The sequence below is a fragment of the Coffea arabica genome, chromosome 10c, assembly GCF_036785885.1.
Source record: "Coffea arabica cultivar ET-39 chromosome 10c, Coffea Arabica ET-39 HiFi, whole genome shotgun sequence".
Classification (NCBI taxonomy): Eukaryota; Viridiplantae; Streptophyta; class Magnoliopsida; order Gentianales; family Rubiaceae; genus Coffea; species Coffea arabica.
This window is the reverse complement of record NC_092329.1, coordinates 47827175-47899263: the sequence shown is the minus strand read 5'-3', so window position 1 is coordinate 47899263 and position 72089 is coordinate 47827175. Positions and strand designations below refer to the sequence as shown.

The window sequence follows — 72089 nt, the reverse complement described above, 5'->3', positions numbered from 1 at the left end:
GGGAAGAGAGTGTGAGGACCCGTACTTTTCTTAATTGCACGTTTTCTGCATTTTCTTTATTAGAAAATTTTTCTAGATCAATTTTATGAGTAAATATAGTTTTTAAATGATTTTTCTAGTGTCGGTTAGTTTTTGAGAAATTAAGAGCGTATATCGGACGTGGGACCCACTAGTGCGCAAAATTCGAAAAATTTCGGCCAGTTAGGTTAAGTTTTGGATATTGGGTTTAATTTATGGGGTGTTATGAGATATTTAGAGGTACCAAGTGGATAGGTGTGAGAAAGACAAAAAAAAGTTAGGCATGACATTAATGAGAGGGACAAGTGTCATGAAACCATTGGATGGGGACTTTGACTAACTTTTCTTAACTTTACTAAACATCCATTTTGACCAAATGTTTCTTCATTTTTCACCTTGTTGGCTGAAATTTTGAGGAGAGAAAAGAGAGGAAATCCTTCATCTTGTACTTCAATCCCTTGCTCCAATCTTGATTTCTAACCATTAAAAGTGAAGATTACTCCATCAAAGTTACTTATTAAGGAGGATTAAAACTTCTAGTGGAGTTGTTTTGGAAGAAAAATTTCTAAGTCATCACCTTTCTTGATATTTGAAGGTATCATGTCTAGCCATCCTTCCTTTGTTCTTGATTATGTTAAATTAATGACTTGTGATAGTTAAAGAGATGTTTTAGTGGAAAATTTCTGACTTGAATGCAAAAATTTCCAGTTAGGGTTTCATTTCCTCAATTCTGCCCGTTTCTGTTTGACCAGGTTAGAGGCCGAATTGGCCTTAGCACAAAACATGAAAGTTGTAGAGAATGATGTTTTATATTACCTGTAAATTTTCAGCTCAATCTGAGCTCGGTAGCCTGTGAAAAGACCGAAATACCCCTGCTACCCTGTTTCTATCCGAGAATAGTAATCAGCTTTGGTAATTGGGTAGTTTGACTGGGAATACTACCGATTCGGTTGTTGACGTCTTCTTAAGAATTATAGCCTTGTATCTTAGCTTTCAAATGGCTTTGGAATCACTTGAATTGGAGTTGTATATGCTGAGATAATTCGGAAATACCCAGACTGGTCTAGGTAGGAGTTCAGCGAACAGGGTTGTCTTTTCACCCAATCTGACCGTGACTTTTCACCATGATCCTTACCGAATTAGATTTTTGCCAAAACATGAAAGTTGTAGCCAATGGTATAAAATAGTAGCCTGCAAAAGGTCAGCTTGATCCGACCACTGTAGCATGTGAAAGGACCGAAATACCCTTGACTGTCCATGAAACCTGTTTCGCGCGCAGAATTCTGTTTTTGTGTAGTTTTTCATTTTTGATCATGAAAATGCATGATTTGGCCATGGAGGTCTTCATAAGAAATGTAGGGTTGTGTTTTAGCTTCGAAACACCATAAGATACACTTCAATCGGACTTCGGTAGCCTGAATTATTGCTGTTTAACAATTGTGTGGTTAGCCAACCTGTTTGTGAGATTCTGGTTTCATATATGTCAATTTTGACCTAGTTGCACTACAAACTAGACTGAGTGGCCTTCTTCAACATTGTAGCCCTATCTGTTAGCTTCGAAACGGTGTGCCTTGCACCTTTATCCGATAATCGTAACGCCAATGGTGCCAAAACCGCAAAATGGTGTCAAAAACTGTTTTTATCCGGAAATGTTTCTAGCTTGATTTTTGTATTTATATGACTTTAAGCCTAGTGAATGGCTTTTGGACATGAGATTATTCTATATGAGATGTTGGGACTGTTTTGAGGAAAATAATGAAGCCATTAATGGCTGGAAAATAGGTAAACACAAAGGACATGCCGTCCGTTTATCTTCTTGTAATGTGAGCAAGTTAAAGTGATTTTGCGAATGTATTTTGTGACGAATTGGACGTATTTACTGAAAATGTTACCGGCTCTTTCAAAAGGTGGCCGAGGGCTAAATTTCTATTTGAACCTGTATATTTCCGCTTGGCAAATAAAATGATCATTTTACCATTCCAAAACCTAATACCTCTTTGGATTGAAATTCCAAACGTTTACTTACTGTTTACCAAAATATAGAGGTTGACCTAGGGTTCTCTCGGCCACAAGTGAATAACATTTAAGTGAAGTTTTAAGAGTGAAAGTGAGATAGTTTTGCCACCTTTTCATGATTTTTATCAAGGCATATAGTCTATTGATTTTGAGCTACATAAACGATTCCGGAAACAATACTTCTTAGCTTACCTTATTGGATTTCGATTTGTCGTTGGTTAAAGTGTTTTCTGTCGGAAATTTCATAACCTTTTTGAGTTTAGTTTCACGGTTGGTTTATGAACCCTAGTAATTCCCGTCCACGGATCCAAATGCTCTATTGACACTTTAAAAGTCATTTTATACGTTTACTCGCGAGTAGTCAGGTAATCCTTGATTTCATCCAAATCATGCTAGATGGATTGTAATGTGTTTTTTTTGTTTACTTTTAGGTTTCATTGGTGATTGAGAAGTGGACATTATTTTGCGTGTATAGGTGAGTGTTCCCTGTTTGATATGTTTCATGATTATATAGCTGGTATGAATGACTGATAACATGTTATATGCTTTCAATGATCGTTAAAACGAGCTTTCTAGGCAAGTGTGTACTTTATCGCACTCGACCTAAATGATTGTAAAAATTTCAATGATTGAAATGTTATTTGTGCATGAATGTAAGCCTTTTGGCTGAACTGGCCACTGCCCCTTGTCACCGGTCGTCTCGAGCTAGAAGCGGACTCGGTCGGGCGATTAGGGACCTGGGTGAACGTTTGGTATACTCGAGTATTACCTTGTAGGTTGGTGGAGGTTGGTGGAGCCTGGTGAATGAATGAATGAACGAATGAATGAATGAGGGTTTTACTTATATACAAATGCAATTTCAAATGATTGAACGTATAAGGGAACGAAAGGAGAATGAATGAACGAATGGCTCCTTGTGAGCACGTATCCTTTTAATGAAGGTGTTTATCGCTTTCTTTTGCATTTGAATTATTGGTAACATGTAATGAATGCATTGAACTTCTTGTTGCCTATGTGTTCGGAACCTCACTGAGCTTATAACTCACCCCTTTAGTTTGTTTTCCTTAACAGGGGAAGGCGAGCAAGGACGAGAGCCGGTATAGACTAGCTGGGTCTAGCCCTTGATTTTCTTTTGTCATGGTTCTCGCCCTAGTGCTTGGCACGGGCTGGTTGTATGGTGATTTGAGAACCTCTGTATATTTGACGGTTGTATTTTTTCTTGAGATATTATTGTATATACGTTTTGTTTTAAGTTGGATCGTGGTTAGATATTCTTATGGTTGCTTGAAGTGATCGACTGAGTCCCGGCGAGAACTGGGCAGGCAGTCCGCCGAACCCTTTGGTTCGCCTTAGGGGAAAGTGGGGCTGTCACAGTTGGTATCAGAGCCTGCTTCGCGTGGTCTCTGCGCGGAGTGAGCCTGGACTGAGTGATGAATAGGTATGAAGGATTAAGTGCTCGTTCGAGCATAACCTATGAGTTGTGAACATTATTGGCCTTAAATTTTCTTGTGGAATCTGAGGACCATAGATAGGTACGTCAGGGAGGAATTCCGATTGTAGATGGTTTACTCTTGGGACTGGCCAGCTCGAGAGGTGAATTATCTTATTTCGGATTCTCGTACCCGAGTACTCCAGAGTTGAGGTAGTGCTAAGTATTTGAGACTTGTATTGTGGGAACATGAACAGGCTTTGTTCGACTGGAATGAGTACAAGAGGTTAAGGGATATCTGGTGTGAATAGTAAGTGACGTGAGGGACCGGACGGGGTTACCTTAGCTAAGACTGGAACGATACATCATCTCCTCGTTTGATTCGTCCATATATTCTTATTACATGACGTTAATTGGTGTACTTGAGCATATGAATATTTACCTGACTTGATACGTACTTGTGTAATTGATCATCTATTTTCTTGATATGTGGAGTGCTATGTGCATATATGTTTACTTGTGTACTTGGTGCCTCAATTTTGGTTACTTTTGAGTCACCTTATTGTATTTATTCATTAAATCACTTTTGGAAAAAAAAGAGAGGGAAAGAAAAAAAATATGGACGGGAGACGTAGTCAGGGACGTGGTCGAGGCCGTGGAACTAAACGGACCCCAGAACCTAGAGCAGAAAGAGAAACGTCCGCCGAACAAGAACAAGGACCGAGAGTTGCAACCGGAGACCAAATGGCAACGGCAATGCAACAAATGACGGATATCTTGGCAGGATTAGTAGATCAACAAGGTCAAATACCCGTAAATCAACCCCGGAACCCTGAGACGGGTGAGGATAAGGCTCTGGAGCGGTTTCAGAAGTTTGCACCTCCAAAATTCGCTGGAGGGCCTGATCCGGACATCGCTGAACAATGGTTAGAGGCCATGGTGAATATATTCACAGCCTTGAATTATACTGAATAGAGGTAGGTGAACTTCGCAGTGTTTCAATTTGAGGGACCGGCCCGGGCATGGTGGAACGTAATTAGAACAAAGTGGGAAAGAGAACAGATTGTCTGGACGTGAGCGAATTTTGTAAGAGAATTTAACGAGAAATACCTCCCACACTCAGTTCAAGAAAGGAGAGAGGACGAATTTATTGGACTACGCCAGGGGACCTTAAGTGTGGCTGAATACGAAACGAAATTTACCAAACTATCCAAGTTTGCTTCAGAATTAGTAGCCACGGAACCGAGAAGAGTGAGACGGTTTATACAGGGACTAAATTTGGATATCCAAGAGGCGTTGGCAGCAGCGCAAGTGAATACATTTACGGAGGCCCTTGAGAAGGTTCAACGAATCGAGAATGCAAAGGCACAAGTAAAAGCCTCCTAAACACGGAAAAGAGGTGTAGCTGGTAGTATGAGTGAGGAACCAAGTGAATCGATAGTCCCTTCCAAAACTCAGAAAACAAATCTTTTGTCCTACCCACCATGGACAATAGGGGCGGTAGATAAAAGGTCTACTAAAGGGAGCCAAATCGGACCTGGGGAAATTTCTCAAGAAAGCCAAAAGATGGCTTCTCACCTGACTTGTGGCTATTGCGGAAAGGCCAATCATACCGAGAACGATTGTTGGCGGAAAGGGCGGAAGTGCTTGATTTGTGGGAGTGGTGAGCACCAAGTTAGCAACTGTCCAAGGAGACAGTCACGCGGAGGTAGTATTCCGCAACTGGAGGGAGCTAAAACAAAACAAACAAATGAAAGAGGGAGCCGAACTAGTGGGCCAGCAAAAGCTTCTGCGTTAGGCACCCAAACAGTTCCGGACTCGTCTGAGGCAAATGAAGGTAAAAATTTCGAGGACGAAATTTCTTTAAGGGGAAGAGAGTGTGAGGACCCGTACTTTTCTTAATTGCACGTTTTCTGCATTTTCTTTATTAGAAAATTTTTCTAGATCAATTTTATGAGTAAATATAGTTTTTAAATGATTTTTCTAGTGTCGGTTAGTTTTTGAGAAATTAAGAGCGTATATCGGACGTGGGACCCACTAGTGCGCAAAATTCGAAAAATTTCGGCCAGTTAGGTTAAGTTTTGGATATTGGGTTTAATTTATGGGGTGTTATGAGATATTTAGAGGTACCAAGTGGATAGGTGTGAGAAAGACAAAAAAAAGTTAGGCATGACATTAATGAGAGGGACAAGTGTCATGAAACCATTGGATGGGGACTTTGACTAACTTTTCTTAACTTTACTAAACATCCATTTTGACCAAATGTTTCTTCATTTTTCACCTTGTTGGCTGAAATTTTGAGGAGAGAAAAGAGAGGAAATCCTTCATCTTGTACTTCAATCCCTTGCTCCAATCTTGATTTCTAACCATTAAAAGTGAAGATTACTCCATCAAAGTTACTTATTAAGGAGGATTAAAACTTCTAGTGGAGTTGTTTTGGAAGAAAAATTTCTAAGTCATCACCTTTCTTGATATTTGAAGGTATCATGTCTAGCCATCCTTCCTTTGTTCTTGATTATGTTAAATTAATGACTTGTGATAGTTAAAGAGATGTTTTAGTGGAAAATTTCTGACTTGAATGCAAAAATTTCCAGTTAGGGTTTCATTTCCTCAATTCTGCCCGTTTCTGTTTGACCAGGTTAGAGGCCGAATTGGCCTTAGCACAAAACATGAAAGTTGTAGAGAATGATGTTTTATATTACCTGTAAATTTTCAGCTCAATCTGAGCTCGGTAGCCTGTGAAAAGACCGAAATACCCCTGCTACCCTGTTTCTATCCGAGAATAGTAATCAGCTTTGGTAATTGGGTAGTTTGACTGGGAATACTACCGATTTGGTTGTTGATGTCTTCTTAAGAATTATAGCCTTGTATCTTAGCTTTCAAATGGCTTTGGAATCACTTGAATTGGAGTTGTATATGCTGAGATAATTCGGAAATACCCAGACTGGTCTAGGTAGGAGTTCAGCGAACAGGGTTGTCTTTTCACCCAATCTGACCGTGACTTTTCACCATGATCCTTACCGAATTAGATTTTTGCCAAAACATGAAAGTTGTAGCCAATGGTATAAAATAGTAGCCTGCAAAAGGTCAGCTTGATCCGACCACTGTAGCATGTGAAAGGACCGAAATACCCTTGACTGTCCATGAAACCTGTTTCGCGCGCAGAATTCTGTTTTTGTGTAGTTTTTCATTTTTGATCATGAAAATGCATGATTTGGCCATGGAGGTCTTCATAAGAAATGTAGGGTTGTGTTTTAGCTTCGAAACACCATAAGATACACTTCAATCGGACTTCGGTAGCCTGAATTATTGCTGTTTAACAATTGTGTGGTTAGCCAACCTGTTTGTGAGATTCTGGTTTCATATATGTCAATTTTGACCTAGTTGCACTACAAACTAGACTGAGTGGCCTTCTTCAACATTGTAGCCCTATCTGTTAGCTTCGAAACGGTGTGCCTTGCACCTTTATCCGATAATCGTAACGCCAATGGTGCCAAAACCGCAAAATGGTGTCAAAAACTGTTTTTATCCGGAAATGTTTCTAGCTTGATTTTTGTATTTATATGACTTTAAGCCTAGTGAATGGCTTTTGGACATGAGATTATTCTATATGAGATGTTGGGACTGTTTTGAGGAAAATAATGAAGCCATTAATGGCTGGAAAATAGGTAAACACAAAGGACATGCCGTCCGTTTATCTTCTTGTAATGTGAGCAAGTTAAAGTGATTTTGCGAATGTATTTTGTGACGAATTGGACGTATTTACTGAAAATGTTACCGGCTCTTTCAAAAGGTGGCCGAGGGCTAAATTTCTATTTGAACCTGTATATTTCCGCTTGGCAAATAAAATGATCATTTTACCATTCCAAAACCTAATACCTCTTTGGATTGAAATTCCAAACGTTTACTTACTGTTTACCAAAATATAGAGGTTGACCTAGGGTTCTCTCGGCCACAAGTGAATAACATTTAAGTGAAGTTTTAAGAGTGAAAGTGAGATAGTTTTGCCACCTTTTCATGATTTTTATCAAGGCATATAGTCTATTGATTTTGAGCTACATAAACGATTCCGGAAACAATACTTCTTAGCTTACCTTATTGGATTTCGATTTGTCGTTGGTTAAAGTGTTTTCTGTCGGAAATTTCATAACCTTTTTGAGTTTAGTTTCACGGTTGGTTTATGAACCCTAGTAATTCCCGTCCACGGATCCAAATGCTCTATTGACACTTTAAAAGTCATTTTATACGTTTACTCGCGAGTAGTCAGGTAATCCTTGATTTCATCCAAATCATGCTAGATGGATTGTAATGTGTTTTTTTTGTTTACTTTTAGGTTTCATTGGTGATTGAGAAGTGGACATTATTTTGCGTGTATAGGTGAGTGTTCCCTGTTTGATATGTTTCATGATTATATAGCTGGTATGAATGACTGATAACATGTTATATGCTTTCAATGATTGTTAAAACGAGCTTTCTAGGCAAGTGTGTACTTTATCGCACTCGGCCTAAATGATTGTAAAAATTTCAATGATTGAAATGTTATTTGTGCATGAATGTAAGCCTTTTGGCTGAACTGGCCACTGCCCCTTGTCACCGGTCGTCTCGAGCTAGAAGCGGACTCGGTCGGGCGATTAGGGACCTGGGTGAACGTTTGGTATACTCGAGTATTACCTTGTAGGTTGGTGGAGGTTGGTGGAGCCTGGTGAATGAATGAATGAACGAATGAATGAATGAGGGTTTTACTTATATACAAATGCAATTTCAAATGATTGAACGTATAAGGGAACGAAAGGAGAATGAATGAACGAATGGCTCCTTGTGAGCACGTATCCTTTTAATGAAGGTGTTTATCGCTTTCTTTTGCATTTGAATTATTGGTAACATGTAATGAATGCATTGAACTTCTTGTTGCCTATGTGTTCGGAACCTCACTGAGCTTATAACTCACCCCTTTAGTTTGTTTTCCTTAACAGGGGAAGGCGAGCAAGGACGAGAGCCGGTATAGACTAGCTGGGTCTAGCCCTTGGTTTTCTTTTGTCATGGTTCTCGCCCTAGTGCTTGGCACGGGCTGGTTGTATGGTGATTTGAGAACCTCTGTATATTTGACGGTTGTACTTCTTCTTGAGATATTATTGTATATACGTTTTGTTTTAAGTTGGATCGTGGTTAGATATTCTTATGGTTGCTTGAAGTGATCGACTGAGTCCCGGCGAGAACTGAGCAGGCAGTCCGCCGAACCCTTTGGTTCGCCTTAGGGGAAAGTGGGGCTGTCACAGTTGGTATCAGAGCCTGCTTCGCGTGGTCTCTGCGCGGAGTGAGCCTGGACTGAGTGATGAATAGGTATGAAGGATTAAGTGCTCGTTCGAGCATAACCTATGAGTTGTGAACATTATTGGCCTTAAATTTTCTTGTGGAATCTGAGGACCATAGATAGGTACGTCAGGAAGGAATTCCGATTGTAGATGGTTTACTCTTGGGACTGGCCAGCTCGAGAGGTGAATTATCTTATTTCGGATTCTCGTACCCGAGTACTCCAGAGTTGAGGTAGTGCTAAGTATTTGAGACTTGTATTGTGGGAACATGAACAGGCTTTGTTCGACTGGAATGAGTACAAGAGGTTAAGGGATATCTGGTGTGAATAGTAAGTGACGTGAGGGACCGGACGGGGTTACCTTAGCTAAGACTGGGACGATACATCATCTCCTCGTTTGATTCGTCCATATATTCTTATTACATGACGTTAATTGGTGTACTTGAGCATATGAATATTTGCCTGACTTGATACGTACTTGTGTAATTGATCATCTATTTTCTTGATATGTGGAGTGCTATGTGCATATATGTTTACTTGTGTACTTGGTGCCTCAATTTTGGTTACTTTTGAGTCACCTTATTGTATTTATTCATTAAATCACTTTTGGAAAAAAAAGAGAGGGAAAGAAAAAAAATATGGACGGGAGACGTAGTCAGGGACGTGGTCGAGGCCGTGGAACTAAACGGACCCCAGAACCTAGAGCAGAAAGAGAAACGTCCGCCGAACAAGAACAAGGACCGAGAGTTGCAACCGGAGACCAAATGGCAACGGCAATGCAACAAATGACGGATATCTTGGCAGGATTAGTAGATCAACAAGGTCAAATACCCGTAAATCAACCCCGGAACCCTGAGACGGATGAGGATAAGGCTCTGGAGCGGTTTCAGAAGTTTGCACCTCCAAAATTCGCTGGAGGGCCTGATCCGGACATCGCTGAACAATGGTTAGAGGCCATGGTGAATATATTCACAGCCTTGAATTATACTGAATAGAGGTAGGTGAACTTCGCAGTGTTTCAATTTGAGGGACCGGTCCGGGCATGGTGGAACGTAATTAGAACAAAGTGGGAAAGAGAACAGATTGTCTGGACGTGGGCGAATTTTGTAAGAGAATTTAACGAGAAATACCTCCCACCCTTAGTTCAAGAAAGGAGAGAGGACGAATTTATTGGACTACGCCAGGGGACCTTAAGTGTGGCTGAATACGAAACGAAATTTACCAAACTATCCAAGTTTGCTTCAGAATTAGTAGCCACGGAACCGAGAAGAGTGAGACGGTTTATACAGGGACTAAATTTGGATATCCAAGAGGCGTTGGCAGCAGCGCAAGTGAATACATTTACGGAGGCCCTTGAGAAGGTTCAACGAATCGAGAATGCAAAGGCACAAGTAAAAACCTCCCAAACACGGAAAAGAGGTGTAGCTGGTAGTATGAGTGAGGAACCAAGTGAATCGATAGTCCCTTCCAAAACTCAGAAAACAAATCTTTTGTCCTACCCACCATGGACAATAGGGGCGGTAGATAAAAGGTCTACTAAAGGGAGCCAAATCGGACCTGGGAAAATTTCTCAAGAAAGCCAAAAGATGGCTTTTCACCTGACTTGTGGCTATTGCGGAAAGGCCAATCATACCGAGAACGATTGTTGGCGGAAAGGGCGGAAGTTCTTGATTTGTGGGAGTGGTGAGCACCAAGTTAGCAACTGTCCAAGGAGACAGTCACGCGGAGGTAGTATTCCGCAACTGGAGGGAGCTAAAACAAAACAAACAAATGAAAGAGGGAGCCGAACTAGTGGGCCAGCAAAAGCTTCTGCGTTAGGCACCCAAACAGTTCCGGACTCGTCTGAGGCAAATGAAGGTAAAAATTTCGAGGACGAAATTTCTTTAAGGGGAAGAGAGTGTGAGGACCCGTACTTTTCTTAATTGCACGTTTTCTGCATTTTCTTTATTAGAAAATTTTTCTAGATCAATTTTATGAGTAAATATAGTTTTTAAATGATTTTTCTAGTATCGGTTAGTTTTTGAGAAATTAAGAGCGTATATCGGACGTGGGACCCACTAGTGCGCAAAATTCGAAAAATTTCGGCCAGTTAGGTTAAGTTTTGGATATTGGGTTTAATTTATCGGGTGTTATGAGATATTTAGAGGTACCAAGTGGATAGGTGTGAGAAAGACAAAAAAAAGTTAGGCATGACATTAATGAGAGGGACAAGTGTCATGAAACCATTGGATGGGGACTTTGACTAACTTTTCTTAACTTTACTAAACATCCATTTTGACCAAATGTTTCTTCATTTTTCACCTTGTTGGCTGAAATTTTGAGGAGAGAAAAGAGAGGAAATCCTTCATCTTGTAATTCAATCCCTTGCTCCAATCTTGATTTCTAACCATTAAAAGTGAAGATTACTCCATCAAAGTTACTTATTAAGGAGGATTAAAACTTCTAGTGGAGTTGTTTTGGAAGAAAAATTTCTAAGTCATCACCTTTCTTGATATTTGAAGGTATCATGTCTAGCCATCCTTCCTTTGTTCTTGATTATGTTAAATTAATGACTTGTGATAGTTAAAGAGATGTTTTAGTGGAAAATTTCTGACTTGAATGCAAAAATTTCCAGTTAGGGTTTCATTTCCTCAATTCTGCCCGTTTCTGTTTGACCAGGATAGAGGCCGAATTGGCCTTAGCACAAAACATGAAAGTTGTAGAGAATGATGTTTTATATTACCTGTAAATTTTCAGCTCAATCTGAGCTCGGTAGCCTGTGAAAAGACCGAAATACCCCTGCTACCCTGTTTCTATCCGAGAATAGTAATCAGCTTTGGTAATTGGGTAGTTTGACTGGGAATACTACCGTTTGGTTGTTGATGTCTTCTTAAGAATTATAGCCTTGTATCTTAGCTTTCAAATGGCTTTGGAATCACTTGAATTGGAGTTGTATATGCTGAGATAATTCGGAAATACCCAGACTGGTCTAGGTAGGAGTTCAGCGAACAGGGTTGTCTTTTCACCCAATCTGACCGTGACTTTTCACCATGATCCTTACCGAATTAGATTTTTGCCAAAACATGAAAGTTGTAGCCAATGGTATAAAATAGTAGCCTGCAAAAGTTCAGCTTGATCCGACCACTGTAGCATGTGAAAGGACCGAAATACCCTTGACTGTCCATGAAACCTGTTTCGCGCGCAGAATTCTATTTTTGTGTAGTTTTCCATTTTTGATCATGAAAATGCATGATTTGGCCATGGAGGTCTTCATAAGAAATGTAGGGTTGTGTTTTAGCTTCGAAACACCATAAGATACACTTCAATCGGACTTCGGTAGCCTGAATTATTACTGTTTAACAATTGTGTGGTTAGCCAACCTGTTTGTGAGATTCTGGTTTCATATATGTCAATTTTGACCTAGTTGCACTACAGACTAGACTGAGTGGCCTTCTTCAACATTGTAGCCCTATCTGTTAGCTTCGAAACGGTGTGTCATGCACCTTTATCCGATAATCGTAGCGCCAATGGTGCCAAAACCGCAAAATGGTGTCAAAAACTGTTTTTATCCGGAAATGTTTCTAGCTTGATTTTTGTATTTATTTTTGTATTTATATGACTTTAAGCCTAGTGAATGGCTTTTGGACATGAGATTATTCTATATGAGATGTTGGGACTGTTTTGAGAAAAATAATGAAGCCATTAATGGCTGGAAAATAGGTAAACACAAAGGACATGCCGTCCGTTTATCTTCTTGTAATGTGAGCAAGTTAAAGTGATTTTGCGAATGTATTTTGTGACGAATTGGACGTATTTACTGAAAATGTTACCGGCTCTTTCAAAAGGTGGCCGAGGGCTAAATTTTTATTTGAACCTGTATATTTCCGCTTGGCAAATAAAATGATCATTTTACCATTCCAAAACCTAATACCTCTTTGGATTGAAATTCCAAACGTTTACTTACTGTTTACCAAAATATAGAGGTTGACCTAGGGTTCTCTCGGCCACAAGTGAATAACATTTAAGTGAAGTTTTAAGAGTGAAAGTGAGATAGTTTTGCCACCTTTTCATGATTTTTATCAAAGCATATAGTCTATTGATTTTGAGCTACATAAACGATTCCGGAAACAATACTTCTTAGCTTACCTTATTGGATTTCGATTTGTCGTTGGTTAAAGTGTTTTCTGTCGGAAATTTCATAACCTTTTTGAGTTTAGTTTCACGGTTGGTTTATGAACCCTAGTAATTCCCGTCCACGGATCCAAATGCTCTATTGACACTTTAAAAGTCATTTTATACGTTTACTCGCGAGTAGTCAGGTAATCCTTGATTTCATCCAAATCATGCTAGATGGATTGTAATGTGTTTTTTTTGTTTACTTTTAGGTTTCATTGGTGATTGAGAAGTGGACATTATTTTGCGTGTATAGGTGAGTGTTCCCTGTTTGATATGTTTCATGATTATATAGCTGGTATGAATGACTGATAACATGTTATATGCTTTCAATGATTGTTAAAACGAGCTTTCTAGGCAAGTGTGTACTTTATCGCACTCGGCCTAAATGATTGTAAAAATTTCAATGATTGAAATGTTATTTGTGCATGAATGTAAGCCTTTTGGCTGAACTGGCCACTGCCCCTTGTCACCGGTCGTCTCGAGCTAGAAGCGGACTCGGTCGGGCGATTAGGGACCTGGGTGAACGTTTGGTATACTCGAGTATTACCTTGTAGGTTGGTGGAGGTTGGTGGAGCCTGGTGAATGAATGAATGAACGAATGAATGAATGAGGGTTTTACTTATATACAAATGCAATTTCAAATGATTGAACGTATAAGGGAACGAAAGGAGAATGAATGAACGAATGGCTCCTTGTGAGCACGTATCCTTTTAATGAAGGTGTTTATCGCTTTCTTTTGCATTTGAATTATTGGTAACATGTAATGAATGCATTGAACTTCTTGTTGCCTATGTGTTCGGAACCTCACTGAGCTTATAACTCACCCCTTTAGTTTGTTTTCCTTAACAGGGGAAGGCGAGCAAGGACGAGAGCCGGTATAGACTAGCTGGGTCTAGCCCTTGGTTTTCTTTTGTCATGGTTCTCGCCCTAGTGCTTGGCACGGGCTGGTTGTATGGTGATTTGAGAACCTCTGTATATTTGACGGTTGTACTTCTTCTTGAGATATTATTGTATATACGTTTTGTTTTAAGTTGGATCGTGGTTAGATATTCTTATGGTTGCTTGAAGTGATCGACTGAGTCCCGGCGAGAACTGGGCAGGCAGTCCGCCGAACCCTTTGGTTCGCCTTAGGGGAAAGTGGGGCTGTCACAGTTGGTATCAGAGCCTGCTTCGCGTGGTCTCTGCGCGGAGTGAGCCTGGACTGAGTGATGAATAGGTATGAAGGATTAAGTGCTCGTTCGAGCATAACCTATGAGTTGTGAACATTATTGGCCTTAAATTTTCTTGTGGAATCTGAGGACCATAGATAGGTACGTCAGGGAGGAATTCCGATTGTAGATGGTTTACTCTTGGGACTGGCCAGCTCGAGAGGTGAATTATCTTATTTCGGATTCTCGTACCCGAGTACTCCAGAGTTGAGGTAGTGCTAAGTATTTGAGACTTGTATTGTGGGAACATGAACAGGCTTTGTTCGACTGGAATGAGTACAAGAGGTTAAGGGATATCTGGTGTGAATAGTAAGTGACGTGAGGGACCGGACGGGGTTACCTTAGCTAAGACTGGAACGATACATCATCTCCTCGTTTGATTCGTCCATATATTCTTATTACATGACGTTAATTGGTGTACTTGAGCATATGAATATTTACCTGACTTGATACGTACTTGTGTAATTGATCATCTATTTTCTTGATATGTGGAGTGCTATGTGCATATATGTTTACTTGTGTACTTGGTGCCTCAATTTTGGTTACTTTTGAGTCACCTTATTGTATTTATTCATTAAATCACTTTTGGAAAAAAAAGAGAGGGAAAGAAAAAAAATATGGACGGGAGACGTAGTCAGGGACGTGGTCGAGGCCGTGGAACTAAACGGACCCCAGAACCTAGAGCAGAAAGAGAAACGTCCGCCGAACAAGAACAAGGACCGAGAGTTGCAACCGGAGACCAAATGGCAACGGCAATGCAACAAATGACGGATATCTTGGCAGGATTAGTAGATCAACAAGGTCAAATACCCGTAAATCAACCCCGGAACCCTGAGACGGGTGAGGATAAGGCTCTGGAGCGGTTTCAGAAGTTTGCACCTCCAAAATTCGCTGGAGGGCCTGATCCGGACATCGCTGAACAATGGTTAGAGGCCATGGTGAATATATTCACAGCCTTGAATTATACTGAATAGAGGTAGGTGAACTTCGCAGTGTTTCAATTTGAGGGACCGGCCCGGGCATGGTGGAACGTAATTAGAACAAAGTGGGAAAGAGAACAGATTGTCTGGACGTGAGCGAATTTTGTAAGAGAATTTAACGAGAAATACCTCCCACACTCAGTTCAAGAAAGGAGAGAGGACGAATTTATTGGACTACGCCAGGGGACCTTAAGTGTGGCTGAATACGAAACGAAATTTACCAAACTATCCAAGTTTGCTTCAGAATTAGTAGCCACGGAACCGAGAAGAGTGAGACGGTTTATACAGGGACTAAATTTGGATATCCAAGAGGCGTTGGCAGCAGCGCAAGTGAATACATTTACGGAGGCCCTTGAGAAGGTTCAACGAATCGAGAATGCAAAGGCACAAGTAAAAGCCTCCTAAACACGGAAAAGAGGTGTAGCTGGTAGTATGAGTGAGGAACCAAGTGAATCGATAGTCCCTTCCAAAACTCAGAAAACAAATCTTTTGTCCTACCCACCATGGACAATAGGGGCGGTAGATAAAAGGTCTACTAAAGGGAGCCAAATCGGACCTGGGGAAATTTCTCAAGAAAGCCAAAAGATGGCTTCTCACCTGACTTGTGGCTATTGCGGAAAGGCCAATCATACCGAGAACGATTGTTGGCGGAAAGGGCGGAAGTGCTTGATTTGTGGGAGTGGTGAGCACCAAGTTAGCAACTGTCCAAGGAGACAGTCACGCGGAGGTAGTATTCCGCAACTGGAGGGAGCTAAAACAAAACAAACAAATGAAAGAGGGAGCCGAACTAGTGGGCCAGCAAAAGCTTCTGCGTTAGGCACCCAAACAGTTCCGGACTCGTCTGAGGCAAATGAAGGTAAAAATTTCGAGGACGAAATTTCTTTAAGGGGAAGAGAGTGTGAGGACCCGTACTTTTCTTAATTGCACGTTTTCTGCATTTTCTTTATTAGAAAATTTTTCTAGATCAATTTTATGAGTAAATATAGTTTTTAAATGATTTTTCTAGTGTCGGTTAGTTTTTGAGAAATTAAGAGCGTATATCGGACGTGGGACCCACTAGTGCGCAAAATTCGAAAAATTTCGGCCAGTTAGGTTAAGTTTTGGATATTGGGTTTAATTTATGGGGTGTTATGAGATATTTAGAGGTACCAAGTGGATAGGTGTGAGAAAGACAAAAAAAAGTTAGGCATGACATTAATGAGAGGGACAAGTGTCATGAAACCATTGGATGGGGACTTTGACTAACTTTTCTTAACTTTACTAAACATCCATTTTGACCAAATGTTTCTTCATTTTTCACCTTGTTGGCTGAAATTTTGAGGAGAGAAAAGAGAGGAAATCCTTCATCTTGTACTTCAATCCCTTGCTCCAATCTTGATTTCTAACCATTAAAAGTGAAGATTACTCCATCAAAGTTACTTATTAAGGAGGATTAAAACTTCTAGTGGAGTTGTTTTGGAAGAAAAATTTCTAAGTCATCACCTTTCTTGATATTTGAAGGTATCATGTCTAGCCATCCTTCCTTTGTTCTTGATTATGTTAAATTAATGACTTGTGATAGTTAAAGAGATGTTTTAGTGGAAAATTTCTGACTTGAATGCAAAAATTTCCAGTTAGGGTTTCATTTCCTCAATTCTGCCCGTTTCTGTTTGACCAGGTTAGAGGCCGAATTGGCCTTAGCACAAAACATGAAAGTTGTAGAGAATGATGTTTTATATTACCTGTAAATTTTCAGCTCAATCTGAGCTCGGTAGCCTGTGAAAAGACCGAAATACCCCTGCTACCCTGTTTCTATCCGAGAATAGTAATCAGCTTTGGTAATTGGGTAGTTTGACTGGGAATACTACCGATTCGGTTGTTGACGTCTTCTTAAGAATTATAGCCTTGTATCTTAGCTTTCAAATGGCTTTGGAATCACTTGAATTGGAGTTGTATATGCTGAGATAATTCGGAAATACCCAGACTGGTCTAGGTAGGAGTTCAGCGAACAGGGTTGTCTTTTCACCCAATCTGACCGTGACTTTTCACCATGATCCTTACCGAATTAGATTTTTGCCAAAACATGAAAGTTGTAGCCAATGGTATAAAATAGTAGCCTGCAAAAGGTCAGCTTGATCCGACCACTGTAGCATGTGAAAGGACCGAAATACCCTTGACTGTCCATGAAACCTGTTTCGCGCGCAGAATTCTGTTTTTGTGTAGTTTTTCATTTTTGATCATGAAAATGCATGATTTGGCCATGGAGGTCTTCATAAGAAATGTAGGGTTGTGTTTTAGCTTCGAAACACCATAAGATACACTTCAATCGGACTTCGGTAGCCTGAATTATTGCTGTTTAACAATTGTGTGGTTAGCCAACCTGTTTGTGAGATTCTGGTTTCATATATGTCAATTTTGACCTAGTTGCACTACAAACTAGACTGAGTGGCCTTCTTCAACATTGTAGCCCTATCTGTTAGCTTCGAAACGGTGTGCCTTGCACCTTTATCCGATAATCGTAACGCCAATGGTGCCAAAACCGCAAAATGGTGTCAAAAACTGTTTTTATCCGGAAATGTTTCTAGCTTGATTTTTGTATTTATATGACTTTAAGCCTAGTGAATGGCTTTTGGACATGAGATTATTCTATATGAGATGTTGGGACTGTTTTGAGGAAAATAATGAAGCCATTAATGGCTGGAAAATAGGTAAACACAAAGGACATGCCGTCCGTTTATCTTCTTGTAATGTGAGCAAGTTAAAGTGATTTTGCGAATGTATTTTGTGACGAATTGGACGTATTTACTGAAAATGTTACCGGCTCTTTCAAAAGGTGGCCGAGGGCTAAATTTCTATTTGAACCTGTATATTTCCGCTTGGCAAATAAAATGATCATTTTACCATTCCAAAACCTAATACCTCTTTGGATTGAAATTCCAAACGTTTACTTACTGTTTACCAAAATATAGAGGTTGACCTAGGGTTCTCTCGGCCACAAGTGAATAACATTTAAGTGAAGTTTTAAGAGTGAAAGTGAGATAGTTTTGCCACCTTTTCATGATTTTTATCAAGGCATATAGTCTATTGATTTTGAGCTACATAAACGATTCCGGAAACAATACTTCTTAGCTTACCTTATTGGATTTCGATTTGTCGTTGGTTAAAGTGTTTTCTGTCGGAAATTTCATAACCTTTTTGAGTTTAGTTTCACGGTTGGTTTATGAACCCTAGTAATTCCCGTCCACGGATCCAAATGCTCTATTGACACTTTAAAAGTCATTTTATACGTTTACTCGCGAGTAGTCAGGTAATCCTTGATTTCATCCAAATCATGCTAGATGGATTGTAATGTGTTTTTTTTGTTTACTTTTAGGTTTCATTGGTGATTGAGAAGTGGACATTATTTTGCGTGTATAGGTGAGTGTTCCCTGTTTGATATGTTTCATGATTATATAGCTGGTATGAATGACTGATAACATGTTATATGCTTTCAATGATCGTTAAAACGAGCTTTCTAGGCAAGTGTGTACTTTATCGCACTCGACCTAAATGATTGTAAAAATTTCAATGATTGAAATGTTATTTGTGCATGAATGTAAGCCTTTTGGCTGAACTGGCCACTGCCCCTTGTCACCGGTCGTCTCGAGCTAGAAGCGGACTCGGTCGGGCGATTAGGGACCTGGGTGAACGTTTGGTATACTCGAGTATTACCTTGTAGGTTGGTGGAGGTTGGTGGAGCCTGGTGAATGAATGAATGAACGAATGAATGAATGAGGGTTTTACTTATATACAAATGCAATTTCAAATGATTGAACGTATAAGGGAACGAAAGGAGAATGAATGAACGAATGGCTCCTTGTGAGCACGTATCCTTTTAATGAAGGTGTTTATCGCTTTCTTTTGCATTTGAATTATTGGTAACATGTAATGAATGCATTGAACTTCTTGTTGCCTATGTGTTCGGAACCTCACTGAGCTTATAACTCACCCCTTTAGTTTGTTTTCCTTAACAGGGGAAGGCGAGCAAGGACGAGAGCCGGTATAGACTAGCTGGGTCTAGCCCTTGATTTTCTTTTGTCATGGTTCTCGCCCTAGTGCTTGGCACGGGCTGGTTGTATGGTGATTTGAGAACCTCTGTATATTTGACGGTTGTATTTTTTCTTGAGATATTATTGTATATACGTTTTGTTTTAAGTTGGATCGTGGTTAGATATTCTTATGGTTGCTTGAAGTGATCGACTGAGTCCCGGCGAGAACTGGGCAGGCAGTCCGCCGAACCCTTTGGTTCGCCTTAGGGGAAAGTGGGGCTGTCACAGTTGGTATCAGAGCCTGCTTCGCGTGGTCTCTGCGCGGAGTGAGCCTGGACTGAGTGATGAATAGGTATGAAGGATTAAGTGCTCGTTCGAGCATAACCTATGAGTTGTGAACATTATTGGCCTTAAATTTTCTTGTGGAATCTGAGGACCATAGATAGGTACGTCAGGGAGGAATTCCGATTGTAGATGGTTTACTCTTGGGACTGGCCAGCTCGAGAGGTGAATTATCTTATTTCGGATTCTCGTACCCGAGTACTCCAGAGTTGAGGTAGTGCTAAGTATTTGAGACTTGTATTGTGGGAACATGAACAGGCTTTGTTCGACTGGAATGAGTACAAGAGGTTAAGGGATATCTGGTGTGAATAGTAAGTGACGTGAGGGACCGGACGGGGTTACCTTAGCTAAGACTGGAACGATACATCATCTCCTCGTTTGATTCGTCCATATATTCTTATTACATGACGTTAATTGGTGTACTTGAGCATATGAATATTTACCTGACTTGATACGTACTTGTGTAATTGATCATCTATTTTCTTGATATGTGGAGTGCTATGTGCATATATGTTTACTTGTGTACTTGGTGCCTCAATTTTGGTTACTTTTGAGTCACCTTATTGTATTTATTCATTAAATCACTTTTGGAAAAAAAAGAGAGGGAAAGAAAAAAAATATGGACGGGAGACGTAGTCAGGGACGTGGTCGAGGCCGTGGAACTAAACGGACCCCAGAACCTAGAGCAGAAAGAGAAACGTCCGCCGAACAAGAACAAGGACCGAGAGTTGCAACCGGAGACCAAATGGCAACGGCAATGCAACAAATGACGGATATCTTGGCAGGATTAGTAGATCAACAAGGTCAAATACCCGTAAATCAACCCCGGAACCCTGAGACGGGTGAGGATAAGGCTCTGGAGCGGTTTCAGAAGTTTGCACCTCCAAAATTCGCTGGAGGGCCTGATCCGGACATCGCTGAACAATGGTTAGAGGCCATGGTGAATATATTCACAGCCTTGAATTATACTGAATAGAGGTAGGTGAACTTCGCAGTGTTTCAATTTGAGGGACCGGCCCGGGCATGGTGGAACGTAATTAGAACAAAGTGGGAAAGAGAACAGATTGTCTGGACGTGAGCGAATTTTGTAAGAGAATTTAACGAGAAATACCTCCCACACTCAGTTCAAGAAAGGAGAGAGGACGAATTTATTGGACTACGCCAGGGGACCTTAAGTGTGGCTGAATACGAAACGAAATTTACCAAACTATCCAAGTTTGCTTCAGAATTAGTAGCCACGGAACCGAGAAGAGTGAGACGGTTTATACAGGGACTAAATTTGGATATCCAAGAGGCGTTGGCAGCAGCGCAAGTGAATACATTTACGGAGGCCCTTGAGAAGGTTCAACGAATCGAGAATGCAAAGGCACAAGTAAAAGCCTCCTAAACACGGAAAAGAGGTGTAGCTGGTAGTATGAGTGAGGAACCAAGTGAATCGATAGTCCCTTCCAAAACTCAGAAAACAAATCTTTTGTCCTACCCACCATGGACAATAGGGGCGGTAGATAAAAGGTCTACTAAAGGGAGCCAAATCGGACCTGGGGAAATTTCTCAAGAAAGCCAAAAGATGGCTTCTCACCTGACTTGTGGCTATTGCGGAAAGGCCAATCATACCGAGAACGATTGTTGGCGGAAAGGGCGGAAGTGCTTGATTTGTGGGAGTGGTGAGCACCAAGTTAGCAACTGTCCAAGGAGACAGTCACGCGGAGGTAGTATTCCGCAACTGGAGGGAGCTAAAACAAAACAAACAAATGAAAGAGGGAGCCGAACTAGTGGGCCAGCAAAAGCTTCTGCGTTAGGCACCCAAACAGTTCCGGACTCGTCTGAGGCAAATGAAGGTAAAAATTTCGAGGACGAAATTTCTTTAAGGGGAAGAGAGTGTGAGGACCCGTACTTTTCTTAATTGCACGTTTTCTGCATTTTCTTTATTAGAAAATTTTTCTAGATCAATTTTATGAGTAAATATAGTTTTTAAATGATTTTTCTAGTGTCGGTTAGTTTTTGAGAAATTAAGAGCGTATATCGGACGTGGGACCCACTAGTGCGCAAAATTCGAAAAATTTCGGCCAGTTAGGTTAAGTTTTGGATATTGGGTTTAATTTATGGGGTGTTATGAGATATTTAGAGGTACCAAGTGGATAGGTGTGAGAAAGACAAAAAAAAGTTAGGCATGACATTAATGAGAGGGACAAGTGTCATGAAACCATTGGATGGGGACTTTGACTAACTTTTCTTAACTTTACTAAACATCCATTTTGACCAAATGTTTCTTCATTTTTCACCTTGTTGGCTGAAATTTTGAGGAGAGAAAAGAGAGGAAATCCTTCATCTTGTACTTCAATCCCTTGCTCCAATCTTGATTTCTAACCATTAAAAGTGAAGATTACTCCATCAAAGTTACTTATTAAGGAGGATTAAAACTTCTAGTGGAGTTGTTTTGGAAGAAAAATTTCTAAGTCATCACCTTTCTTGATATTTGAAGGTATCATGTCTAGCCATCCTTCCTTTGTTCTTGATTATGTTAAATTAATGACTTGTGATAGTTAAAGAGATGTTTTAGTGGAAAATTTCTGACTTGAATGCAAAAATTTCCAGTTAGGGTTTCATTTCCTCAATTCTGCCCGTTTCTGTTTGACCAGGTTAGAGGCCGAATTGGCCTTAGCACAAAACATGAAAGTTGTAGAGAATGATGTTTTATATTACCTGTAAATTTTCAGCTCAATCTGAGCTCGGTAGCCTGTGAAAAGACCGAAATACCCCTGCTACCCTGTTTCTATCCGAGAATAGTAATCAGCTTTGGTAATTGGGTAGTTTGACTGGGAATACTACCGATTCGGTTGTTGACGTCTTCTTAAGAATTATAGCCTTGTATCTTAGCTTTCAAATGGCTTTGGAATCACTTGAATTGGAGTTGTATATGCTGAGATAATTCGGAAATACCCAGACTGGTCTAGGTAGGAGTTCAGCGAACAGGGTTGTCTTTTCACCCAATCTGACCGTGACTTTTCACCATGATCCTTACCGAATTAGATTTTTGCCAAAACATGAAAGTTGTAGCCAATGGTATAAAATAGTAGCCTGCAAAAGGTCAGCTTGATCCGACCACTGTAGCATGTGAAAGGACCGAAATACCCTTGACTGTCCATGAAACCTGTTTCGCGCGCAGAATTCTGTTTTTGTGTAGTTTTTCATTTTTGATCATGAAAATGCATGATTTGGCCATGGAGGTCTTCATAAGAAATGTAGGGTTGTGTTTTAGCTTCGAAACACCATAAGATACACTTCAATCGGACTTCGGTAGCCTGAATTATTGCTGTTTAACAATTGTGTGGTTAGCCAACCTGTTTGTGAGATTCTGGTTTCATATATGTCAATTTTGACCTAGTTGCACTACAAACTAGACTGAGTGGCCTTCTTCAACATTGTAGCCCTATCTGTTAGCTTCGAAACGGTGTGCCTTGCACCTTTATCCGATAATCGTAACGCCAATGGTGCCAAAACCGCAAAATGGTGTCAAAAACTGTTTTTATCCGGAAATGTTTCTAGCTTGATTTTTGTATTTATATGACTTTAAGCCTAGTGAATGGCTTTTGGACATGAGATTATTCTATATGAGATGTTGGGACTGTTTTGAGGAAAATAATGAAGCCATTAATGGCTGGAAAATAGGTAAACACAAAGGACATGCCGTCCGTTTATCTTCTTGTAATGTGAGCAAGTTAAAGTGATTTTGCGAATGTATTTTGTGACGAATTGGACGTATTTACTGAAAATGTTACCGGCTCTTTCAAAAGGTGGCCGAGGGCTAAATTTCTATTTGAACCTGTATATTTCCGCTTGGCAAATAAAATGATCATTTTACCATTCCAAAACCTAATACCTCTTTGGATTGAAATTCCAAACGTTTACTTACTGTTTACCAAAATATAGAGGTTGACCTAGGGTTCTCTCGGCCACAAGTGAATAACATTTAAGTGAAGTTTTAAGAGTGAAAGTGAGATAGTTTTGCCACCTTTTCATGATTTTTATCAAGGCATATAGTCTATTGATTTTGAGCTACATAAACGATTCCGGAAACAATACTTCTTAGCTTACCTTATTGGATTTCGATTTGTCGTTGGTTAAAGTGTTTTCTGTCGGAAATTTCATAACCTTTTTGAGTTTAGTTTCACGGTTGGTTTATGAACCCTAGTAATTCCCGTCCACGGATCCAAATGCTCTATTGACACTTTAAAAGTCATTTTATACGTTTACTCGCGAGTAGTCAGGTAATCCTTGATTTCATCCAAATCATGCTAGATGGATTGTAATGTGTTTTTTTTGTTTACTTTTAGGTTTCATTGGTGATTGAGAAGTGGACATTATTTTGCGTGTATAGGTGAGTGTTCCCTGTTTGATATGTTTCATGATTATATAGCTGGTATGAATGACTGATAACATGTTATATGCTTTCAATGATCGTTAAAACGAGCTTTCTAGGCAAGTGTGTACTTTATCGCACTCGACCTAAATGATTGTAAAAATTTCAATGATTGAAATGTTATTTGTGCATGAATGTAAGCCTTTTGGCTGAACTGGCCACTGCCCCTTGTCACCGGTCGTCTCGAGCTAGAAGCGGACTCGGTCGGGCGATTAGGGACCTGGGTGAACGTTTGGTATACTCGAGTATTACCTTGTAGGTTGGTGGAGGTTGGTGGAGCCTGGTGAATGAATGAATGAACGAATGAATGAATGAGGGTTTTACTTATATACAAATGCAATTTCAAATGATTGAACGTATAAGGGAACGAAAGGAGAATGAATGAACGAATGGCTCCTTGTGAGCACGTATCCTTTTAATGAAGGTGTTTATCGCTTTCTTTTGCATTTGAATTATTGGTAACATGTAATGAATGCATTGAACTTCTTGTTGCCTATGTGTTCGGAACCTCACTGAGCTTATAACTCACCCCTTTAGTTTGTTTTCCTTAACAGGGGAAGGCGAGCAAGGACGAGAGCCGGTATAGACTAGCTGGGTCTAGCCCTTGATTTTCTTTTGTCATGGTTCTCGCCCTAGTGCTTGGCACGGGCTGGTTGTATGGTGATTTGAGAACCTCTGTATATTTGACGGTTGTATTTTTTCTTGAGATATTATTGTATATACGTTTTGTTTTAAGTTGGATCGTGGTTAGATATTCTTATGGTTGCTTGAAGTGATCGACTGAGTCCCGGCGAGAACTGGGCAGGCAGTCCGCCGAACCCTTTGGTTCGCCTTAGGGGAAAGTGGGGCTGTCACAGTTGGTATCAGAGCCTGCTTCGCGTGGTCTCTGCGCGGAGTGAGCCTGGACTGAGTGATGAATAGGTATGAAGGATTAAGTGCTCGTTCGAGCATAACCTATGAGTTGTGAACATTATTGGCCTTAAATTTTCTTGTGGAATCTGAGGACCATAGATAGGTACGTCAGGGAGGAATTCCGATTGTAGATGGTTTACTCTTGGGACTGGCCAGCTCGAGAGGTGAATTATCTTATTTCGGATTCTCGTACCCGAGTACTCCAGAGTTGAGGTAGTGCTAAGTATTTGAGACTTGTATTGTGGGAACATGAACAGGCTTTGTTCGACTGGAATGAGTACAAGAGGTTAAGGGATATCTGGTGTGAATAGTAAGTGACGTGAGGGACCGGACGGGGTTACCTTAGCTAAGACTGGAACGATACATCATCTCCTCGTTTGATTCGTCCATATATTCTTATTACATGACGTTAATTGGTGTACTTGAGCATATGAATATTTACCTGACTTGATACGTACTTGTGTAATTGATCATCTATTTTCTTGATATGTGGAGTGCTATGTGCATATATGTTTACTTGTGTACTTGGTGCCTCAATTTTGGTTACTTTTGAGTCACCTTATTGTATTTATTCATTAAATCACTTTTGGAAAAAAAAGAGAGGGAAAGAAAAAAAATATGGACGGGAGACGTAGTCAGGGACGTGGTCGAGGCCGTGGAACTAAACGGACCCCAGAACCTAGAGCAGAAAGAGAAACGTCCGCCGAACAAGAACAAGGACCGAGAGTTGCAACCGGAGACCAAATGGCAACGGCAATGCAACAAATGACGGATATCTTGGCAGGATTAGTAGATCAACAAGGTCAAATACCCGTAAATCAACCCCGGAACCCTGAGACGGGTGAGGATAAGGCTCTGGAGCGGTTTCAGAAGTTTGCACCTCCAAAATTCGCTGGAGGGCCTGATCCGGACATCGCTGAACAATGGTTAGAGGCCATGGTGAATATATTCACAGCCTTGAATTATACTGAATAGAGGTAGGTGAACTTCGCAGTGTTTCAATTTGAGGGACCGGCCCGGGCATGGTGGAACGTAATTAGAACAAAGTGGGAAAGAGAACAGATTGTCTGGACGTGAGCGAATTTTGTAAGAGAATTTAACGAGAAATACCTCCCACACTCAGTTCAAGAAAGGAGAGAGGACGAATTTATTGGACTACGCCAGGGGACCTTAAGTGTGGCTGAATACGAAACGAAATTTACCAAACTATCCAAGTTTGCTTCAGAATTAGTAGCCACGGAACCGAGAAGAGTGAGACGGTTTATACAGGGACTAAATTTGGATATCCAAGAGGCGTTGGCAGCAGCGCAAGTGAATACATTTACGGAGGCCCTTGAGAAGGTTCAACGAATCGAGAATGCAAAGGCACAAGTAAAAGCCTCCTAAACACGGAAAAGAGGTGTAGCTGGTAGTATGAGTGAGGAACCAAGTGAATCGATAGTCCCTTCCAAAACTCAGAAAACAAATCTTTTGTCCTACCCACCATGGACAATAGGGGCGGTAGATAAAAGGTCTACTAAAGGGAGCCAAATCGGACCTGGGGAAATTTCTCAAGAAAGCCAAAAGATGGCTTCTCACCTGACTTGTGGCTATTGCGGAAAGGCCAATCATACCGAGAACGATTGTTGGCGGAAAGGGCGGAAGTGCTTGATTTGTGGGAGTGGTGAGCACCAAGTTAGCAACTGTCCAAGGAGACAGTCACGCGGAGGTAGTATTCCGCAACTGGAGGGAGCTAAAACAAAACAAACAAATGAAAGAGGGAGCCGAACTAGTGGGCCAGCAAAAGCTTCTGCGTTAGGCACCCAAACAGTTCCGGACTCGTCTGAGGCAAATGAAGGTAAAAATTTCGAGGACGAAATTTCTTTAAGGGGAAGAGAGTGTGAGGACCCGTACTTTTCTTAATTGCACGTTTTCTGCATTTTCTTTATTAGAAAATTTTTCTAGATCAATTTTATGAGTAAATATAGTTTTTAAATGATTTTTCTAGTGTCGGTTAGTTTTTGAGAAATTAAGAGCGTATATCGGACGTGGGACCCACTAGTGCGCAAAATTCGAAAAATTTCGGCCAGTTAGGTTAAGTTTTGGATATTGGGTTTAATTTATGGGGTGTTATGAGATATTTAGAGGTACCAAGTGGATAGGTGTGAGAAAGACAAAAAAAAGTTAGGCATGACATTAATGAGAGGGACAAGTGTCATGAAACCATTGGATGGGGACTTTGACTAACTTTTCTTAACTTTACTAAACATCCATTTTGACCAAATGTTTCTTCATTTTTCACCTTGTTGGCTGAAATTTTGAGGAGAGAAAAGAGAGGAAATCCTTCATCTTGTACTTCAATCCCTTGCTCCAATCTTGATTTCTAACCATTAAAAGTGAAGATTACTCCATCAAAGTTACTTATTAAGGAGGATTAAAACTTCTAGTGGAGTTGTTTTGGAAGAAAAATTTCTAAGTCATCACCTTTCTTGATATTTGAAGGTATCATGTCTAGCCATCCTTCCTTTGTTCTTGATTATGTTAAATTAATGACTTGTGATAGTTAAAGAGATGTTTTAGTGGAAAATTTCTGACTTGAATGCAAAAATTTCCAGTTAGGGTTTCATTTCCTCAATTCTGCCCGTTTCTGTTTGACCAGGTTAGAGGCCGAATTGGCCTTAGCACAAAACATGAAAGTTGTAGAGAATGATGTTTTATATTACCTGTAAATTTTCAGCTCAATCTGAGCTCGGTAGCCTGTGAAAAGACCGAAATACCCCTGCTACCCTGTTTCTATCCGAGAATAGTAATCAGCTTTGGTAATTGGGTAGTTTGACTGGGAATACTACCGATTCGGTTGTTGACGTCTTCTTAAGAATTATAGCCTTGTATCTTAGCTTTCAAATGGCTTTGGAATCACTTGAATTGGAGTTGTATATGCTGAGATAATTCGGAAATACCCAGACTGGTCTAGGTAGGAGTTCAGCGAACAGGGTTGTCTTTTCACCCAATCTGACCGTGACTTTTCACCATGATCCTTACCGAATTAGATTTTTGCCAAAACATGAAAGTTGTAGCCAATGGTATAAAATAGTAGCCTGCAAAAGGTCAGCTTGATCCGACCACTGTAGCATGTGAAAGGACCGAAATACCCTTGACTGTCCATGAAACCTGTTTCGCGCGCAGAATTCTGTTTTTGTGTAGTTTTTCATTTTTGATCATGAAAATGCATGATTTGGCCATGGAGGTCTTCATAAGAAATGTAGGGTTGTGTTTTAGCTTCGAAACACCATAAGATACACTTCAATCGGACTTCGGTAGCCTGAATTATTGCTGTTTAACAATTGTGTGGTTAGCCAACCTGTTTGTGAGATTCTGGTTTCATATATGTCAATTTTGACCTAGTTGCACTACAAACTAGACTGAGTGGCCTTCTTCAACATTGTAGCCCTATCTGTTAGCTTCGAAACGGTGTGCCTTGCACCTTTATCCGATAATCGTAACGCCAATGGTGCCAAAACCGCAAAATGGTGTCAAAAACTGTTTTTATCCGGAAATGTTTCTAGCTTGATTTTTGTATTTATATGACTTTAAGCCTAGTGAATGGCTTTTGGACATGAGATTATTCTATATGAGATGTTGGGACTGTTTTGAGGAAAATAATGAAGCCATTAATGGCTGGAAAATAGGTAAACACAAAGGACATGCCGTCCGTTTATCTTCTTGTAATGTGAGCAAGTTAAAGTGATTTTGCGAATGTATTTTGTGACGAATTGGACGTATTTACTGAAAATGTTACCGGCTCTTTCAAAAGGTGGCCGAGGGCTAAATTTCTATTTGAACCTGTATATTTCCGCTTGGCAAATAAAATGATCATTTTACCATTCCAAAACCTAATACCTCTTTGGATTGAAATTCCAAACGTTTACTTACTGTTTACCAAAATATAGAGGTTGACCTAGGGTTCTCTCGGCCACAAGTGAATAACATTTAAGTGAAGTTTTAAGAGTGAAAGTGAGATAGTTTTGCCACCTTTTCATGATTTTTATCAAGGCATATAGTCTATTGATTTTGAGCTACATAAACGATTCCGGAAACAATACTTCTTAGCTTACCTTATTGGATTTCGATTTGTCGTTGGTTAAAGTGTTTTCTGTCGGAAATTTCATAACCTTTTTGAGTTTAGTTTCACGGTTGGTTTATGAACCCTAGTAATTCCCGTCCACGGATCCAAATGCTCTATTGACACTTTAAAAGTCATTTTATACGTTTACTCGCGAGTAGTCAGGTAATCCTTGATTTCATCCAAATCATGCTAGATGGATTGTAATGTGTTTTTTTTGTTTACTTTTAGGTTTCATTGGTGATTGAGAAGTGGACATTATTTTGCGTGTATAGGTGAGTGTTCCCTGTTTGATATGTTTCATGATTATATAGCTGGTATGAATGACTGATAACATGTTATATGCTTTCAATGATCGTTAAAACGAGCTTTCTAGGCAAGTGTGTACTTTATCGCACTCGACCTAAATGATTGTAAAAATTTCAATGATTGAAATGTTATTTGTGCATGAATGTAAGCCTTTTGGCTGAACTGGCCACTGCCCCTTGTCACCGGTCGTCTCGAGCTAGAAGCGGACTCGGTCGGGCGATTAGGGACCTGGGTGAACGTTTGGTATACTCGAGTATTACCTTGTAGGTTGGTGGAGGTTGGTGGAGCCTGGTGAATGAATGAATGAACGAATGAATGAATGAGGGTTTTACTTATATACAAATGCAATTTCAAATGATTGAACGTATAAGGGAACGAAAGGAGAATGAATGAACGAATGGCTCCTTGTGAGCACGTATCCTTTTAATGAAGGTGTTTATCGCTTTCTTTTGCATTTGAATTATTGGTAACATGTAATGAATGCATTGAACTTCTTGTTGCCTATGTGTTCGGAACCTCACTGAGCTTATAACTCACCCCTTTAGTTTGTTTTCCTTAACAGGGGAAGGCGAGCAAGGACGAGAGCCGGTATAGACTAGCTGGGTCTAGCCCTTGATTTTCTTTTGTCATGGTTCTCGCCCTAGTGCTTGGCACGGGCTGGTTGTATGGTGATTTGAGAACCTCTGTATATTTGACGGTTGTATTTTTTCTTGAGATATTATTGTATATACGTTTTGTTTTAAGTTGGATCGTGGTTAGATATTCTTATGGTTGCTTGAAGTGATCGACTGAGTCCCGGCGAGAACTGGGCAGGCAGTCCGCCGAACCCTTTGGTTCGCCTTAGGGGAAAGTGGGGCTGTCACAGTTGGTATCAGAGCCTGCTTCGCGTGGTCTCTGCGCGGAGTGAGCCTGGACTGAGTGATGAATAGGTATGAAGGATTAAGTGCTCGTTCGAGCATAACCTATGAGTTGTGAACATTATTGGCCTTAAATTTTCTTGTGGAATCTGAGGACCATAGATAGGTACGTCAGGGAGGAATTCCGATTGTAGATGGTTTACTCTTGGGACTGGCCAGCTCGAGAGGTGAATTATCTTATTTCGGATTCTCGTACCCGAGTACTCCAGAGTTGAGGTAGTGCTAAGTATTTGAGACTTGTATTGTGGGAACATGAACAGGCTTTGTTCGACTGGAATGAGTACAAGAGGTTAAGGGATATCTGGTGTGAATAGTAAGTGACGTGAGGGACCGGACGGGGTTACCTTAGCTAAGACTGGAACGATACATCATCTCCTCGTTTGATTCGTCCATATATTCTTATTACATGACGTTAATTGGTGTACTTGAGCATATGAATATTTACCTGACTTGATACGTACTTGTGTAATTGATCATCTATTTTCTTGATATGTGGAGTGCTATGTGCATATATGTTTACTTGTGTACTTGGTGCCTCAATTTTGGTTACTTTTGAGTCACCTTATTGTATTTATTCATTAAATCACTTTTGGAAAAAAAAGAGAGGGAAAGAAAAAAAATATGGACGGGAGACGTAGTCAGGGACGTGGTCGAGGCCGTGGAACTAAACGGACCCCAGAACCTAGAGCAGAAAGAGAAACGTCCGCCGAACAAGAACAAGGACCGAGAGTTGCAACCGGAGACCAAATGGCAACGGCAATGCAACAAATGACGGATATCTTGGCAGGATTAGTAGATCAACAAGGTCAAATACCCGTAAATCAACCCCGGAACCCTGAGACGGGTGAGGATAAGGCTCTGGAGCGGTTTCAGAAGTTTGCACCTCCAAAATTCGCTGGAGGGCCTGATCCGGACATCGCTGAACAATGGTTAGAGGCCATGGTGAATATATTCACAGCCTTGAATTATACTGAATAGAGGTAGGTGAACTTCGCAGTGTTTCAATTTGAGGGACCGGCCCGGGCATGGTGGAACGTAATTAGAACAAAGTGGGAAAGAGAACAGATTGTCTGGACGTGAGCGAATTTTGTAAGAGAATTTAACGAGAAATACCTCCCACACTCAGTTCAAGAAAGGAGAGAGGACGAATTTATTGGACTACGCCAGGGGACCTTAAGTGTGGCTGAATACGAAACGAAATTTACCAAACTATCCAAGTTTGCTTCAGAATTAGTAGCCACGGAACCGAGAAGAGTGAGACGGTTTATACAGGGACTAAATTTGGATATCCAAGAGGCGTTGGCAGCAGCGCAAGTGAATACATTTACGGAGGCCCTTGAGAAGGTTCAACGAATCGAGAATGCAAAGGCACAAGTAAAAGCCTCCTAAACACGGAAAAGAGGTGTAGCTGGTAGTATGAGTGAGGAACCAAGTGAATCGATAGTCCCTTCCAAAACTCAGAAAACAAATCTTTTGTCCTACCCACCATGGACAATAGGGGCGGTAGATAAAAGGTCTACTAAAGGGAGCCAAATCGGACCTGGGGAAATTTCTCAAGAAAGCCAAAAGATGGCTTCTCACCTGACTTGTGGCTATTGCGGAAAGGCCAATCATACCGAGAACGATTGTTGGCGGAAAGGGCGGAAGTGCTTGATTTGTGGGAGTGGTGAGCACCAAGTTAGCAACTGTCCAAGGAGACAGTCACGCGGAGGTAGTATTCCGCAACTGGAGGGAGCTAAAACAAAACAAACAAATGAAAGAGGGAGCCGAACTAGTGGGCCAGCAAAAGCTTCTGCGTTAGGCACCCAAACAGTTCCGGACTCGTCTGAGGCAAATGAAGGTAAAAATTTCGAGGACGAAATTTCTTTAAGGGGAAGAGAGTGTGAGGACCCGTACTTTTCTTAATTGCACGTTTTCTGCATTTTCTTTATTAGAAAATTTTTCTAGATCAATTTTATGAGTAAATATAGTTTTTAAATGATTTTTCTAGTGTCGGTTAGTTTTTGAGAAATTAAGAGCGTATATCGGACGTGGGACCCACTAGTGCGCAAAATTCGAAAAATTTCGGCCAGTTAGGTTAAGTTTTGGATATTGGGTTTAATTTATGGGGTGTTATGAGATATTTAGAGGTACCAAGTGGATAGGTGTGAGAAAGACAAAAAAAAGTTAGGCATGACATTAATGAGAGGGACAAGTGTCATGAAACCATTGGATGGGGACTTTGACTAACTTTTCTTAACTTTACTAAACATCCATTTTGACCAAATGTTTCTTCATTTTTCACCTTGTTGGCTGAAATTTTGAGGAGAGAAAAGAGAGGAAATCCTTCATCTTGTACTTCAATCCCTTGCTCCAATCTTGATTTCTAACCATTAAAAGTGAAGATTACTCCATCAAAGTTACTTATTAAGGAGGATTAAAACTTCTAGTGGAGTTGTTTTGGAAGAAAAATTTCTAAGTCATCACCTTTCTTGATATTTGAAGGTATCATGTCTAGCCATCCTTCCTTTGTTCTTGATTATGTTAAATTAATGACTTGTGATAGTTAAAGAGATGTTTTAGTGGAAAATTTCTGACTTGAATGCAAAAATTTCCAGTTAGGGTTTCATTTCCTCAATTCTGCCCGTTTCTGTTTGACCAGGTTAGAGGCCGAATTGGCCTTAGCACAAAACATGAAAGTTGTAGAGAATGATGTTTTATATTACCTGTAAATTTTCAGCTCAATCTGAGCTCGGTAGCCTGTGAAAAGACCGAAATACCCCTGCTACCCTGTTTCTATCCGAGAATAGTAATCAGCTTTGGTAATTGGGTAGTTTGACTGGGAATACTACCGATTCGGTTGTTGACGTCTTCTTAAGAATTATAGCCTTGTATCTTAGCTTTCAAATGGCTTTGGAATCACTTGAATTGGAGTTGTATATGCTGAGATAATTCGGAAATACCCAGACTGGTCTAGGTAGGAGTTCAGCGAACAGGGTTGTCTTTTCACCCAATCTGACCGTGACTTTTCACCATGATCCTTACCGAATTAGATTTTTGCCAAAACATGAAAGTTGTAGCCAATGGTATAAAATAGTAGCCTGCAAAAGGTCAGCTTGATCCGACCACTGTAGCATGTGAAAGGACCGAAATACCCTTGACTGTCCATGAAACCTGTTTCGCGCGCAGAATTCTGTTTTTGTGTAGTTTTTCATTTTTGATCATGAAAATGCATGATTTGGCCATGGAGGTCTTCATAAGAAATGTAGGGTTGTGTTTTAGCTTCGAAACACCATAAGATACACTTCAATCGGACTTCGGTAGCCTGAATTATTGCTGTTTAACAATTGTGTGGTTAGCCAACCTGTTTGTGAGATTCTGGTTTCATATATGTCAATTTTGACCTAGTTGCACTACAAACTAGACTGAGTGGCCTTCTTCAACATTGTAGCCCTATCTGTTAGCTTCGAAACGGTGTGCCTTGCACCTTTATCCGATAATCGTAACGCCAATGGTGCCAAAACCGCAAAATGGTGTCAAAAACTGTTTTTATCCGGAAATGTTTCTAGCTTGATTTTTGTATTTATATGACTTTAAGCCTAGTGAATGGCTTTTGGACATGAGATTATTCTATATGAGATGTTGGGACTGTTTTGAGGAAAATAATGAAGCCATTAATGGCTGGAAAATAGGTAAACACAAAGGACATGCCGTCCGTTTATCTTCTTGTAATGTGAGCAAGTTAAAGTGATTTTGCGAATGTATTTTGTGACGAATTGGACGTATTTACTGAAAATGTTACCGGCTCTTTCAAAAGGTGGCCGAGGGCTAAATTTCTATTTGAACCTGTATATTTCCGCTTGGCAAATAAAATGATCATTTTACCATTCCAAAACCTAATACCTCTTTGGATTGAAATTCCAAACGTTTACTTACTGTTTACCAAAATATAGAGGTTGACCTAGGGTTCTCTCGGCCACAAGTGAATAACATTTAAGTGAAGTTTTAAGAGTGAAAGTGAGATAGTTTTGCCACCTTTTCATGATTTTTATCAAGGCATATAGTCTATTGATTTTGAGCTACATAAACGATTCCGGAAACAATACTTCTTAGCTTACCTTATTGGATTTCGATTTGTCGTTGGTTAAAGTGTTTTCTGTCGGAAATTTCATAACCTTTTTGAGTTTAGTTTCACGGTTGGTTTATGAACCCTAGTAATTCCCGTCCACGGATCCAAATGCTCTATTGACACTTTAAAAGTCATTTTATACGTTTACTCGCGAGTAGTCAGGTAATCCTTGATTTCATCCAAATCATGCTAGATGGATTGTAATGTGTTTTTTTTGTTTACTTTTAGGTTTCATTGGTGATTGAGAAGTGGACATTATTTTGCGTGTATAGGTGAGTGTTCCCTGTTTGATATGTTTCATGATTATATAGCTGGTATGAATGACTGATAACATGTTATATGCTTTCAATGATCGTTAAAACGAGCTTTCTAGGCAAGTGTGTACTTTATCGCACTCGACCTAAATGATTGTAAAAATTTCAATGATTGAAATGTTATTTGTGCATGAATGTAAGCCTTTTGGCTGAACTGGCCACTGCCCCTTGTCACCGGTCGTCTCGAGCTAGAAGCGGACTCGGTCGGGCGATTAGGGACCTGGGTGAACGTTTGGTATACTCGAGTATTACCTTGTAGGTTGGTGGAGGTTGGTGGAGCCTGGTGAATGAATGAATGAACGAATGAATGAATGAGGGTTTTACTTATATACAAATGCAATTTCAAATGATTGAACGTATAAGGGAACGAAAGGAGAATGAATGAACGAATGGCTCCTTGTGAGCACGTATCCTTTTAATGAAGGTGTTTATCGCTTTCTTTTGCATTTGAATTATTGGTAACATGTAATGAATGCATTGAACTTCTTGTTGCCTATGTGTTCGGAACCTCACTGAGCTTATAACTCACCCCTTTAGTTTGTTTTCCTTAACAGGGGAAGGCGAGCAAGGACGAGAGCCGGTATAGACTAGCTGGGTCTAGCCCTTGATTTTCTTTTGTCATGGTTCTCGCCCTAGTGCTTGGCACGGGCTGGTTGTATGGTGATTTGAGAACCTCTGTATATTTGACGGTTGTATTTTTTCTTGAGATATTATTGTATATACGTTTTGTTTTAAGTTGGATCGTGGTTAGATATTCTTATGGTTGCTTGAAGTGATCGACTGAGTCCCGGCGAGAACTGGGCAGGCAGTCCGCCGAACCCTTTGGTTCGCCTTAGGGGAAAGTGGGGCTGTCACAGTTGGTATCAGAGCCTGCTTCGCGTGGTCTCTGCGCGGAGTGAGCCTGGACTGAGTGATGAATAGGTATGAAGGATTAAGTGCTCGTTCGAGCATAACCTATGAGTTGTGAACATTATTGGCCTTAAATTTTCTTGTGGAATCTGAGGACCATAGATAGGTACGTCAGGGAGGAATTCCGATTGTAGATGGTTTACTCTTGGGACTGGCCAGCTCGAGAGGTGAATTATCTTATTTCGGATTCTCGTACCCGAGTACTCCAGAGTTGAGGTAGTGCTAAGTATTTGAGACTTGTATTGTGGGAACATGAACAGGCTTTGTTCGACTGGAATGAGTACAAGAGGTTAAGGGATATCTGGTGTGAATAGTAAGTGACGTGAGGGACCGGACGGGGTTACCTTAGCTAAGACTGGAACGATACATCATCTCCTCGTTTGATTCGTCCATATATTCTTATTACATGACGTTAATTGGTGTACTTGAGCATATGAATATTTACCTGACTTGATACGTACTTGTGTAATTGATCATCTATTTTCTTGATATGTGGAGTGCTATGTGCATATATGTTTACTTGTGTACTTGGTGCCTCAATTTTGGTTACTTTTGAGTCACCTTATTGTATTTATTCATTAAATCACTTTTGGAAAAAAAAGAGAGGGAAAGAAAAAAAATATGGACGGGAGACGTAGTCAGGGACGTGGTCGAGGCCGTGGAACTAAACGGACCCCAGAACCTAGAGCAGAAAGAGAAACGTCCGCCGAACAAGAACAAGGACCGAGAGTTGCAACCGGAGACCAAATGGCAACGGCAATGCAACAAATGACGGATATCTTGGCAGGATTAGTAGATCAACAAGGTCAAATACCCGTAAATCAACCCCGGAACCCTGAGACGGGTGAGGATAAGGCTCTGGAGCGGTTTCAGAAGTTTGCACCTCCAAAATTCGCTGGAGGGCCTGATCCGGACATCGCTGAACAATGGTTAGAGGCCATGGTGAATATATTCACAGCCTTGAATTATACTGAATAGAGGTAGGTGAACTTCGCAGTGTTTCAATTTGAGGGACCGGCCCGGGCATGGTGGAACGTAATTAGAACAAAGTGGGAAAGAGAACAGATTGTCTGGACGTGAGCGAATTTTGTAAGAGAATTTAACGAGAAATACCTCCCACACTCAGTTCAAGAAAGGAGAGAGGACGAATTTATTGGACTACGCCAGGGGACCTTAAGTGTGGCTGAATACGAAACGAAATTTACCAAACTATCCAAGTTTGCTTCAGAATTAGTAGCCACGGAACCGAGAAGAGTGAGACGGTTTATACAGGGACTAAATTTGGATATCCAAGAGGCGTTGGCAGCAGCGCAAGTGAATACATTTACGGAGGCCCTTGAGAAGGTTCAACGAATCGAGAATGCAAAGGCACAAGTAAAAGCCTCCTAAACACGGAAAAGAGGTGTAGCTGGTAGTATGAGTGAGGAACCAAGTGAATCGATAGTCCCTTCCAAAACTCAGAAAACAAATCTTTTGTCCTACCCACCATGGACAATAGGGGCGGTAGATAAAAGGTCTACTAAAGGGAGCCAAATCGGACCTGGGGAAATTTCTCAAGAAAGCCAAAAGATGGCTTCTCACCTGACTTGTGGCTATTGCGGAAAGGCCAATCATACCGAGAACGATTGTTGGCGGAAAGGGCGGAAGTGCTTGATTTGTGGGAGTGGTGAGCACCAAGTTAGCAACTGTCCAAGGAGACAGTCACGCGGAGGTAGTATTCCGCAACTGGAGGGAGCTAAAACAAAACAAACAAATGAAAGAGGGAGCCGAACTAGTGGGCCAGCAAAAGCTTCTGCGTTAGGCACCCAAACAGTTCCGGACTCGTCTGAGGCAAATGAAGGTAAAAATTTCGAGGACGAAATTTCTTTAAGGGGAAGAGAGTGTGAGGACCCGTACTTTTCTTAATTGCACGTTTTCTGCATTTTCTTTATTAGAAAATTTTTCTAGATCAATTTTATGAGTAAATATAGTTTTTAAATGATTTTTCTAGTGTCGGTTAGTTTTTGAGAAATTAAGAGCGTATATCGGACGTGGGACCCACTAGTGCGCAAAATTCGAAAAATTTCGGCCAGTTAGGTTAAGTTTTGGATATTGGGTTTAATTTATGGGGTGTTATGAGATATTTAGAGGTACCAAGTGGATAGGTGTGAGAAAGACAAAAAAAAGTTAGGCATGACATTAATGAGAGGGACAAGTGTCATGAAACCATTGGATGGGGACTTTGACTAACTTTTCTTAACTTTACTAAACATCCATTTTGACCAAATGTTTCTTCATTTTTCACCTTGTTGGCTGAAATTTTGAGGAGAGAAAAGAGAGGAAATCCTTCATCTTGTACTTCAATCCCTTGCTCCAATCTTGATTTCTAACCATTAAAAGTGAAGATTACTCCATCAAAGTTACTTATTAAGGAGGATTAAAACTTCTAGTGGAGTTGTTTTGGAAGAAAAATTTCTAAGTCATCACCTTTCTTGATATTTGAAGGTATCATGTCTAGCCATCCTTCCTTTGTTCTTGATTATGTTAAATTAATGACTTGTGATAGTTAAAGAGATGTTTTAGTGGAAAATTTCTGACTTGAATGCAAAAATTTCCAGTTAGGGTTTCATTTCCTCAATTCTGCCCGTTTCTGTTTGACCAGGTTAGAGGCCGAATTGGCCTTAGCACAAAACATGAAAGTTGTAGAGAATGATGTTTTATATTACCTGTAAATTTTCAGCTCAATCTGAGCTCGGTAGCCTGTGAAAAGACCGAAATACCCCTGCTACCCTGTTTCTATCCGAGAATAGTAATCAGCTTTGGTAATTGGGTAGTTTGACTGGGAATACTACCGATTCGGTTGTTGACGTCTTCTTAAGAATTATAGCCTTGTATCTTAGCTTTCAAATGGCTTTGGAATCACTTGAATTGGAGTTGTATATGCTGAGATAATTCGGAAATACCCAGACTGGTCTAGGTAGGAGTTCAGCGAACAGGGTTGTCTTTTCACCCAATCTGACCGTGACTTTTCACCATGATCCTTACCGAATTAGATTTTTGCCAAAACATGAAAGTTGTAGCCAATGGTATAAAATAGTAGCCTGCAAAAGGTCAGCTTGATCCGACCACTGTAGCATGTGAAAGGACCGAAATACCCTTGACTGTCCATGAAACCTGTTTCGCGCGCAGAATTCTGTTTTTGTGTAGTTTTTCATTTTTGATCATGAAAATGCATGATTTGGCCATGGAGGTCTTCATAAGAAATGTAGGGTTGTGTTTTAGCTTCGAAACACCATAAGATACACTTCAATCGGACTTCGGTAGCCTGAATTATTGCTGTTTAACAATTGTGTGGTTAGCCAACCTGTTTGTGAGATTCTGGTTTCATATATGTCAATTTTGACCTAGTTGCACTACAAACTAGACTGAGTGGCCTTCTTCAACATTGTAGCCCTATCTGTTAGCTTCGAAACGGTGTGCCTTGCACCTTTATCCGATAATCGTAACGCCAATGGTGCCAAAACCGCAAAATGGTGTCAAAAACTGTTTTTATCCGGAAATGTTTCTAGCTTGATTTTTGTATTTATATGACTTTAAGCCTAGTGAATGGCTTTTGGACATGAGATTATTCTATATGAGATGTTGGGACTGTTTTGAGGAAAATAATGAAGCCATTAATGGCTGGAAAATAGGTAAACACAAAGGACATGCCGTCCGTTTATCTTCTTGTAATGTGAGCAAGTTAAAGTGATTTTGCGAATGTATTTTGTGACGAATTGGACGTATTTACTGAAAATGTTACCGGCTCTTTCAAAAGGTGGCCGAGGGCTAAATTTCTATTTGAACCTGTATATTTCCGCTTGGCAAATAAAATGATCATTTTACCATTCCAAAACCTAATACCTCTTTGGATTGAAATTCCAAACGTTTACTTACTGTTTACCAAAATATAGAGGTTGACCTAGGGTTCTCTCGGCCACAAGTGAATAACATTTAAGTGAAGTTTTAAGAGTGAAAGTGAGATAGTTTTGCCACCTTTTCATGATTTTTATCAAGGCATATAGTCTATTGATTTTGAGCTACATAAACGATTCCGGAAACAATACTTCTTAGCTTACCTTATTGGATTTCGATTTGTCGTTGGTTAAAGTGTTTTCTGTCGGAAATTTCATAACCTTTTTGAGTTTAGTTTCACGGTTGGTTTATGAACCCTAGTAATTCCCGTCCACGGATCCAAATGCTCTATTGACACTTTAAAAGTCATTTTATACGTTTACTCGCGAGTAGTCAGGTAATCCTTGATTTCATCCAAATCATGCTAGATGGATTGTAATGTGTTTTTTTTGTTTACTTTTAGGTTTCATTGGTGATTGAGAAGTGGACATTATTTTGCGTGTATAGGTGAGTGTTCCCTGTTTGATATGTTTCATGATTATATAGCTGGTATGAATGACTGATAACATGTTATATGCTTTCAATGATCGTTAAAACGAGCTTTCTAGGCAAGTGTGTACTTTATCGCACTCGACCTAAATGATTGTAAAAATTTCAATGATTGAAATGTTATTTGTGCATGAATGTAAGCCTTTTGGCTGAACTGGCCACTGCCCCTTGTCACCGGTCGTCTCGAGCTAGAAGCGGACTCGGTCGGGCGATTAGGGACCTGGGTGAACGTTTGGTATACTCGAGTATTACCTTGTAGGTTGGTGGAGGTTGGTGGAGCCTGGTGAATGAATGAATGAACGAATGAATGAATGAGGGTTTTACTTATATACAAATGCAATTTCAAATGATTGAACGTATAAGGGAACGAAAGGAGAATGAATGAACGAATGGCTCCTTGTGAGCACGTATCCTTTTAATGAAGGTGTTTATCGCTTTCTTTTGCATTTGAATTATTGGTAACATGTAATGAATGCATTGAACTTCTTGTTGCCTATGTGTTCGGAACCTCACTGAGCTTATAACTCACCCCTTTAGTTTGTTTTCCTTAACAGGGGAAGGCGAGCAAGGACGAGAGCCGGTATAGACTAGCTGGGTCTAGCCCTTGATTTTCTTTTGTCATGGTTCTCGCCCTAGTGCTTGGCACGGGCTGGTTGTATGGTGATTTGAGAACCTCTGTATATTTGACGGTTGTATTTTTTCTTGAGATATTATTGTATATACGTTTTGTTTTAAGTTGGATCGTGGTTAGATATTCTTATGGTTGCTTGAAGTGATCGACTGAGTCCCGGCGAGAACTGGGCAGGCAGTCCGCCGAACCCTTTGGTTCGCCTTAGGGGAAAGTGGGGCTGTCACAGTTGGTATCAGAGCCTGCTTCGCGTGGTCTCTGCGCGGAGTGAGCCTGGACTGAGTGATGAATAGGTATGAAGGATTAAGTGCTCGTTCGAGCATAACCTATGAGTTGTGAACATTATTGGCCTTAAATTTTCTTGTGGAATCTGAGGACCATAGATAGGTACGTCAGGGAGGAATTCCGATTGTAGATGGTTTACTCTTGGGACTGGCCAGCTCGAGAGGTGAATTATCTTATTTCGGATTCTCGTACCCGAGTACTCCAGAGTTGAGGTAGTGCTAAGTATTTGAGACTTGTATTGTGGGAACATGAACAGGCTTTGTTCGACTGGAATGAGTACAAGAGGTTAAGGGATATCTGGTGTGAATAGTAAGTGACGTGAGGGACCGGACGGGGTTACCTTAGCTAAGACTGGAACGATACATCATCTCCTCGTTTGATTCGTCCATATATTCTTATTACATGACGTTAATTGGTGTACTTGAGCATATGAATATTTACCTGACTTGATACGTACTTGTGTAATTGATCATCTATTTTCTTGATATGTGGAGTGCTATGTGCATATATGTTTACTTGTGTACTTGGTGCCTCAATTTTGGTTACTTTTGAGTCACCTTATTGTATTTATTCATTAAATCACTTTTGGAAAAAAAAGAGAGGGAAAGAAAAAAAATATGGACGGGAGACGTAGTCAGGGACGTGGTCGAGGCCGTGGAACTAAACGGACCCCAGAACCTAGAGCAGAAAGAGAAACGTCCGCCGAACAAGAACAAGGACCGAGAGTTGCAACCGGAGACCAAATGGCAACGGCAATGCAACAAATGACGGATATCTTGGCAGGATTAGTAGATCAACAAGGTCAAATACCCGTAAATCAACCCCGGAACCCTGAGACGGGTGAGGATAAGGCTCTGGAGCGGTTTCAGAAGTTTGCACCTCCAAAATTCGCTGGAGGGCCTGATCCGGACATCGCTGAACAATGGTTAGAGGCCATGGTGAATATATTCACAGCCTTGAATTATACTGAATAGAGGTAGGTGAACTTCGCAGTGTTTCAATTTGAGGGACCGGCCCGGGCATGGTGGAACGTAATTAGAACAAAGTGGGAAAGAGAACAGATTGTCTGGACGTGAGCGAATTTTGTAAGAGAATTTAACGAGAAATACCTCCCACACTCAGTTCAAGAAAGGAGAGAGGACGAATTTATTGGACTACGCCAGGGGACCTTAAGTGTGGCTGAATACGAAACGAAATTTACCAAACTATCCAAGTTTGCTTCAGAATTAGTAGCCACGGAACCGAGAAGAGTGAGACGGTTTATACAGGGACTAAATTTGGATATCCAAGAGGCGTTGGCAGCAGCGCAAGTGAATACATTTACGGAGGCCCTTGAGAAGGTTCAACGAATCGAGAATGCAAAGGCACAAGTAAAAGCCTCCCAAACACGGAAAAGAGGTGTAGCTGGTAGTATGAGTGAGGAACCAAGTGAATCGATAGTCCCTTCCAAAACTCAGAAAACAAATCTTTTGTCCTACCCACCATGGACAATAGGGGCGGTAGATAAAAGGTCTACTAAAGGGAGCCAAATCGGACCTGGGGAAATTTCTCAAGAAAGCCAAAAGATGGCTTCTCACCTGACTTGTGGCTATTGCGGAAAGGCCAATCATACCGAGAACGATTGTTGGCGGAAAGGGCGGAAGTGCTTGATTTGTGGGAGTGGTGAGCACCAAGTTAGCAACTGTCCAAGGAGACAGTCACGCGGAGGTAGTATTCCGCAACTGGAGGGAGCTAAAACAAAACAAACAAATGAAAGAGGGAGCCGAACTAGTGGGCCAGCAAAAGCTTCTGCGTTAGGCACCCAAACAGTTCCGGACTCGTCTGAGGCAAATGAAGGTAAAAATTTCGAGACGAAATTTCTTTAAGGGGAAGAGAGTGTGAGGACCCGTACTTTTCTTAATTGCACGTTTTCTGCATTTTCTTTATTAGAAAATTTTTCTAGATCAATTTTATGAGTAAATATAGTTTTTAAATGATTTTTCTAGTGTCGGTTAGTTTTTGAGAAATTAAGAGCGTATATCGGACGTGGGACCCACTAGTGCGCAAAATTCGAAAAATTTCGGCCAGTTAGGTTAAGTTTTGGATATTGGGTTTAATTTATGGGGTGTTATGAGATATTTAGAGGTACCAAGTGGATAGGTGTGAGAAAGACAAAAAAAAGTTAGGCATGACATTAATGAGAGGGACAAGTGTCATGAAACCATTGGATGGGGACTTTGACTAACTTTTCTTAACTTTACTAAACATCCATTTTGACCAAATGTTTCTTCATTTTTCACCTTGTTGGCTGAAATTTTGAGGAGAGAAAAGAGAGGAAATCCTTCATCTTGTACTTCAATCCCTTGCTCCAATCTTGATTTCTAACCATTAAAAGTGAAGATTACTCCATCAAAGTTACTTATTAAGGAGGATTAAAACTTCTAGTGGAGTTGTTTTGGAAGAAAAATTTCTAAGTCATCACCTTTCTTGATATTTGAAGGTATCATGTCTAGCCATCCTTCCTTTGTTCTTGATTATGTTAAATTAATGACTTGTGATAGTTAAAGAGATGTTTTAGTGGAAAATTTCTGACTTGAATGCAAAAATTTCCAGTTAGGGTTTCATTTCCTCAATTCTGCCCGTTTCTGTTTGACCAGGTTAGAGGCCGAATTGGCCTTAGCACAAAACATGAAAGTTGTAGAGAATGATGTTTTATATTACCTGTAAATTTTCAGCTCAATCTGAGCTCGGTAGCCTGTGAAAAGACCGAAATACCCCTGCTACCCTGTTTCTATCCGAGAATAGTAATCAGCTTTGGTAATCGGGTAGTTTGACTGGGAATACTACCGATTTGGTTGTTGATGTCTTCTTAAGAATTATAGCCTTGTATCTTAGCTTTCAAATGGCTTTGGAATCACTTGAATTGGAGTTGTATATGCTGAGATAATTCGGAAATACCCAGACTGGTCTAGGTAGGAGTTCAGCGAACAGGGTTGTCTTTTCACCCAATCTGACCGTGACTTTTCACCATGATCCTTACCGAATTAGATTTTGGCCAAAACATGAAAGTTGTAGCCAATGGTATAGAATAGTATCCTGCAAAAGTTCAGCTTGATCCAACCACTGTAGCATGTGAAAGGACCGAAATACCCTTGACTGTCCATGAAACCTGTTTCGCGCGCAGAATTCTGTTTTTGTGTAGTTTTTCATTTTTGATCATGAAAATGCATGATTTGGCCATGGAGGTCTTCATAAGAAATGTAGGGTTGTGTTTTAGCTTCGAAAAACCATAAGATACACTTCAATCGGACTTCGGTAGCCTGAATTATTGCTGTTTAACAATTGTGTGGTTAGCCAACCTGTTTGTGAGATTCTGGTTTCATATATGTCAATTTTGACCTAGTTGCACTACAGACTAGACTGAGTGGCCTTCTTCAACATTGTAGCCCTATCTGTTAGCTTCGAAACGGTGTGTCTTGCACCTTTATCCGATAATCGTAGCGCCAATGGTGCCAAAACCGCAAAATGGTGTCAAAAACTGTTTTTATCCGGAAATGTTTCTAGCTTGATTTTTGTATTTATTTTTGTATTTATATGACTTTAAGCCTAGTAAATGGCTTTTGGACATGAGATTATTCTATATGAGATGTTGGGACTGTTTTGAGGAAAATAATGAAGCCATTAATGGCTGGAAAATAGGTAAACACAAAGGACATGCCGTCCGTTTATCTTCTTGTAATGTGAGCAAGTTAAAGTGATTTTGCGAATGTATTTTGTGACGAATTGGACGTATTTACTGAAAATGTTACCGGCTCTTTCAAAAGGTGGCCGAGGGCTAAATTTCTATTTGAACCTGTATATTTCCGCTTGGCAAATAAAATGATCATTTTACCATTCCAAAACCTAATACCTCTTTGGATTGAAATTCCAAACGTTTACTTACTGTTTACCAAAATATAGAGGTTGACCTAGGGTTCTCTCGGCCACAAGTGAATAACATTTAAGTGAAGTTTTAAGAGTGAAAGTGAGATAGTTTTGCCACCTTTTCATGATTTTTATCAAGGCATATAGTCTATTGATTTTGAGCTACATAAACGATTCCGGAAACAATACTTCTTAGCTTACCTTATTGGATTTCGATTTGTCGTTGGTTAAAGTGTTTTCTGTCGGAAATTTCATAACCTTTTTGAGTTTAGTTTCACGGTTGGTTTATGAACCCTAGTAATTCCCGTCCACGGATCCAAATGCTCTATTGACACTTTAAAAGTCATTTTATACGTTTACTCGCGAGTAGTCAGGTAATCCTTGATTTCATCCAAATCATGCTAGATGGATTGTAATGTGTTTTTTTTTGTTTACTTTTAGGTTTCATTGATGATTGAGAAGTGGACATTATTTTGCGTGTATAGGTGAGTGTTCCCTGTTTGATATGTTTCATGATTATATAGCTGGTATGAATGACTGATAACATGTTATATGCTTTCAATGATCGTTAAAACGAGTTTTCTAGGCAAGTGTGTACTTTATCGCACTCGGCCTAAATGATTGTAAAAATTTCAATGATTGAAATGTTATTTGTGCATAAATGTAAGCCTTTTGGCTGAACTGGCCACTGCCCCTTGTCACCGGTCGTCTCGAGCTAGAAGCGGACTCGGTCGGGCGATTAGGGACCTGGGTGAACGTTTGGTATACTCGAGTATTACCTTGTAGGTTGGTGGAGGTTGGTGGAGCCTGGTGAATGAATGAATGAACGAATGAATGAATGAGGGTTTTACTTATATACAAATGCAATTTCAAATGATTGCACTACAACAGAATTGGCCATTTGCGGCATTTTCAAAGCGGCACATAGCTAATTTTGCCGCAATAAAGTGGTATTATTTTGATTATGCTGAAATATTGACCCCGTATTTGGCTTTTCGTGGCAAATTAACGGCACAATTAAATTCCACCGCTAATTGCGCAACTAAACGATGTCGTCGTTGTGAGCTATCCAAGCATTAACCGAATAATTGCTGAATCATATTCATGGCAAGTAATCTTTCCATTTTCTCAGTCCTTCCACTTCTTCTCCCCTCTCAATTTTTCTAAATTTCTTCTGTAGTCCGAGAACTCTATGCCTCAAATTTCTCTTCCAAAAATTTCGATTTTGCCTCTGCTCATCCCTAATTTCTCATTCTATCTCTCCATTTCTCATCAAACAGGTAATTACTTAATCCTTTAGCAGATTGACACTGGATGTTTTTACAATTAATAGCGATGACGAGAAGCAGCAATAGCACCTGAAGTATTGTTTTATCAAAGACGATGCCGTGTTCTATCAAAATTGATGCACTTTCTTGTTCTTCCGATCTTATCCAAGTCTCCACCGATGAAACCAATCTAATTTGAGCGAAACTTTTGAAGCTGGATTAACTTTGAAACTCGTGGACGAGTTGATGAAGAAAGCTGGATTAATTGAAATTTTTGAATCTGGATTACTTTTAAAACTCATGGACGAGTTGATGAAGAAATCTAGATTAACTCGGTAATCTCTTCTTTTAATTTTTTAAATTTCATTATCTTAGCTCCATTGGTGATTTTTGCTCTCAATCTTTATTCAGTTGAGGTTTGTATCCCAACCTTCGAAGATCCTTTTGATGATGCCCTAGTCACAGAGTTCAAATCAAAGAAAGAAATCTCTTTTTTTTCGTCATCATTTTTAGTTTATGTGCTTCTTTTACTTTTCATTCGTTAATGGATTTTATAAAAATCATGTTATTACAGATTCTATTTTGCCATTATTGAAATATTTCTTGAATACTGGCAAATTATTCATTCTAGTCCCTTGACCTTTGCAACTGGGTCATCTATTTTCATCTCCCGATTCTACATAATTCATAATTTGTAATTTGTATAATTTATAAATTGGTTGGAGAATAAGATTTTGGGTTCAATTTGATGGTTTTGAAGCTGGATGCTTATAAAACTTCAGTTGATGATATGCTGCGGTTGTCAGTGATGTATGTTATTTGGAAATTTCATCTCCTGGCGTACCTTGGCTCTGATTGGTAATTCTGTTTTCCCTACCTCCATTTCCTGGTACGATTGTTAGTCAGTTGAAAAGGACTTTTCTGTACTCAGTCATTTCAGGAACCATTCCATGTATACTGCAGTTGCTAGGCCTTTTTTTCAGTTCCAGTCTTCCAGAGTCTCCCTGGTGGCTAGTAAGTTCAGAGACAATTCAGTAAATAAACTTCTTTCTATTAAGAATTGTTATTTCAGTATTCTAGCTCTGCTATGTGATTTGTGTATGAGACTGCAAGAAAACTTGTTTCAGTAGTTGAATGAAAGCTTTCAAATTTTGATCTTGTAGCTGCCTTTGTTAATTTATAAGCTTTTGCATTTGAAAATTTTATTTTTTGTAAAACTGGCTATGATTTTAATTGTCTACATAAAGCTTTCAATGAGAATTAGTAGCTAAAGTGTTCCAATAGCCACCGGTGAAGAACTTCATGGGAATGCCATATAATGTTTTCTTTTATATAAATTAATTGATACTGCAAATTAGCTTAAATTGCCTCTATGAAATGTATTTTCCTTGTCACCATCATAAGGAAATAATGTTCATCACTACATGCAAAAATATTTTGGGGGAATTAAGTGGAAGTTATTTTCCAAATAATGTTGGAGATATGTATTTCTAGGTATCCTGCGATGTTTCATATGTTATATTCTGTTAAAGTTGCTTTTTCTTTTCTTCTTTATGCATGTGAAGCAAGCTGGAGTTCATCTTGTAGAAAGCCTTTTGTTGATTGTGCTCATTGGTTAAAGAGGTTTAATGTTTCTCAAGGTAAAACCAATGATATTAACTTTTCCAGATTTATTCATATGGTCATGCCTTTGCTTCACTTTAAATGTAGTCAAGGTTTGCTATTAGCTCACATTTTCAAAGGTCTTCTGTAATTGTTTTCATGCTCACCAGTCATTATTTTAAGGAGCTTTATTTGCTTTACTTTTGATTCATTTCTGGATCTTATAAAAATTATCTTATTACAGATTCGGTTTCGATATTATGATACATCCATGGCATGAATCAGGAACTTTATGAGTTTTTAGATTTTGAATATTGTGGTTTGAATCCTGCATTGATTCTCTTTCTCTGTTACATTTACTTTGTTACTTAATTTTAAATGACTAAGGTTAAGTTTGTAAGAATGCAGTTACCAAGATTAATTGATTTAGGTAATACTTTGACTTGGGCATGTTCCCATTTTTAGTGCTGCCTCAAATTGATGGTTTCTGTCTGTTTAGTAAAATTCAGACTTCTATTTTGTTCTTTTAAGATTTACATGTTGATGTTTTTCCAGGTGATCATGTCTTTGTAGTTTACTAGTAAAGAAATTAATTGTTCAAATTGGAATTTCTGTTTATGGTGTAAAACTCTAGGAAAATCTAAAATGCATGTCAAAGTGTAAAATTAGAACCTCTGTTAACTACTTTTTGGCCAAGTTTTCGCTACTAGACGTAATAGACCCTCTCTCAAAGTGAGTCATATGAGCTTGAAAATCATCATTGGCTTTTCAAGGAAGAAAGGGACTACAACAATATTGTCATCAATATTGCAAGCAAACACTTAAATAAACATGCACTTTTGCATTAAACAGATGCAGTTATGCTGAATAAGTAAATAAATTTATATACTGCACAAACTAATCCTTGTCATTCTCATTTCAGCTATGACTGGCTGCTGCAGTTAGCAAGAAAAGCAGAGAGTGCCAGTAACAAGTGAGCCATCTTTTCTCTTTTCTTTAATTGATTCGTCTCTTTTGCAAATAAGCCTCTCTTTAGGTTTACTAAATCTGAAATGGTATTGTGGTTGAGTTAGAGAAACTAAGGAAGTTTTTCTGGACAAATTCTAGGGGCCAACTTTGAGCAGATTAGGCAAACGAAGTCCATTTTGTTTTATGCTTTCATATGTTTATTGACAATTCCTGATGGAAAGTATATCTTTAATCTGAAGGTTTAAACTTGAAAAGAGGATTTTGAAAAATATTTATTGAATGTAGTTCTATTCGGTTGTGGATGTTGATTACTTTCCCAAATTTGGAAGTGAATTCATTGATGACCTTTCTAAATTCTAGTGTTCAACAATGGTTATGACCATATTTTTTGTGTTATTTCAGGATTTTGAGATGTGAAGATACTTTTGAGAGATATATGATAAATTTGTGTTTTCCAAGACAAGCACTTCTTGGGATATGAAACATCTTATCATTGGAGTGAACTATTACATTACAAGAAGTTCATCCTTTTTTTTTTTTTTTAAATGATGACTTGTGATAAAGTTCGTAAAATTTGACTAAAGCAGCGTATGATATTTTGTTCTAGTGTATTGTGGAACTTTAATTTTATTCTAATATTCAATTGTAGTATATTTGACCAGGATAAGTATTGTACCATCAAAAGATTGATTTCTGGCCTTTATTAGTGATTTTTGTGCGACACAATTTTATGTTGCAATAACATTATGGAGATTTTTTGTTACACATTTTTTGTGCCACAAGTAGAGTGGTGACACTCAAATTGGCGTCGCAAAGTGTGATGCAAATACATGCGACATATTGAAAAATTGTGTCGTTTTCTTTTGTAACGGCTACTTTTGTGACACAATTGAATTCCGTCACATTTGTGCCGCAAAAAAGTTTTTGCGGCAGTTTTTTGACTTTTTCCAGCACAATTTTGGCGTCGCGAAATGTCAGTTTTCTTGTAGAGTTGAACGTATAAGGGAACGAAAGGAGAATGAATGAACGAATGGCTCCTTGTGAGCACGTATCCTTTTAATGAAGGTGTTTATCGCTTTCTTTTGCATTTGAATTATTGGTAACATGTAATGAATGCATTGAACTTCTTGTTGCCTATGTGTTCGGAACCTCACTGAGCTTATAACTCACCCCTTTAGTTTGTTTTCCTTAACAGGGGAAGGCGAGCAAGGACGAGAGCCGGTATAGACTAGCTGGGTCTAGCCCTTGGTTTTCTTTTGTCATGGTTCTCGCCCTAGTGCTTGGCACGGGCTGGTTGTATGGTGATTTGAGAACCTCTGTATATTTGACGGTTGTATTTCTTCTTGAGATATTATTGTATATACGTTTTGTTTTAAGTTGGATCGTGGTTAGATATTCTTATGATTGCTTGAAGTGATCGACTGAGTCCCGGCGAGAACTGAGCAGGCAGTCTGCCGAACCCTTTGGTTCGCCTTAGGGGAAAGTGGGGCTGTCACAGTTGGTATCAGAGCTTGCTTCGCGTGGTCTCTGCGCGGAGTGAGCCTGGACTGAGTGATGAATAGGTATGAAGGATTAAGTGCTCGTTCGAGCATAACCTATGAGTTGTGAACATTATTGGCCTTAAATTTTCTTGTGGAATCTGAGGACCATAGATAGGTACGTCAGGGAGGAATTTCGATTGTAGATGGTTTACTCTTGGGACTGGCCAGCTCGAGAGGTGAATTATCTTATTTCGGATTCTCGTACCCGAGTACTCCAGAGTTGAGGTAGTGCTAAGTATTTGAGACTTGTATTGTGGGAACATGAACAGGCTTTGTTCGACTGGAATGAGTACAAGAGGTTAAGGGATATCTGGTGTGAATAGTAAGTGACGTGAGGGACCGGACGGGGTTACCTTAGCTAAGACTGGGACGATACATCATCTCCTCGTTTGATTCTTCCATATATTCTTATTACATGACGTTAATTGGTGTACTTGAGCATATGAATATTTGCCTGACTTGATACGTACTTGTGTAATTGATCATCTATTTTCTTGATATGTGGAGTGCTATGTGCATATATGTTTACTTGTGTACTTGGTGCCTCAATTTTGGTTACTTTTGAGTCACCTTATTGTATTTATTCATTAAATCACTTTTGGAAAAAAAAGAGAGGGAAAGAAAAAAAATATGGACGGGAGACGTAGTCAGGGACGTGGTCGAGGCCGTGGAACTAAACGGACCCCAGAACCTAGAGCAGAAAGAGAAACGTCCGCCGAACAAGAACAAGGACCGAGAGTTGCAACCGGAGACCAAATGGCAACGGCAATGCAACAAATGACGGATATCTTGGCTGGATTAGTAGATCAACAAGGTCAAATACCCGTAAATCAACCCCGGAACCCTGAGACGGGTGAGGATAAGGCTCTGGAGCGGTTTCAGAAGTTTGCACCTCCAAAATTCGCTGGAGGGCCTGATCCGGACATCACTGATCAATGGTTAGAGGCCATGGTGAATATATTCACAGCCTTGAATTATACTAAATAGAGGTAGGTGAACTTCGCAGTGTTTCAATTTGAGGGACCGGCCCGGGCATGGTGGAACGTAATTAGAACAAAGTGGGAAAGAGAACAGATTGTCTGGACGTGGGCGAATTTTGTAAGAGAATTTAACGAGAAATACCTCCCACCCTTAGTTCAAGAAAGGAGAGAGGACGAATTTATTGGACTACGCCAGGGGACCTTAAGTGTGGCTGAATACGAAACGAAATTTATCAAACTATCCAAGTTTGCTTCAGAATTAGTAGCCACGGGACTAAATTTGGATATCCAACAGGCGTTGGCAGCAGCGCAAGTGAATACATTTACGGAGGCCCTTGAGAAGGTTCAACGAATCGAGAATGCAAAGGCACAAGTAAAAACCTCCCAAACACGGAAAAGAGGTGTAGCTGGTAGTATGAGTGAGGAACCAAGTGAATCGATAGTCCCTTCCAAAACTCAGAAAACAAATCTTTTGTCCTACCCACCATGGACAATAGGGGCGGTAGATAAAAGGTCTACTAAAGGGAGCCAAATCGGATCTGGGGAAATTTCTCAAGAAAGCCAAAAGATGGCTTCTCACCTGACTTGTGGCTATTGCGGAAAGGCCAATCATACCGAGAACGATTGTTGGCGGAAAGGGCGGAAGTGCTTGATTTGTGGGAGTGGTGAGCACCAAGTTAGCAACTGTCCAAGGAGACAGTCACGCGGAGGTAGTATTCCGCAACTGGAGGGAGCTAAAACAAAACAAACAAATGAAAGAGGGAACCGAACTAGTGGGCCAGCAAAAGCTTCTGCGTTAGGCACCCAAACAGTTCCGGACTCGTCTGAGGCAAATGAAGGTAAAAATTTCGATGACGAAATTTCTTTAAGGGGAAGAGAGTGTGAGGACCCGTACTTTTCTTAATTGCACGTTTTCTGCATTTTCTTTATTAGAAAATTTTTCTAGATCAATTTTATGAGTAAATATAGTTTTTAAATGATTTTTCTAGTATCGGTTAGTTTTTGAGAAATTAAGAGCGTATATCGGACGTGGGACCCACTAGTGCGCAAAATTCGAAAAATTTCGGCCAGTTAGGTTAAGTTTTGGATATTGGGTTTAATTTATCGGGTGTTATGAGATATTTAGAGGTACCAAGTGGATAGGTGTGAGAAAGACAAAAAAAAGTTAGGCATGACATTAATGAGAGGGACAAGTGTCATGAAACCATTGGATGGGGACTTTGACTAACTTTTCTTAACTTTACTAAACATCCATTTTGACCAAATGTTTCTTCATTTTTCACCTTGTTGGCTGAAATTTTGAGGAGAGAAAAGAGAGGAAATCCTTCATCTTGTACTTCAATCCCTTGCTCCAATCTTGATTTCTAACCATTAAAAGTGAAGATTACTCCATCAAAGTTACTTATTAAGGAGGATTAAAACTTCTAGTGGAGTTGTTTTGGAAGAAAAATTTCTAAGTCATCACCTTTCTTGATATTTGAAGGTATCATGTCTAGCCATCCTTCCTTTGTTCTTGATTATGTTAAATTAATGACTTGTGATAGTTAAAGAGATGTTTTAGTGGAAAATTTCTGACTTGAATGCAAAAATTTCCAGTTAGGGTTTCATTTCCTCAATTCTGCCCGTTTCTGTTTGACCAGGTTAGAGGCCGAATTCGCCTTAGCACAAAACATGAAAGTTGTAGAGAATGATGTTTTATATTACCTGTAAATTTTCAGCTCAATCTGAGCTCGGTAGCCTGTGAAAAGACCGAAATACCCCTGCTACCCTGTTTCTATCCGAGAATAGTAATCAGCTTTGGTAATCGGGTAGTTTGACTGGGAATACTACCGATTTGGTTGTTGATGTCTTCTTAAGAATTATAGCCTTGTATCTTAGCTTTCAAATGGCTTTGGAATCACTTGAATTGGAGTTGTATATGCTGAGATAATTCGGAAATACCCAGACTGGTCTAGGTAGGAGTTCAGCGAACAGGGTTGTCTTTTCACCCAATCTGACCGTGACTTTTCACCATGATCCTTACCGAATTAGATTTTGGCCAAAACATGAAAGTTGTAGCCAATGGTATAGAATAGTATCCTGCAAAAGTTCAGCTTGATCCGACCACTGTAGCATGTGAAAGGACCGAAATACCCTTGACTGTCCATGAAACCTGTTTCGCGCGCAGAATTCTGTTTTTGTGTAGTTTTTCATTTTTGATCATGAAAATGCATGATTTGGCCATGGAGGTCTTCATAAGAAATGTAGGGTTGTGTTTTAGCTTCGAAACACCATAAGATACACTTCAATCGGACTTCGGTAGCCTGAATTATTACTGTTTAACAATTGTGTGGTTAGCCAACCTGTTTGTGAGATTCTGGTTTCATATATGTCAATTTTGACGTAGTTGCACTACAGACTAGACTGAGTGGCCTTCTTCAACATTGTAGCCCTATCTGTTAGCTTCGAAACGGTGTGTCTTGCACCTTTATCCGATAATCGTAGCGCCAATGGTGCCAAAACCGCAAAATGGTGTCAAAAACTATTTTTATCCGGAAATGTTTCTAGCTTGATTTTTGTATTTATTTTTGTATTTATATGACTTTAAGCCTAGTGAATGGCTTTTGGACATGAGATTATTCTATATGAGATGTTGGGACTGTTTTGAGGAAAATAATGAAGCCATTAATGGCTGGAAAATAGGTAAACACAAAGGACATGCCGTCCGTTTATCTTCTTGTAATGTGAGCAAGTTAAAGTGATTTTGCGAATGTATTTTGTGACGAATTGGACGTATTTACTGAAAATGTTACCGGCTCTTTCAAAAGGTGGCCGAGGGCTAAATTTCTATTTGAACCTGTATATTTCCGCTTGGCAAATAAAATGATCATTTTACCATTCCAAAACCTAATACCTCTTTGGATTGAAATTCCAAACGTTTACTTACTGTTTACCAAAATATAGAGGTTGACCTAGGGTTCTCTCGGTCACAAGTGAATAACATTTAAGTGAAGTTTTAAGAGTGAAAGTGAGATAGTTTTGCCACCTTTTCATGATTTTTATCAAAGCATATAGTCTATTGATTTTGAGCTACACAAACGATTCCGGAAACAATACTTCTTAGCTTACCTTATTGGATTTCGATTTGTCGTTGGTTAAAGTGTTTTCTGTCGGAAATTTCATAACCTTTTTGAGTTTAGTTTCACGGTTGGTTTATGAACCCTAGTAATTCCCGTCCACGGATCCAAATGCTCTATTGACACTTTAAAAGTCATTTTATACGTTTACTCGCGAGTAGTCAGGTAATCCTTGATTTCATCCAAATCATGCTAGATGGATTGTAATGTGTTTTTTTTGTTTACTTTTAGGTTTCATTGGTGATTGAGAAGTGGACATTATTTTGCGTGTATAGGTGAGTGTTCCCTGTTTGATATGTTTCATGATTATATAGCTGGTATGAATGACTGATAACATGTTATATGCTTTCAATGATCGTTAAAACGAGCTTTCTAGGCAAGTGTGTACTTTATCGCACTCGGCCTAAATGATTGTAAAAATTTCAATGATTGAAATGTTATTTGTGCATGAATGTAAGCCTTTTGGCTGAACTGGCCACTGCCCCTTGTCACCGGTCGTCTCGAGCTAGAAGCGGACTCGGTCGGGCGATTAGGGACCTGGGTGAACGTTTGGTATACTCGAGTATTACCTTGTAGGTTGGTGGAGGTTGGTGGAGCCTGGTGAATGAATGAATGAACGAATGAATGAATGAGGGTTTTACTTATATACAAATGCAATTTCAAATGATTGAACGTATAAGGGAACGAAAGGAGAATGAATGAACGAATGGCTCCTTGTGAGCACGTATCCTTTTAATGAAGGTGTTTATCGCTTTCTTTTGCATTTGAATTATTGGTAACATGTAATGAATGCATTGAACTTCTTGTTGCCTATGTGTTCGGAACCTCACTGAGCTTATAACTCACCCCTTTAGTTTGTTTTCCTTAACAGGGGAAGGCGAGCAAGGACGAGAGCCGGTATAGACTAGCTGGGTCTAGCCCTTGGTTTTCTTTTGTCATGGTTCTCGCCCTAGTGCTTGGCACGGGCTGGTTGTATGGTGATTTGAGAACCTCTGTATATTTGACGGTTGTACTTCTTCTTGAGATATTATTGTATATACGTTTTGTTTTAAGTTGGATCGTGGTTAGATATTCTTATGGTTGCTTGAAGTGATCGACTGAGTCCCGGCGAGAACTGGGCAGGCAGTCCGCCGAACCCTTTGGTTCGCCTTAGGGGAAAGTGGGGCTGTCACAGTTGGTATCAGAGCCTGCTTCGCGTGGTCTCTGCGCGGAGTGAGCCTGGACTGAGTGATGAATAGGTATGAAGGATTAAGTGCTCGTTCGAGCATAACCTATGAGTTGTGAACATTATTGGCCTTAAATTTTCTTGTGGAATCTGAGGACCATAGATAGGTACGTCAGGGAGGAATTCCGATTGTAGATGGTTTACTCTTGGGACTGGCCAGCTCGAGAGGTGAATTATCTTATTTCGGATTCTCGTACCCGAGTACTCCAGAGTTGAGGTAGTGCTAAGTATTTGAGACTTGTATTGTGGGAACATGAACAGACTTTGTTCGACTGGAATGAGTACAAGAGGTTAAGGGATATCTGGTGTGAATAGTAAGTGACGTGAGGGACCGGACGGGGTTACCTTAGCTATGACTGGAACGATACATCATCTTCTCGTTTGATTCGTCCATATATTCTTATTACATGACGTTAATTGGTGTACTTGAGCATATGAATATTTGCCTGATTTGATACGTACTTGTGTAATTGATCATCTGTTTTCTTGATATGTGGAGTGCTATGTGCATATATGATTACTTGTGTACTTGGTGCCTCAATTTTGGTTACTTTTGAGTCACCTTATTGTATTTATTCATTAAATCACTTTTGGAAAAAAAAGAGAGGGAAAGAAAAAAAATATGGACGGGAGACGTAGTCAGGGACGTGGTCGAGGCCGTGGAACTAAACAGACCCCAGAACCTAGAGCAGAAAGAGAAACGTCCGCCGAATAAGAACAAGGACCGAGAGTTGCAACCGGAGACCAAATGACAACGGCAATGCAACAAATGACGGATATCTTGGCAGGATTAGTAGATCAACAAGGTCAAATACCCGTAAATCAACCCCGGAACCCTGAGACGGGTGAGGATAAGGCTCTGGAGCGGTTTCAGAAGTTTGCACCTCCAAAATTCGCTGGAGGGCCTGATCCGGACATCGCTGATCAATGGTTAGAGGCCATGGTGAATATATTCACAGCCTTGAATTATACTGAATAGAGGTAGGTGAACTTCGCAGTGTTTCAATTTGAGGGACCGGCCCGGGCATGGTGGAACGTAATTAGAACAAAGTGGGAAAGAGAACAGATTGTCTGGACGTGGGCGAATTTTGTAAGAGAATTTAACGAGAAATACCTCCCACCCTTAGTTCAAGAAAGGAGAGAGGACGAATTTATTGGACTACGCCAGGGGACCTTAAGTGTGGCTGAATACGAAACGAAATTTATCAAACTATCCAAGTTTGCTTCAGAATTAGTAGCCACGGAACCGAAAAGAGTGAGACGGTTTATACAGGGACTAAATTTGGATATCCAAGAGGCGTTGGCAGCAGCGCAAGTGAATACATTTACGGAGGCCCTTGAGAAGGTTCAACGAATCGAGAATGCAAAGGCACAAGTAAAAACCTCCCAAACACGGAAAAGAGGTGTAGCTGGTACTATGAGTGAGGAACCAAGTGAATCGATAGTCCCTTCTAAAACTCAGAAAACAAATCTTTTGTCCTACCCACCATGGACAATAGGGGCGGTAGATAAAAGGTCTACTAAAGGGAGCCAAATCGGACCTGGGGAAATTTCTCAAGAAAGCCAAAAGATGGCTTCTCACCTGACTTGTGGCTATTGCGGAAAGGCCAATCATACCGAGAACGATTGTTGGCGGAAAGGGCGGAAGTGCTTGATTTGTGGGAGTGGTGAGCACCAAGTTAGCAACTGTCCAAGGAGACAGTCACGCGGAGGTAGTATTCCGCAACTGGAGGGAGCTAAAACAAAACAAACAAATGAAAGAGGGAACCGAACTAGTGGGCCAGCAAAAGCTTCTGCGTTAGGCACCCAAACAGTTCCGGACTCGTCTGAGGCAAATGAAGGTAAAAATTTCGATGACGAAATTTCTTTAAGGGGAAGAGAGTGTGAGGACCCGTACTTTTCTTAATTGCACGTTTTCTGCATTTTCTTTATTAGAAAATTTTTCTAGATCAATTTTATGAGTAAATATAGTTTTTAAATGATTTCTCTAGTATCGGTTAGTTTTTGAGAAATTAAGAGCGTATATCGGACGTGGGACCCACTAGTGCGCAAAATTCAAAAAATTTCGGCCAGTTAGGTTAAGTTTTGGATATTGGGTTTAATTTATCGGGTGTTATGAGATATTTAGAGGTACCAAGTGGATAGGTGTGAGAAAGACAAAAAAAAGTTAGGCATGACATTAATGAGAGGGACAAGTGTCATGAAACCATTGGATGGGGACTTTGACTAACTTTTCTTAACTTTACTAAACATCCATTTTGACCAAATGTTTCTTCATTTTTCACCTTGTTGGCTGAAATTTTGAGGAAAGAAAAGAGAGGAAATCCTTCATCTTGTACTTCAATCCCTTGCTCCAATCTTGATTTCTAACCATTAAAAGAGAAGATTACTCCATCAAAGTTACTTATTAAGGAGGATTAAAACTTCTAGTGGAGTTGTTTTGGAAGAAAAATTTCTAAGTCATCACCTTTCTTGATATTTGAAGGTATCATGTCTAGCCATCCTTCCTTTGTTCTTGATTATGTTAAATTAATGACTTGTGATAGTTAAAGAGATGTTTTAGTGGAAAATTTCTGACTTGAATGCAAAAATTTCCAGTTAGGGTTTCATTTCCTCAATTCTGCCCGTTTCTGTTTGACCAGGTTAGAGGCCGAATTGGCCTTAGCACAAAACATGAAAGTTGTAGAGAATGATGTTTTATATTACCTGTAAATTTTCAGCTCAATCTGAGCTCGGTAGCCTGTGAAAAGACCGAAATACCCCTGCTACCCTGTTTCTATCCGAGAATAGTAATCAGCTTTGGTAATCGGGTAGTTTGACTGGGAATACTACCGATTTGGTTGTTGATGTCTTCTTAAGAATTATAGCCTTGTATCTTAGCTTTCAAATGGCTTTGGAATCACTTGAATTGGAGTTGTATATGCTGAGATAATTCGGAAATACCCAGACTGGTCTAGGTAGGAGTTCAGCGAACAGGGTTGTCTTTTCACCCAATCTGACCGTGACTTTTCACCATGATCCTTACCGAATTAGATTTTGGCCAAAACATGAAAGTTGTAGCCAATGGTATAGAATAGTATCCTGCAAAAGTTCAGCTTGATCCAACCACTGTAGCATGTGAAAGGACCGAAATACCCTTGACTGTCCATGAAACCTGTTTCGCGCGCAGAATTCTGTTTTTGTGTAGTTTTTCATTTTTGATCATGAAAATGCATGATTTGGCCATGGAGGTCTTCATAAGAAATGTAGGGTTGTGTTTTAGCTTCGAAAAACCATAAGATACACTTCAATCGGACTTCGGTAGCCTGAATTATTGCTGTTTAACAATTGTGTGGTTAGCCAACCTGTTTGTGAGATTCTGGTTTCATATATGTCAATTTTGACCTAGTTGCACTACAGACTAGACTGAGTGGCCTTCTTCAACATTGTAGCCCTATCTGTTAGCTTCGAAACGGTGTGTCTTGCACCTTTATCCGATAATCGTAGCGCCAATGGTGCCAAAACCGCAAAATGGTGTCAAAAACTGTTTTTATCCGGAAATGTTTCTAGCTTGATTTTTGTATTTATTTTTGTATTTATATGACTTTAAGCCTAGTAAATGGCTTTTGGACATGAGATTATTCTATATGAGATGTTGGGACTGTTTTGAGGAAAATAATGAAGCCATTAATGGCTGGAAAATAGGTAAACACAAAGGACATGCCGTCCGTTTATCTTCTTGTAATGTGAGCAAGTTAAAGTGATTTTGCGAATGTATTTTGTGACGAATTGGACGTATTTACTGAAAATGTTACCGGCTCTTTCAAAAGGTGGCCGAGGGCTAAATTTCTATTTGAACCTGTATATTTCCGCTTGGCAAATAAAATGATCATTTTACCATTCCAAAACCTAATACCTCTTTGGATTGAAATTCCAAACGTTTACTTACTGTTTACCAAAATATAGAGGTTGACCTAGGGTTCTCTCGGCCACAAGTGAATAACATTTAAGTGAAGTTTTAAGAGTGAAAGTGAGATAGTTTTGCCACCTTTTCATGATTTTTATCAAGGCATATAGTCTATTGATTTTGAGCTACATAAACGATTCCGGAAACAATACTTCTTAGCTTACCTTATTGGATTTCGATTTGTCGTTGGTTAAAGTGTTTTCTGTCGGAAATTTCATAACCTTTTTGAGTTTAGTTTCACGGTTGGTTTATGAACCCTAGTAATTCCCGTCCACGGATCCAAATGCTCTATTGACACTTTAAAAGTCATTTTATACGTTTACTCGCGAGTAGTCAGGTAATCCTTGATTTCATCCAAATCATGCTAGATGGATTGTAATGTGTTTTTTTTTGTTTACTTTTAGGTTTCATTGATGATTGAGAAGTGGACATTATTTTGCGTGTATAGGTGAGTGTTCCCTGTTTGATATGTTTCATGATTATATAGCTGGTATGAATGACTGATAACATGTTATATGCTTTCAATGATCGTTAAAACGAGTTTTCTAGGCAAGTGTGTACTTTATCGCACTCGGCCTAAATGATTGTAAAAATTTCAATGATTGAAATGTTATTTGTGCATAAATGTAAGCCTTTTGGCTGAACTGGCCACTGCCCCTTGTCACCGGTCGTCTCGAGCTAGAAGCGGACTCGGTCGGGCGATTAGGGACCTGGGTGAACGTTTGGTATACTCGAGTATTACCTTGTAGGTTGGTGGAGGTTGGTGGAGCCTGGTGAATGAATGAATGAACGAATGAATGAATGAGGGTTTTACTTATATACAAATGCAATTTCAAATGATTGCACTACAACAGAATTGGCCATTTGCGGCATTTTCAAAGCGGCACATAGCTAATTTTGCCGCAATAAAGTGGTATTATTTTGATTATGCTGAAATATTGACCCCGTATTTGGCTTTTCGTGGCAAATTAACGGCACAATTAAATTCCACCGCTAATTGCGCAACTAAACGATGTCGTCGTTGTGAGCTATCCAAGCATTAACCGAATAATTGCTGAATCATATTCATGGCAAGTAATCTTTCCATTTTCTCAGTCCTTCCACTTCTTCTCCCCTCTCAATTTTTCTAAATTTCTTCTGTAGTCCGAGAACTCTATGCCTCAAATTTCTCTTCCAAAAATTTCGATTTTGCCTCTGCTCATCCCTAATTTCTCATTCTATCTCTCCATTTCTCATCAAACAGGTAATTACTTAATCCTTTAGCAGATTGACACTGGATGTTTTTACAATTAATAGCGATGACGAGAAGCAGCAATAGCACCTGAAGTATTGTTTTATCAAAGACGATGCCGTGTTCTATCAAAATTGATGCACTTTCTTGTTCTTCCGATCTTATCCAAGTCTCCACCGATGAAACCAATCTAATTTGAGCGAAACTTTTGAAGCTGGATTAACTTTGAAACTCGTGGACGAGTTGATGAAGAAAGCTGGATTAATTGAAATTTTTGAATCTGGATTACTTTTAAAACTCATGGACGAGTTGATGAAGAAATCTAGATTAACTCGGTAATCTCTTCTTTTAATTTTTTAAATTTCATTATCTTAGCTCCATTGGTGATTTTTGCTCTCAATCTTTATTCAGTTGAGGTTTGTATCCCAACCTTCGAAGATCCTTTTGATGATGCCCTAGTCACAGAGTTCAAATCAAAGAAAGAAATCTCTTTTTTTTCGTCATCATTTTTAGTTTATGTGCTTCTTTTACTTTTCATTCGTTAATGGATTTTATAAAAATCATGTTATTACAGATTCTATTTTGCCATTATTGAAATATTTCTTGAATACTGGCAAATTATTCATTCTAGTCCCTTGACCTTTGCAACTGGGTCATCTATTTTCATCTCCCGATTCTACATAATTCATAATTTGTAATTTGTATAATTTATAAATTGGTTGGAGAATAAGATTTTGGGTTCAATTTGATGGTTTTGAAGCTGGATGCTTATAAAACTTCAGTTGATGATATGCTGCGGTTGTCAGTGATGTATGTTATTTGGAAATTTCATCTCCTGGCGTACCTTGGCTCTGATTGGTAATTCTGTTTTCCCTACCTCCATTTCCTGGTACGATTGTTAGTCAGTTGAAAAGGACTTTTCTGTACTCAGTCATTTCAGGAACCATTCCATGTATACTGCAGTTGCTAGGCCTTTTTTTCAGTTCCAGTCTTCCAGAGTCTCCCTGGTGGCTAGTAAGTTCAGAGACAATTCAGTAAATAAACTTCTTTCTATTAAGAATTGTTATTTCAGTATTCTAGCTCTGCTATGTGATTTGTGTATGAGACTGCAAGAAAACTTGTTTCAGTAGTTGAATGAAAGCTTTCAAATTTTGATCTTGTAGCTGCCTTTGTTAATTTATAAGCTTTTGCATTTGAAAATTTTATTTTTTGTAAAACTGGCTATGATTTTAATTGTCTACATAAAGCTTTCAATGAGAATTAGTAGCTAAAGTGTTCCAATAGCCACCGGTGAAGAACTTCATGGGAATGCCATATAATGTTTTCTTTTATATAAATTAATTGATACTGCAAATTAGCTTAAATTGCCTCTATGAAATGTATTTTCCTTGTCACCATCATAAGGAAATAATGTTCATCACTACATGCAAAAATATTTTGGGGGAATTAAGTGGAAGTTATTTTCCAAATAATGTTGGAGATATGTATTTCTAGGTATCCTGCGATGTTTCATATGTTATATTCTGTTAAAGTTGCTTTTTCTTTTCTTCTTTATGCATGTGAAGCAAGCTGGAGTTCATCTTGTAGAAAGCCTTTTGTTGATTGTGCTCATTGGTTAAAGAGGTTTAATGTTTCTCAAGGTAAAACCAATGATATTAACTTTTCCAGATTTATTCATATGGTCATGCCTTTGCTTCACTTTAAATGTAGTCAAGGTTTGCTATTAGCTCACATTTTCAAAGGTCTTCTGTAATTGTTTTCATGCTCACCAGTCATTATTTTAAGGAGCTTTATTTGCTTTACTTTTGATTCATTTCTGGATCTTATAAAAATTATCTTATTACAGATTCGGTTTCGATATTATGATACATCCATGGCATGAATCAGGAACTTTATGAGTTTTTAGATTTTGAATATTGTGGTTTGAATCCTGCATTGATTCTCTTTCTCTGTTACATTTACTTTGTTACTTAATTTTAAATGACTAAGGTTAAGTTTGTAAGAATGCAGTTACCAAGATTAATTGATTTAGGTAATACTTTGACTTGGGCATGTTCCCATTTTTAGTGCTGCCTCAAATTGATGGTTTCTGTCTGTTTAGTAAAATTCAGACTTCTATTTTGTTCTTTTAAGATTTACATGTTGATGTTTTTCCAGGTGATCATGTCTTTGTAGTTTACTAGTAAAGAAATTAATTGTTCAAATTGGAATTTCTGTTTATGGTGTAAAACTCTAGGAAAATCTAAAATGCATGTCAAAGTGTAAAATTAGAACCTCTGTTAACTACTTTTTGGCCAAGTTTTCGCTACTAGACGTAATAGACCCTCTCTCAAAGTGAGTCATATGAGCTTGAAAATCATCATTGGCTTTTCAAGGAAGAAAGGGACTACAACAATATTGTCATCAATATTGCAAGCAAACACTTAAATAAACATGCACTTTTGCATTAAACAGATGCAGTTATGCTGAATAAGTAAATAAATTTATATACTGCACAAACTAATCCTTGTCATTCTCATTTCAGCTATGACTGGCTGCTGCAGTTAGCAAGAAAAGCAGAGAGTGCCAGTAACAAGTGAGCCATCTTTTCTCTTTTCTTTAATTGATTCGTCTCTTTTGCAAATAAGCCTCTCTTTAGGTTTACTAAATCTGAAATGGTATTGTGGTTGAGTTAGAGAAACTAAGGAAGTTTTTCTGGACAAATTCTAGGGGCCAACTTTGAGCAGATTAGGCAAACGAAGTCCATTTTGTTTTATGCTTTCATATGTTTATTGACAATTCCTGATGGAAAGTATATCTTTAATCTGAAGGTTTAAACTTGAAAAGAGGATTTTGAAAAATATTTATTGAATGTAGTTCTATTCGGTTGTGGATGTTGATTACTTTCCCAAATTTGGAAGTGAATTCATTGATGACCTTTCTAAATTCTAGTGTTCAACAATGGTTATGACCATATTTTTTGTGTTATTTCAGGATTTTGAGATGTGAAGATACTTTTGAGAGATATATGATAAATTTGTGTTTTCCAAGACAAGCACTTCTTGGGATATGAAACATCTTATCATTGGAGTGAACTATTACATTACAAGAAGTTCATCCTTTTTTTTTTTTTTTAAATGATGACTTGTGATAAAGTTCGTAAAATTTGACTAAAGCAGCGTATGATATTTTGTTCTAGTGTATTGTGGAACTTTAATTTTATTCTAATATTCAATTGTAGTATATTTGACCAGGATAAGTATTGTACCATCAAAAGATTGATTTCTGGCCTTTATTAGTGATTTTTGTGCGACACAATTTTATGTTGCAATAACATTATGGAGATTTTTTGTTACACATTTTTTGTGCCACAAGTAGAGTGGTGACACTCAAATTGGCGTCGCAAAGTGTGATGCAAATACATGCGACATATTGAAAAATTGTGTCGTTTTCTTTTGTAACGGCTACTTTTGTGACACAATTGAATTCCGTCACATTTGTGCCGCAAAAAAGTTTTTGCGGCAGTTTTTTGACTTTTTCCAGCACAATTTTGGCGTCGCGAAATGTCAGTTTTCTTGTAGAGTTGAACGTATAAGGGAACGAAAGGAGAATGAATGAACGAATGGCTCCTTGTGAGCACGTATCCTTTTAATGAAGGTGTTTATCGCTTTCTTTTGCATTTGAATTATTGGTAACATGTAATGAATGCATTGAACTTCTTGTTGCCTATGTGTTCGGAACCTCACTGAGCTTATAACTCACCCCTTTAGTTTGTTTTCCTTAACAGGGGAAGGCGAGCAAGGACGAGAGCCGGTATAGACTAGCTGGGTCTAGCCCTTGGTTTTCTTTTGTCATGGTTCTCGCCCTAGTGCTTGGCACGGGCTGGTTGTATGGTGATTTGAGAACCTCTGTATATTTGACGGTTGTATTTCTTCTTGAGATATTATTGTATATACGTTTTGTTTTAAGTTGGATCGTGGTTAGATATTCTTATGATTGCTTGAAGTGATCGACTGAGTCCCGGCGAGAACTGAGCAGGCAGTCTGCCGAACCCTTTGGTTCGCCTTAGGGGAAAGTGGGGCTGTCACAGTTGGTATCAGAGCTTGCTTCGCGTGGTCTCTGCGCGGAGTGAGCCTGGACTGAGTGATGAATAGGTATGAAGGATTAAGTGCTCGTTCGAGCATAACCTATGAGTTGTGAACATTATTGGCCTTAAATTTTCTTGTGGAATCTGAGGACCATAGATAGGTACGTCAGGGAGGAATTTCGATTGTAGATGGTTTACTCTTGGGACTGGCCAGCTCGAGAGGTGAATTATCTTATTTCGGATTCTCGTACCCGAGTACTCCAGAGTTGAGGTAGTGCTAAGTATTTGAGACTTGTATTGTGGGAACATGAACAGGCTTTGTTCGACTGGAATGAGTACAAGAGGTTAAGGGATATCTGGTGTGAATAGTAAGTGACGTGAGGGACCGGACGGGGTTACCTTAGCTAAGACTGGGACGATACATCATCTCCTCGTTTGATTCTTCCATATATTCTTATTACATGACGTTAATTGGTGTACTTGAGCATATGAATATTTGCCTGACTTGATACGTACTTGTGTAATTGATCATCTATTTTCTTGATATGTGGAGTGCTATGTGCATATATGTTTACTTGTGTACTTGGTGCCTCAATTTTGGTTACTTTTGAGTCACCTTATTGTATTTATTCATTAAATCACTTTTGGAAAAAAAAGAGAGGGAAAGAAAAAAAATATGGACGGGAGACGTAGTCAGGGACGTGGTCGAGGCCGTGGAACTAAACGGACCCCAGAACCTAGAGCAGAAAGAGAAACGTCCGCCGAACAAGAACAAGGACCGAGAGTTGCAACCGGAGACCAAATGGCAACGGCAATGCAACAAATGACGGATATCTTGGCTGGATTAGTAGATCAACAAGGTCAAATACCCGTAAATCAACCCCGGAACCCTGAGACGGGTGAGGATAAGGCTCTGGAGCGGTTTCAGAAGTTTGCACCTCCAAAATTCGCTGGAGGGCCTGATCCGGACATCACTGATCAATGGTTAGAGGCCATGGTGAATATATTCACAGCCTTGAATTATACTAAATAGAGGTAGGTGAACTTCGCAGTGTTTCAATTTGAGGGACCGGCCCGGGCATGGTGGAACGTAATTAGAACAAAGTGGGAAAGAGAACAGATTGTCTGGACGTGGGCGAATTTTGTAAGAGAATTTAACGAGAAATACCTCCCACCCTTAGTTCAAGAAAGGAGAGAGGACGAATTTATTGGACTACGCCAGGGGACCTTAAGTGTGGCTGAATACGAAACGAAATTTATCAAACTATCCAAGTTTGCTTCAGAATTAGTAGCCACGGGACTAAATTTGGATATCCAACAGGCGTTGGCAGCAGCGCAAGTGAATACATTTACGGAGGCCCTTGAGAAGGTTCAACGAATCGAGAATGCAAAGGCACAAGTAAAAACCTCCCAAACACGGAAAAGAGGTGTAGCTGGTAGTATGAGTGAGGAACCAAGTGAATCGATAGTCCCTTCCAAAACTCAGAAAACAAATCTTTTGTCCTACCCACCATGGACAATAGGGGCGGTAGATAAAAGGTCTACTAAAGGGAGCCAAATCGGATCTGGGGAAATTTCTCAAGAAAGCCAAAAGATGGCTTCTCACCTGACTTGTGGCTATTGCGGAAAGGCCAATCATACCGAGAACGATTGTTGGCGGAAAGGGCGGAAGTGCTTGATTTGTGGGAGTGGTGAGCACCAAGTTAGCAACTGTCCAAGGAGACAGTCACGCGGAGGTAGTATTCCGCAACTGGAGGGAGCTAAAACAAAACAAACAAATGAAAGAGGGAACCGAACTAGTGGGCCAGCAAAAGCTTCTGCGTTAGGCACCCAAACAGTTCCGGACTCGTCTGAGGCAAATGAAGGTAAAAATTTCGATGACGAAATTTCTTTAAGGGGAAGAGAGTGTGAGGACCCGTACTTTTCTTAATTGCACGTTTTCTGCATTTTCTTTATTAGAAAATTTTTCTAGATCAATTTTATGAGTAAATATAGTTTTTAAATGATTTTTCTAGTATCGGTTAGTTTTTGAGAAATTAAGAGCGTATATCGGACGTGGGACCCACTAGTGCGCAAAATTCGAAAAATTTCGGCCAGTTAGGTTAAGTTTTGGATATTGGGTTTAATTTATCGGGTGTTATGAGATATTTAGAGGTACCAAGTGGATAGGTGTGAGAAAGACAAAAAAAAGTTAGGCATGACATTAATGAGAGGGACAAGTGTCATGAAACCATTGGATGGGGACTTTGACTAACTTTTCTTAACTTTACTAAACATCCATTTTGACCAAATGTTTCTTCATTTTTCACCTTGTTGGCTGAAATTTTGAGGAGAGAAAAGAGAGGAAATCCTTCATCTTGTACTTCAATCCCTTGCTCCAATCTTGATTTCTAACCATTAAAAGTGAAGATTACTCCATCAAAGTTACTTATTAAGGAGGATTAAAACTTCTAGTGGAGTTGTTTTGGAAGAAAAATTTCTAAGTCATCACCTTTCTTGATATTTGAAGGTATCATGTCTAGCCATCCTTCCTTTGTTCTTGATTATGTTAAATTAATGACTTGTGATAGTTAAAGAGATGTTTTAGTGGAAAATTTCTGACTTGAATGCAAAAATTTCCAGTTAGGGTTTCATTTCCTCAATTCTGCCCGTTTCTGTTTGACCAGGTTAGAGGCCGAATTCGCCTTAGCACAAAACATGAAAGTTGTAGAGAATGATGTTTTATATTACCTGTAAATTTTCAGCTCAATCTGAGCTCGGTAGCCTGTGAAAAGACCGAAATACCCCTGCTACCCTGTTTCTATCCGAGAATAGTAATCAGCTTTGGTAATCGGGTAGTTTGACTGGGAATACTACCGATTTGGTTGTTGATGTCTTCTTAAGAATTATAGCCTTGTATCTTAGCTTTCAAATGGCTTTGGAATCACTTGAATTGGAGTTGTATATGCTGAGATAATTCGGAAATACCCAGACTGGTCTAGGTAGGAGTTCAGCGAACAGGGTTGTCTTTTCACCCAATCTGACCGTGACTTTTCACCATGATCCTTACCGAATTAGATTTTGGCCAAAACATGAAAGTTGTAGCCAATGGTATAGAATAGTATCCTGCAAAAGTTCAGCTTGATCCGACCACTGTAGCATGTGAAAGGACCGAAATACCCTTGACTGTCCATGAAACCTGTTTCGCGCGCAGAATTCTGTTTTTGTGTAGTTTTTCATTTTTGATCATGAAAATGCATGATTTGGCCATGGAGGTCTTCATAAGAAATGTAGGGTTGTGTTTTAGCTTCGAAACACCATAAGATACACTTCAATCGGACTTCGGTAGCCTGAATTATTACTGTTTAACAATTGTGTGGTTAGCCAACCTGTTTGTGAGATTCTGGTTTCATATATGTCAATTTTGACGTAGTTGCACTACAGACTAGACTGAGTGGCCTTCTTCAACATTGTAGCCCTATCTGTTAGCTTCGAAACGGTGTGTCTTGCACCTTTATCCGATAATCGTAGCGCCAATGGTGCCAAAACCGCAAAATGGTGTCAAAAACTATTTTTATCCGGAAATGTTTCTAGCTTGATTTTTGTATTTATTTTTGTATTTATATGACTTTAAGCCTAGTGAATGGCTTTTGGACATGAGATTATTCTATATGAGATGTTGGGACTGTTTTGAGGAAAATAATGAAGCCATTAATGGCTGGAAAATAGGTAAACACAAAGGACATGCCGTCCGTTTATCTTCTTGTAATGTGAGCAAGTTAAAGTGATTTTGCGAATGTATTTTGTGACGAATTGGACGTATTTACTGAAAATGTTACCGGCTCTTTCAAAAGGTGGCCGAGGGCTAAATTTCTATTTGAACCTGTATATTTCCGCTTGGCAAATAAAATGATCATTTTACCATTCCAAAACCTAATACCTCTTTGGATTGAAATTCCAAACGTTTACTTACTGTTTACCAAAATATAGAGGTTGACCTAGGGTTCTCTCGGTCACAAGTGAATAACATTTAAGTGAAGTTTTAAGAGTGAAAGTGAGATAGTTTTGCCACCTTTTCATGATTTTTATCAAAGCATATAGTCTATTGATTTTGAGCTACACAAACGATTCCGGAAACAATACTTCTTAGCTTACCTTATTGGATTTCGATTTGTCGTTGGTTAAAGTGTTTTCTGTCGGAAATTTCATAACCTTTTTGAGTTTAGTTTCACGGTTGGTTTATGAACCCTAGTAATTCCCGTCCACGGATCCAAATGCTCTATTGACACTTTAAAAGTCATTTTATACGTTTACTCGCGAGTAGTCAGGTAATCCTTGATTTCATCCAAATCATGCTAGATGGATTGTAATGTGTTTTTTTTGTTTACTTTTAGGTTTCATTGGTGATTGAGAAGTGGACATTATTTTGCGTGTATAGGTGAGTGTTCCCTGTTTGATATGTTTCATGATTATATAGCTGGTATGAATGACTGATAACATGTTATATGCTTTCAATGATTGTTAAAACGAGCTTTCTAGGCAAGTGTGTACTTTATCGCACTCGGCCTAAATGATTGTAAAAATTTCAATGATTGAAATGTTATTTGTGCATGAATGTAAGCCTTTTGGCTGAACTGGCCACTGCCCCTTGTCACCGGTCGTCTCGAGCTAGAAGCGGACTCGGTCGGGCGATTAGGGACCTGGGTGAACGTTTGGTATACTCGAGTATTACCTTGTAGGTTGGTGGAGGTTGGTGGAGCCTGGTGAATGAATGAATGAACGAATGAATGAATGAGGGTTTTACTTATATACAAATGCAATTTCAAATGATTGAACGTATAAGGGAACGAAAGGAGAATGAATGAACGAATGGCTCCTTGTGAGCACGTATCCTTTTAATGAAGGTGTTTATCGCTTTCTTTTGCATTTGAATTATTGGTAACATGTAATGAATGCATTGAACTTCTTGTTGCCTATGTGTTCGGAACCTCACTGAGCTTATAACTCACCCCTTTAGTTTGTTTTCCTTAACAGGGGAAGGCGAGCAAGGACGAGAGCCGGTATAGACTAGCTGGGTCTAGCCCTTGGTTTTCTTTTGTCATGGTTCTCGCCCTAGTGCTTGGCACGGGCTGGTTGTATGGTGATTTGAGAACCTCTGTATATTTGACGGTTGTACTTCTTCTTGAGATATTATTGTATATACGTTTTGTTTTAAGTTGGATCGTGGTTAGATATTCTTATGGTTGCTTGAAGTGATCGACTGAGTCCCGGCGAGAACTGGGCAGGCAGTCCGCCGAACCCTTTGGTTCGCCTTAGGGGAAAGTGGGGCTGTCACAGTTGGTATCAGAGCCTGCTTCGCGTGGTCTCTGCGCGGAGTGAGCCTGGACTGAGTGATGAATAGGTATGAAGGATTAAGTGCTCGTTCGAGCATAACCTATGAGTTGTGAACATTATTGGCCTTAAATTTTCTTGTGGAATCTGAGGACCATAGATAGGTACGTCAGGGAGGAATTCCGATTGTAGATGGTTTACTCTTGGGACTGGCCAGCTCGAGAGGTGAATTATCTTATTTCGGATTCTCGTACCCGAGTACTCCAGAGTTGAGGTAGTGCTAAGTATTTGAGACTTGTATTGTGGGAACATGAACAGACTTTGTTCGACTGGAATGAGTACAAGAGGTTAAGGGATATCTGGTGTGAATAGTAAGTGACGTGAGGGACCGGACGGGGTTACCTTAGCTATGACTGGAACGATACATCATCTTCTCGTTTGATTCGTCCATATATTCTTATTACATGACGTTAATTGGTGTACTTGAGCATATGAATATTTGCCTGATTTGATACGTACTTGTGTAATTGATCATCTGTTTTCTTGATATGTGGAGTGCTATGTGCATATATGATTACTTGTGTACTTGGTGCCTCAATTTTGGTTACTTTTGAGTCACCTTATTGTATTTATTCATTAAATCACTTTTGGAAAAAAAAGAGAGGGAAAGAAAAAAAATATGGACGGGAGACGTAGTCAGGGACGTGGTCGAGGCCGTGGAACTAAACAGACCCCAGAACCTAGAGCAGAAAGAGAAACGTCCGCCGAATAAGAACAAGGACCGAGAGTTGCAACCGGAGACCAAATGACAACGGCAATGCAACAAATGACGGATATCTTGGCAGGATTAGTAGATCAACAAGGTCAAATACCCGTAAATCAACCCCGGAACCCTGAGACGGGTGAGGATAAGGCTCTGGAGCGGTTTCAGAAGTTTGCACCTCCAAAATTCGCTGGAGGGCCTGATCCGGACATCGCTGATCAATGGTTAGAGGCCATGGTGAATATATTCACAGCCTTGAATTATACTGAATAGAGGTAGGTGAACTTCGCAGTGTTTCAATTTGAGGGACCGGCCCGGGCATGGTGGAACGTAATTAGAACAAAGTGGGAAAGAGAACAGATTGTCTGGACGTGGGCGAATTTTGTAAGAGAATTTAACGAGAAATACCTCCCACCCTTAGTTCAAGAAAGGAGAGAGGACGAATTTATTGGACTACGCCAGGGGACCTTAAGTGTGGCTGAATACGAAACGAAATTTATCAAACTATCCAAGTTTGCTTCAGAATTAGTAGCCACGGAACCGAAAAGAGTGAGACGGTTTATACAGGGACTAAATTTGGATATCCAAGAGGCGTTGGCAGCAGCGCAAGTGAATACATTTACGGAGGCCCTTGAGAAGGTTCAACGAATCGAGAATGCAAAGGCACAAGTAAAAACCTCCCAAACACGGAAAAGAGGTGTAGCTGGTACTATGAGTGAGGAACCAAGTGAATCGATAGTCCCTTCTAAAACTCAGAAAACAAATCTTTTGTCCTACCCACCATGGACAATAGGGGCGGTAGATAAAAGGTCTACTAAAGGGAGCCAAATCGGACCTGGGGAAATTTCTCAAGAAAGCCAAAAGATGGCTTCTCACCTGACTTGTGGCTATTGCGGAAAGGCCAATCATACCGAGAACGATTGTTGGCGGAAAGGGCGGAAGTGCTTGATTTGTGGGAGTGGTGAGCACCAAGTTAGCAACTGTCCAAGGAGACAGTCACGCGGAGGTAGTATTCCGCAACTGGAGGGAGCTAAAACAAAACAAACAAATGAAAGAGGGAACCGAACTAGTGGGCCAGCAAAAGCTTCTGCGTTAGGCACCCAAACAGTTCCGGACTCGTCTGAGGCAAATGAAGGTAAAAATTTCGATGACGAAATTTCTTTAAGGGGAAGAGAGTGTGAGGACCCGTACTTTTCTTAATTGCACGTTTTCTGCATTTTCTTTATTAGAAAATTTTTCTAGATCAATTTTATGAGTAAATATAGTTTTTAAATGATTTCTCTAGTATCGGTTAGTTTTTGAGAAATTAAGAGCGTATATCGGACGTGGGACCCACTAGTGCGCAAAATTCAAAAAATTTCGGCCAGTTAGGTTAAG

The 72089-nt window shown here is 39.7% G+C and overlaps 2 long non-coding RNA genes across 2 annotated transcripts; both read left to right on the top strand.

The window, feature by feature from the left end:
- Window positions 1–46809: 46809 nt before the first annotated feature.
- On the top strand, window positions 46810–48539 carry LOC140016299 (uncharacterized). The gene is made up of 3 exons (XR_011822677.1): window positions 46810–46977; window positions 47529–47603; window positions 48488–48539. It is a non-coding gene; the product is annotated as an uncharacterized lncRNA (long non-coding RNA).
- Window positions 48540–61419: 12880 nt separating this feature from the next.
- Window positions 61420–63149, top strand: LOC140016298 (uncharacterized). Its single transcript, XR_011822676.1, has 3 exons — window positions 61420–61587; window positions 62139–62213; window positions 63098–63149. It is a non-coding gene; the product is annotated as an uncharacterized lncRNA (long non-coding RNA).
- Window positions 63150–72089: the final 8940 nt, after the last annotated feature.